This window comes from Haemorhous mexicanus, chromosome 32, assembly GCF_027477595.1.
Source record: "Haemorhous mexicanus isolate bHaeMex1 chromosome 32, bHaeMex1.pri, whole genome shotgun sequence".
In the NCBI taxonomy this organism is placed as follows: domain Eukaryota; kingdom Metazoa; phylum Chordata; class Aves; order Passeriformes; family Fringillidae; genus Haemorhous; species Haemorhous mexicanus.
Window position 1 is genome coordinate 859687 of NC_082372.1, and position 70391 is coordinate 930077.

Sequence of the window (70391 nt, forward strand, 5' to 3'; positions counted from 1 at the left end):
GCCAAAGTAGCCCCTTTGATAGGGTTAGGGGGGCTTGGAAACTGACCAATTGTAAGGGTTAGGGAAAATAGCCTATGGGGTCACAGAAAGATATACAGGCCTGGAGGACCGGAGTGAAGACTTCTGGTTAGTTCCTATGACTTGGCATTTCCTTATCTCAAAGCCTTTATCTGCCACGGGGCTCTAGCAGGCCCCGTGTCTGCTACAGTTGAGAGCAAATTTGGGAATGAACCTCCAAAGGGGTTCCTCCAGAAAGCAGATTCAGTTGGCCACTCCCCCAATTGGTTCAGGAAAAAAAAAATACCTCCTTGGAGAAAAGTGGAAAAAACTGTTTATTAAACAAATAAACCTGTTGCTGCTCTAAAAGAGAGACAAACTCACAAAGTCCCCTCTGTGGGCTGTAGCTCAGCTCACTCAGTCTCTTCTCAGTCCCTCTGGTGCTGGAAATGCTGCGGCCCAAGCCTGGCTTCGTTGGCCACAGGTGTGAGCTGCCGGTGCTCTTCTGGTGTTCAGGCCAGAGCAGGCTTAAACAGGTCCAAAGAAAAGGAAAAAAAAACCACAGTCCAGGGAACTTCTTTGCCTCAGCTAGCTAAAACTAACTAAAAGCAAAGGAGAGCTCTGTCCACCCACAGACCACACAGCGCAGGAGCAGGAATGTGGAGGAATGAGTGCAGTGTCTAAAAACAAACTCTGCACTTCTTCTCTCCCCCCTTCACTCTCAGGACAAGTCTTAAAGGTGCAAAACTTATTATTCAGCATAAACATAACAGACGGGATACAAGCATCATATAGTCAACCCAGGACATACCTCCAAGATGATCCAGTACTCCCTGATGCCACCAGAAGATAGGACTGAATTTTTTATGGGGTTGAAAGTTGACAAATCTGCTCTCCCCAAGGAATTCCCATTGTTGGTCTGTGTCCCAATGGATGATACTGCACCTGGGTTTATCTAGCTCCCCACAGGGAACCAGGAAGATATGGAGCCTCCAGGCCAGGTGTATTCCCAACACAGATCACCAGGACCACAGATCACCAGGGCTCTGCCCAACGGGGGTCACTGAGGATCATCCAACATGGATCCTACCATGTGGGATGGAGCTGGAGCAGCGCACGAAGCTCTTCCCGCACTCGGGGCACTCACAGGGCTTCCCTTAGTGGCGCCTCCGTTGGTGTCGGGTCAACTGAGAGCTTGTGGAGAAGCTCTTCCCACACTCCCCACACTCATAGGGCCTCTCCCCAGTGTGGATGAGCTGGTGGATAGTGAGGGCGGAGTTTAGCTTGAAGCCCTTCCCGCAGTCAGAGCAACGGAAGGGCCTCTCCTCTCTGTGACTCCGCTCATGTTTGAGGAGATCGGAGCTCCTTGGAAACCTCTTCCCACACTCAGGACACTTGTAGGGCTTCTCCCCGGTGTGGGTGCGCTGGTGTTTTCTCAGGTCGAAGTGCCACCCGTAGCTCTTCCCACATTCCAAGCAGGTGTAGGGCCGTTCCCCTGTGTGGATCACCTGGTGCCGAATCAGGGCCCAGCTCTCTCTGAAGCTCTTCCCACATTCCCCACACTTGTAGGGCTTTTCCCCAGAGTGGATCCTCTGGTGTTCCGTCAGCTGGCACCTCATACTGAAGCTCTTCCCACACTCCCCGCACTCAAAGGGTTTTTCCCCAGTGTGGATCCTCTCGTGTTTCCTCAGGCCAGAGCTCTGGCTGAAGCACTTCCCACATTGCCCACACTCATAGGGCTTTCCCCCTGTGTGGATCCTCCAGTGTTGCATCAGGTGGCCCTTCTGGGTGAAGCCCATCCCACATTCCCCACACTTGTAGGGCCGATCCCCGGAGTGGATCACCTGGTGCTGCATCAGGTGGCCCCTCTGGCTGAAGCTCTTCCCACATTCCCCACACTCAAAGGGCTTTTCCCCAGTGTGGATCCTCTGGTGTTGAGTCAGACTGGAGCTCTGGCTGAAGCTCTTCCCACACTCCCCACATTTAAAGGGTCGATCCCCAGTGTGGAACCTCTGGTGCTGGATCAGGCTGGAGCTGTGGCTGAAACGCTTCCCACACTCCTCACACTCGTAGGGCCGTTCCCCAGTGTGGACCACCTGGTGCTGGATTAGGTTCAAGCTCCGGCTGAAACCCTTCCCACATTCCAAGCACTTGTGCGGCTTGTCCCTGCCATGAGGCTTCTCCACCAGCTCTGAGCTCCGGCTGGATCTCCGGACACCTTCCTGGCTCAGGGGGGCTCTTTCCTCCCTGCAGCTCCCTGGGCTGGGTTTGCAGCCACTCCTCATGCAGGATCTCTTGGGCTTTTCCTCCGCCTCCTCCATCAGGCCACGCCCTGGGAATGAAAAATACTGGTTTGGGGGAAAAAACAAGATGAGAATGCCTTGGACTCCTTGCCCAAGTTTAATTCATGAAGTCATTGGGAATCTTGCACCTCTAAAAACCACCAAAATACAAAGACTAAACCCAAAAATCCTCCAAACATCAAGACACAGATCAAAACCTTCCCAAAAATCACGATTCAGCCAAAACATCCTCTAAAATATAAAGATTCTGCCCCCACAAAAAAACCAAATAACCAATATTTACCCCAATAGAGCTCTGAAACACCAAGATTCACCCCTGTGAAAATCATGGATCCCCCTCCCTGGTCACCTGCTGTATGTGGGGGGGAGAAACACGCCTGGGGCAGGAGGGAGGTTGCAGACAGAGGGAGGGGTTTCTGCTCTTCCTCCTCCTCCTGTGTCTCTGCTCTTCCTCCTCCTCCTGTGTCTCTGCTCTTCATCACACTCCTCTTCCTCCTGCTGTTCCTCCTTCTCCTGCACAATCCCACCATCTCCTCCCACGTGCAGCGTTTGACCATTTTGTTCCTCAACTCTGCTTCTCCTTCCCTTCTCCTCCTGCCCCTAGGCCCAGCACTCACTGCCAGCTCTCTCTTCCCCCAAACCCACAGCATCCCACCACAGGGGCAGGGATGGAGGTGGGGCAGGTCAGGCTGGGGCAGCGCTGGGCTCTCGGCCGCTTCCACCCGCACTCGGTCCCCACTGCAGCTGCTCCCGCCAGGACAGCGTGGGGGGCCCCGGCCTTGGCACTCCCCCACTCCCACCTCCCCAAATTCCCCTCGCAGGGAGGGCTGGGGCCAAGGGGGGGGGGAGTGCAGGTGGGGAACGCTGGGAGCTGCGGGTCTGCCTGGCAACTACTGAGTCATCAATGCTGCATGCTCCAATTGGCTGAGCACCGCCTGAGGAGTGGGGCTGCAGCAAAGTGGGACACCCTGCTCCAGGGGGGATGGCCCACAAATGGGGGACTCCCATGAAAAGAACAAGAGGAAAGTGTCTTTACGAACAGATGCTGTGAATCTGCTTGGAGATATGGCCAGGGACCTGTACATAAGGAAGCGACAGAAAAAGCCATCAGTTTCAGAAAATGTTAATAATTGATGACACTGACTGCTGCTCAGCCAAGGTCCTGCTAAATACATGAACTTCGAGAAGAACAACAAAGACTTCACAGAGCCATGAATATCGTTTGCTATACAAAAGTAGGGAAAGTATTAAAGGGGATATGTAGTAGGGCCTCTCCCTACTGGATTAGAAAGCCTGTAGCTCTCAATTACTTCAGCCAGTGCGGAAAGGGGGAGGGAGATGCGGACAGGAAAAGTAGGATGAACAGTAAGTTGTGTCATCCAACAATTGGGGAGACCACATGGGGAATATCTCATGGCGTCTCCCCCTTTTTTTAAGAAAAAATTACTTTTACAGGACTCCTCTGTCTTATTTGTTGACGGAAACCTCTGGTCATGTCCAACACCTTGGGACTCGTCCAGAATTCTTTCCACCATGCAGGGCGGCAGGCAGTGAGTGCAGCTGAAGGTGCCTCACCCAGTTTGGGGGATCGGCTCCCCTGGGTGGCAGCGCCACCGGGGATTGATTGGGTACCCGAGAGGGACCAGGAGACACACGAGAGACAAATCAGGGGGGGCTCTGAAGAGTCAGCAGGGAGAGAGCTCTGAAAATCTCATCAGTGAGTGCAGTGGGATCTTTGGGGAGTGAACATGGCAGGGAACCCATGGAGGGTAGAAAAGGGAAAGCCAGGAAGAGGTCCTGGCCAAAGGGATGATGATCCTAAAATATCTCTGAAGGGTGCCTTGGGAGAATGTTGAGGCACTTTGCACACCCAAGGGAGCAATAAGGGAAGTGGAGAAGGGATTTAGACAACAGGGGATGGATGGTGTTGGTGTGCTGGGAAGGGATTGGGTGAAGGGGAGTGTGCAGGAATATGGATAGGGCAAGAAGCAGCAGGAGGAATCTATGCAGTAAGAAAAGAATGATGGAAAAGAGGAGGAAGAGAAAAATACTGAGGACTGGGATGTTTCTCAGCAGGGTCATATCCTCAAAATTTGCCACCTGCTCCAGATCCATTCTATGCCCAGTTTCCAGGACAGGAAAACAAGGAGGTCAGGGGTTTCTCTGTGGTGGGCAGCAGCAGCACCGGGTGCAGAGGTGCGGGACCGGGAGCACGGGCTGGGGGCCTGTGGGGAGCTGCGGGGTAGCCGGGGCTCAGCGCCGGGCACTGCCTGACCCCACCAGCCCCAGGCAGGGCCGGCAGTGGCCCCCGGCCCCCAGGAGGCTGCGGGACGCCCCGGCCGTGCCTGGCCCCGTGGAGCTGCCGGCCCTGCCCGCCGGGGGGGCACCTTTGGACACTGCGGCAGGACAGGGACCGGCTCTGGGATACGGGCTGGGGAGGGGACCCTGAGCACAGGGAGCAAGGAACATCTGGGAAATGTGGATTGTACGTGGAAGGACTGAGATTTAAGGATTTTGTTTGGGTCACTGGAGAAAGGAAAGATTTTGCAGAAAGCTCAGGAGGAGTCAGAGGATGAGCACCCACAGGCACTGAAGAGAGCTGCAGGAGGGGCACAAGAAGGACCTGCAGCACTTGGGCACAAAGGCACAGCAGGGGAATGCAAGAAGGGAGCAGAAAAAGGCCAAGCTGAAGGCAAAGGCCAGGGCAGAGTTCCTACAGCCCCTGACGGATCAACCCCAGGGCCCAAGGGGGCCCCAGCACCCAGGGGATGGGCTTGGCCACAAGCACCTGGCAGAGGCATTGCCCTCCTCGGCAGGGGAGAGCCCACCCAAACTGCCCCTGGCAAGGAATCAGGGCTCCAGCTGCAGGGGCACAAGGACACTGCAAGCAGAGACAGCAGCACCCTCAGGAGGAGCAAGTCCACCCCTTGATGGACATGGCTTGGCAGGGCTGTCACAGCTCCTATCACACCAGGGACCCACCATGCTGGAGCCCTTGAGAACATTCAGGGTGGGCCTGCATTGAGAGGAGGCTGCTCCTGATGGACACAGGGGCCACTCAATCCACTCTGAATGTTCGACCTAAGGGAGGGAAATTGTAAATTAATGTTTTATTATTAAGGGAATAAATAGGAAAGATGATCAGGTATTGTGGTCATCACATATCTTCTGAACAGAGAGAGACATAGCTCTCCCAGGATTTTTCTAGGAATCTGTGGGAAGCTTGAGAAAGCTCAGAGAAAGAATTAAAACATTTATTATTTCTCTTTCTGCACATGCTGTTTATAGATATGATTCTCCAGAGTGTGCTATTCTTAGTTCACCAATAGTGGGAGAGGTTTTTGCTTTAGGACCAATCAGGTCTCAGCTTAGCCTGTCGGGTTATAAAAGACACGCTATTTGCCATTAAACGCCTTCTGGTCACCCTTTGAAGACTGGAGTCTTTGTTCCTGTCCCTGACTCAACAGCAACAAGGTATGATTTGTTCAATCACTATTAGGAGCTGTGGGGGATTTGTTTGAAAAAAAAAAATTTCTTTTTCTTCCTAATTTAATAACTAGGAAGCAATCTGATGGCTGGATTTGAATATTGTAAAAGGTGATACAGAGGCTACTTCTGCTGTACCTTTGTGTCAAATGTTTGGGAAGGCCTATGCTGAAGTGAACCCTGAAGTGTGGGCAGCCCCAGGAAAAGAAGGAAAGTTTGATATGGAGTCTCCCCAAATTCCTTTGAAGCCATCAGGACAAGTGGAATGTAAAAGTAACACCCTGTTCCAAGGGAGCGAAGGAAGGGCTGACAGTGTGGTATTGAGGCCCTTCTAAAGGCAGGGCTTTTGGAACCAGGGATGTCTCCCTACAACACTCCTATCCTGCCAGTCAAGAAGGCTCCAAGAAGGAAGACAAGAAAAAGCAGTAGAAAAAAACCTCTGTGAACTGGCTGAATTTTCTGGCTAAAAAGCATCTTCAGAGTATTTGGAAAAAAAAGTGCAAATGGTGGAGAAAAAGGTTAAATATTTGGGACATATTTTGACTGAAGGTTTGTGGTGCATTGACCCAGAGAGGGCCTGGGAATATCAGAAGTAACATAACCCAGGACTAACAAGGAGCTGTGATTAATCCAAGGACTAACATTCAATTGCAGGACCTGTATTGAGGATTCCCTGTTCTAGCCAAAACACTGTAGGACTTCACTGTAGGACTTCTTAACCCCAGACAGTATCAATGTTATGGTATGGTAATGAGAAAGAGAACAAAACTTGAGAAAATAAAAAAACAAAAATATTGATGTCTCAGCTATGGGTCTTCCAGACTCAGAAAAGAAATTTGAATTGTATGTGAATGTTAAACAAGGCCATGCCAAAGGAACTCTTGTGCTAAAATGTTGAACCCAGTGGCCAGAGTGGCCTCAATGTCTGCAGAATTGTGCAGCCACAGCTTTCATGGGAACTGAGGCCTGAAAACTGATGACAACGGGAGGAACTCCTATAGTTCAAGTCTGGCATCAAATTACAGCTTTGACAACCAAAAGAGCCTCTAAATAGATGAGCAGGGCTTGGTTATTACAGTATGGAACTTGTTCAATGGCACAGGAGGATTTAGAACTGAGGACAGAGGAAGGGTTTAACCCAGCCCCCTGTCTGAACAGCCTGGAGAGGGGCTGGCGAGGAACCCAGGACTGCATTCAAGGGACAGAGCTCCAGACCCAGGCTAGGAGAGACTGAGGAGACATTCCCTGGCCTGAGGGAGAAAATGTGTTTATGGATGGCTCTGCAAGTGCAGCAGATGGGAAAAGAGCTACAAGACACGCTATTGTTAAGGAAGGGGAATCAGACAAAGCGCAGGTCACCGCCCCATGCTCAGCTCAACCAGCAGAGCTGTGGGTGCTTGTGAGAGTCTGGCACTGAATTCCCCTGAGCAGGAAGGCTTCAATATCTTCTGCTGACACCATGTCACCTAACAGGGGGGCAAAAGCAATTCTCACTGCTTCAGCAACCACTGCATCACTTAAAAGGGTATTTCTAAAATAAACAATTCCAAGACAATGGATTGTGGAAGCAATAGACTCAGATAGGGGAACTCATTTTACAGGAAAGATCCTTCAGGGGGTTATGGCAGCTTTAGGAATACAATGGGACCTCCATAACCCCTGGCACCCCCACAGCTCAGGTCAGGTAGAAAGAATGAATGGGGAAAGAAAGAAACGCCTTTGGAAGCTGGTGATAGAAACCAAGATGCCATGGGTAGGGCTTTTGCCATTGGCTTTGGCAAGAAGAGACAGACCCAGGGCAGATGTTCAATTATCTCCCTTGGAATTGATCTTGGGAATTCCTTACCTGAGCAATTCCCCACCTAGTGCAGGGTGGAGATAAGGGATGTATATTTAAGGCAGGCTGTGGCCAGGATCCTGTCCCTGTGAAATCTCTCCCACAGGAAGCTGGGCTGGCACTGACCCTGCCTTGGGACTTTGCTGTTCCCAACACCCACCCAGGACATCGGCTCCTGCCTAAGGAGTGCAAAGCAGCACCACTGGTGGCCAAGTGCCAACTGGCCCTGAGGCCAGAAACAGCCACTAGCACAGCTGAACCCGGTGGGGGGCTGGGGGGGGGGGTGGGGAGACACACGGACGGACGGACGGGACCCTCAGCCTCGGCCAAAGAAATCCAGGTCCAATAGGAAACCAAATACTAACAACTACACAACTTGGAAGCAACAAACATTAAAGCAGTGCATTCAGATTGGTTCAGACTGTAGTAAGTTTAGGAAAAATCTAGTAAAATTTACATGTCATGGAATGATTTTCTCTGCACAGCCAGGCTATGTGTGGATGAAATTATTTCTGTTGCACATCTTTGCCAGAACCAAGTAATGCCTTCACTCTCTAACACTAAAGATATTGTTGGAAAGTTTTTGTTTTCCCCACGGTTTCAGTGACAAGATTACATCATGAGAATAATTTTTCATAGTAATCCTACTTTATATTGTCAGGTGGGTTTGGGACAGAAGTGTGAGAATCAATTGTTTGTATGGGTTTTTCCATGTTCACCTTTATGTTGCATGTTATGAGTAAAAAAGAGTTACTAATTTTTTTAAAAAAGGAATGCAGAGTTACAAGTTGGGAGCCCATTGCTGGCCAAAGAGGCTTCTTTGTCAGCTGCACGTTGTAATCACCTGTTAAGTACCAGTCGTTAACCATCTATTGTTGACACTTCTCCTTTTCAGTACCACCCTTGCCTGCTGCCAGGAGGATGGCATTTCTTCCCCCCCTGCCCCAAACAGTGGGAAGAGAGGAGACCTCAGGAGTATATGCAAAGTTACCTCGGACCCAGAATGCAATGAGACAGGACCCCCAACAAATCCAGGAAAAACCCCCAAAAACAACGAGTCAATACGGAATTAAGAGATCAAAGTAGTGTCTGGACATCAGAGGTGAAGTCCAGAGCCGGCAGAGAGGCTGAAAACGCTTTTTGCCCTTCACCATAACCTCGAGATGTTGCCTGGACAGAGGACCTCAAATGTGAAACCAGGAAATTGGGAACACAGGGTGTAAACCCCCACTGGTCTTGTTAGGACGGGACCCCCAGATCTGCTTCCTAGGGGACAGAGCTGCACTTTCCTCCTCCTCTGAGCCACTCCCGGGAGCAGCAACTGTGTTTATTTCACTGCATTTTGCAAAACTTAAAGAGATTTAAATGTGACACTTTAACTCATAAACAGTTAATAGTTTTTTAAAACGCTGTTCAAAAAAACAAACAAAAAATGCAGATTCTAGGGTGCCACACATGAGTCATGGGACTACTGCCCTGGAAGAGAAGCTTCCTTCCAGGCAGCCTGGAGAGGAGCTTTAGAAATGAAAATTAACACTGCTGAGCTAAGTGTGGACAATGTATCTGGGTCTCTTGCCAGGACAGAAATTGGGCTGATTCCCTCTGCCCCTCACCCCAAGCTCTGCCTGCTTGCACAGATGGAATTTGCACAGCTCAAGGCAGAACCCGTGGTGAGGATATCTGACTCTGAAACAGAAATGGGTTCAGCTGCAAAGGGAAACAGCAAATGGAGAATGTCATGACAACATCATGAAAATAAGTCAGGGGGGAGGGGGGGAATCGTCCTCTGCCCACTCCAACATGTGCTGTCACTGTCTATGTTATATGGGGTGTTACAGGGTGTATTAGACCATGGGGGTTGTTTTGCTACAACTTCACAGAAATCAGTTGGGAATCCAAGTATCTGGTGATTTATTACAGAAAAGCGGTCAACTGATGCAGCCCTGGCTCCTGAGGGAGTGACAAAAATGGGAAAAGATAAAGGGCCACCAGAACAAATCCTACAACACCACAAAGCAGCCTCTTGGACCCGAACCAATTCATATCAGGAGCCACAGAACCCATTTCTCATTTCAATGGCATCATTAGATTACAAGCTGTCCTCGAAATAATAACAAACCAGACAGCTCCAGCTCCTGACCTTCCTGCTGACCAATCCACTGAAATAAGGAACACAACATTTCACCAGGGGATGGGATCACATCATCTGTTAGCAGAAAAAGGAGGAGTTTGTGGAAAATTAAAAAACTCAAACTGCTGCTGGCAAAGAGATGACAAAAGAGAGTGGTGAAACAGATTACAAAATAAACAAGTAAGAAGCCCATGTTCCAGCACAAACGTGGAAAGGATGGGAATGGGGCATGGTATTGTGACTCCCTGGCAGACCACGGGTTAAATGAATGTTGTTCCTCCTCTGATGTGCAAGAGCAACTCTCATCTTTTTACCATGCTCCACACCTGGAGAATGCAGCTCATTCAGCAGGTGAGCCAGGGGATGCAGGAGGCAGCCAGGCCTCCTGATCCAGAAACGGCTACAAAAGGACAGGGAATGAGGGCACTGAGAATAATCCCAAAACCAAAGAAGACTCGGGAAAAGAGACTGAGTCAATGGTAATAACGTTTGTAAAGGCAAATGTTTAGAAAATAGGAAGAAGAGGAACAGAAACGAAGAAAATGAGTGTCTTTAGAAAAAGATAGTTTGAATTTGATTGGAGATGGGGCAAGGACTTGAACATAAGGAAATAATAGGAAAATCGATCCGTTTCAGAAAATGTTTTTTACACAGGCTGCTGCTCAGATAACATCATACTAAAAATTCCTAAACTTCGAGAAGAACAAGGACTTAACAGAGCCATGAATATCAGATGTTATACAAAAGTGGGGGTGCACATTAACGAGGACATGCAGTTGGTGGATCGGGAAGTCTGAACCTTCCAAGTACCTCAGCCAATGAGTAAAGAAAGAGGGAAATAAGGCCGGGAAAATGAGGATAAAAAGGAGGCTGCGTCCTCCAACAACTGGAGAGACCCCATAGTATATGTCCCATGGCCTCTCCCTTTTTTAAGGAATGAAATTACTTTTACAGGACTCCTCTGTCTTACTTGTGGACAGAAACCTTTGCTGATGTGAATTTTCCACACACTCTGAGACTCGTCCGGAATTCCTTCCACCATCCCGAGCAGCGGGCAGTGAGTGCAGCTGAAGGTGCCTCACCCAGTTTGGGGGATCGGCTCCCTTGGGTGGCGGCGGCACCGGGGGTTGATTGGGTACCCGAGAGTGACCAGGAGACACACGAGAGACAAATCAGGGGGGGCTCTGAAGAGTCAGCAGGGAGAGAGCTCTGAAAATCTCATCAGTGAGTGCAGTGGGATCTTTGGGGAGTGAACATGGCAGGGCACCCATGGAGGGAAGAAAAGGGAAAGCCAGGAAGGGGTCCTGGCCAAAGGGATGATGATCCCAAAATATCTCTGAAGGGTGCCTTGGGAGAATGTTGAGGCACTTTGCACATTCCCCCAGAGGTAATTAAGGACATGGACACCCAAGGGAGCAATAAGGGAAGTGGAGAAGGGATTTAGACAACAGGGGATGGATGGTGTTGGTGTGCTGGGAAGGGATTGGGTGAAGGGGAGTGTGCAGGAATATGGATAGGGCAAGAAGCAGCAGGAGGAATCTATGTAGTAAGAAAAAGAAAAGAGGAGGAAGAGAAATATACAGAGGATTGGGATGTTTCTCAGCAGGGTCATATCCTCAAAATTTGCCAGCTGATCTTTTGTATCCACAGTTTCCAGGAGAGGAAAACAAGGAGGTCAGGATTTCAGGGGGTTTCTCTGTGGTGGGCAGTGGCAGCACCGGGTGCAGAGGTGCAGGACCGGGAGCACGGGCTGGGGGCCTGTGGGGAGCTGCGGGGCCGGGCCGGGGCTGTGGGGCAGCCAGGGCTCAGCGCCGAGCACTGCCTGACCCCACCAGCCCCAGGCAGGGCCGGCAGTGGCCCCCGGCCCCCAGGAGGCTGCGGGACGCCCCGGCCGTGCCCGGCCCCGTGGAGCTGCCGGCCCTGCCCGCCGGGGGGGCACCTTTGGACACTGCGGCAGGACAGGGACCGGCTCTGGGATACGGGCTGGGGAGGGGACCCTGAGCACAGGAAAGAGTAGGCGGAAGAAAAATCTGGGAAATATGGATTATACGTGTAAGGATTGATTCTATCCTTTAAGGATTTTGTTTGGGTCACTGGAGATACGAATGATTTTGCAAAAATCTCATCAGCTGTCAGAGGATGAGCACCCACAGGCACTGAGGGGAGGCACAGGAGTGGCACAAGAAGGACCTGCAGCACTTGGGCACAAAGGCACAGCAGGGGAATGCAAGAAGGGAGCAGAAAAAGGCCAAGCTGAAGGCAAGGGCCAGGGCAGAGTTCCTACAGCCCCTGACGGATCAACCCCAGGGCCCAAGGGGGCCCCAGCACCCAGGGGATGGGCTCGGCCACAAGCACCTGGCAGAGGCATTGCCCTCCTCGGCAGGGGAGAGCCCACCCAAACTGCCCCTGGCAAGGAATCAGGGCTCCAGCTGCAGGGCACAAGGACACTGCAAGCAGAGACAGCAGCACCCTCAGGAGGAGCAAGTCCACCCCTTGATGGACATGGCTTGGCAGGGCTGTCACAGCTCCCATCACACCAGGGACCCACCACACCGGAGCCCTTGAGAACATTCAGGGTGGGTCTGCATTGAGAGGAGGCCGCTCCTGGTGGACACAGGGGGCTCTCCATCCACTCTGAATGTTAGACCCAAGAGGGAAAATGCCAAAAATGTCTTTGTTTACTGAGGATAAGTGGGAAAGAGGACTGGTTTTATTCAAGCACTGTTAGCAGATGTGGGGTTTGGAATGCATGAATTTCATTTGCCCTTAATTGTGGTTAAAATTTACTGGGAAGGGATTTAGTTGCCAAATGGGGAATGCAAATTAATATTATAAAAGGTGATAGAGGCTAATTCTGTTGTACCAATGTGCCATTTGTCTGGCAAGGCCTATGCTGAAGTGAACCCAGATGTGTGGGCAGCCTCCAGGAAATAGAGAAAATTAGATATGGAGCCTTTCCAAACTTCTTTGAAACAACCAGGACAAGTGGTGGCTAAAAGCAACACCCTGTTCCAAGGGAGGGAAATTTGAAAAATGTGTATTATATGATTGGCTCTTTGCACACATTGAAATAAATACTATATGTGTTATGTTGGCAAGTTATGCTGTATTAATCTCTTTTAAGCAGTATGGTACATATAGTTCTTAGGCTATAGCACAAGATTAAAATAGAAATTATGTCATGTAAGATACTTTTTGTAAATGGCTCAAGGAATGCAAAAGATAATCAAGAACTTCTTCATAATACCCTACCCGGATAGAGATAACAGCAACAGACACCAAGATCCCAAGAGAACAATTATTGCGTCCTTAACAGAGCCATGAATATCGGCTGTTACACAAAAGTGAGGGTGCACATAAACGAGGACATGCAGCAGATGGATCGGGAAGTCTGAACCTTCCAAGTACCTCAGCCAGTGGGCAAAGGGAGAGGGAAATAAGGCCGGGAAAATGAGGATAAAAAGGAGGCTGCGAATTACAACAATAGCAGAGACCGCACGGCAAATGCCCCACGGCCTCTCCCTCTGCTCAGCAATAAAGTCACTTTTACAGGACTCCTCTGCCTCCTCCGGGCACAGAAACCTCCGGCGACCTGAATTTTCCCGCACAGCCACGGCGGCGGGGCAGCCCCCTCTGTCCCAGCCACAGGAACCGGGCCGAGCCAGCGCCGCTCCGGCAGCGGCTCCTGCCGAGGCAGCGGCGGGAAGGAGACCGCGGGCAGCCGCTCCCGCAGCGCCCTCAGCCCAGGGGCAGCACGGGCCGGACACGGCACAACCAACCCGCCTGAGACCCCTGCCGCCGCCGAGACCCGCAGCGAGCCCCGAGCCCCCGCACAACCCAGCGCGGCTCCCACCTGCGCTCCGGCCGCCTCCGAGCTCCGCCGCCGCCTCACCGGGCTACGGCCGCTGCTGCCGCCGCTCCCGGGCCCGCACAGACGCTCTGCCAATGGCGCCGCTGCGCAGCCACGGCCGCCCTCAGCCCGGCACCGGGGCCCTGCTCCGCCCCTCTCCCACCAATCAGCGCGCCAGAACCATGACCGACGGCACAACCGGCCAATCGCAGCCAGGGGCGGGCTCTGCACACGACACAGCCCCGCCCCGCGCTCTCAGGGCCCCCCGGGCTGCGTGAGGGCAAAGCCGGAGCTGAGGAACAGCCCTGGAACGGGCCCGGGCCCGAGGGGGATGGAGCTGAAAACCCAAACAAACTTCTCCGCAGCTCCCGCCACGGCTTTCCCGGCACTGCGGCTTCGGTGGCTCCGGCTCAGCGGGAAGCCCTGGAGCCTCCATTTTCCTACCCCTAATTAGGAGCATCAGTGCATCGCTTTGGTTTCCCCCAAAAAGGGAAAACTGCCCCAAACCCCTGTGGGTAAGTGGGGGAGGGGAGAGATTTCTGGCAGAAAACTCCAAAAACTCAGAGCAGGATAATGAGAATTCACTGAAGACCCTTAAATCCAGCTTTCCCTCCCGCCTCCCTCCTTCCAGCTGCACCTCCTACCCCGGCAGTGCCTGAGACAGGGAATGGGGCCATGCTCAGTTCATCCCCCGGGGCTTCTCCCTCTGCTGGGGGACAGGAGTCGTTCCCCTGCTGCACCCTGGGCTCTCTCCCACCGGAGACTTCTCCAGGAACTTCTCCAGCCTGAGTCCATCCCATGGGGCACAGCCCCCCTCTAGCTGCTGCAGCGTGGGTCACTGTGCCCTGGGGTCAGTCCTGCCAGGACAGGCTGCTCCAGCGGGGCCCCTCTGGCCACGGGGTCACAGCCTCCTCTCAGGCATCCCCGTGCTCCAGCGCGGCTCCTCCAGGGGCTACAGCGAGATCTCTGCATCCCCATGCATCTGCAGGGGGATCTCTGTAACCCCATGGATCTGCAGGTGGATCTCAGCATCCTGCATCGCTGGATGCGGAGACACCAGTAATCAGCTGAGCTCTGACTGAAGCTCTTCTCACATTCCCCACACCCTTCCCCGCACAGGGAGGGTTTTACCTCCTCACAGCTCCCTTGGCTGGTAGTCCAGCCCATCCTCCTGTGGGATCTCTGGGGCTTCTCCTCCATGTTGGATTCCTGCACTGTGGAGCCATTCCAAATGGCCTCTTCCACGAGGTTCTGTGGCAGGGATTTGTTCTCCCTGGTCTCTGTCCTCAGCTCAGTGCCTGGGGGAGGAAGGACAAGGAGAGGAAGAGACAGGGAGAAGGGAAAAAGGAAAAGGCAGCAGGAAAGGAAGGAACAAGAAGGAACAAGGGAGGAAGGAGATAGGAAAGGAACATGGATGGATGAGGACAGAAGGGGGAGAAGAAGGAGGGCAGAGAAGGAGAAGGTGGGATTTGCCTCCATGCCAGAGGGAAGGGGAAGGAGATCCCCCCAGTCCATCCCTGGCAGGAGGGGGTTGGTAGTGAGGCTGTCCTGCAGCAATGCTGGGCTGGGAGATGGAGCAGGAGAGAGGGGAAAGGGGCAGTGACTTCCTCCTCACCTGCCTGGCTGTCCCAGTCTGGAGCGTCCTGGCGCTGCCGAGGCCCTTGGAGCGTCTGGCACTCAGGAGCCCGAAGCTCACGGCTGCTTTATAAAGCTGACACAGCAGGCAGGGTGGGTCTGTGTGTGATCTCCAGCAAACTGGGTTTATTGGTACAGGAACAGGGTCCACAGCTGAACAGGGTCCAGGGACAAAGACAGGGTGCAAGCTGAGGGCACAGGGGGTTTTTATATGGGGTAGTGAGGGTGGAGCTGAGGGTCAGGGTCCAATGGATATGGGGGAAAATGGGGCAAAGGAGGGGTAAGGGTTGGGTCAGCTAATGGGGAAACAGGGGCAGAGGAATGCAGTAAACCAGGGCCAGTGGAGGGACAGAGAGAGGAGAACATTCTAGGGACTAACCAGAGATGGGTAACAGGGGTTGAACTTGGGTAATTAGGCCAATGGGCCAAGGGGGTAACATAACTACATAAATCAGTATGTGCCTGCAAAGATCTATGGGAGAAGCAAGCTTCTCACCATAACCTTGAAATTGATTCTCCTTATTTGGGACCAGTCCGCCATGGCTGGGGAACTGAAACTCTGATGTTAAGCCCCTGGGCCTCCACACCAATGCATCTTCCTTTTTGGTACAGCCTTCTACTCTTCCTCCACCCAGACATAGGTTAGGATTGACAAATCCTGGTTTGGGGGAGCAACAAGGGGTGAGCACCTTGGGTTTTGTGAGAAATGAGCCTCAGTCTTTAGAATTCTTTAAAAGTTTAATAAGGAATAATAAGGAACAAATCAGTAACAGCGATGGGTGCTTGGCAACGGCCATAGGCACACCGGTTACCCACAGCAACTCTTCTTACATACTTTTCCCATTGTACTGGTAAAATATATACTCATAAAGATTATACATATTGAAACATTTTTTGGAACTAATTTACGTGATCCAGTTCTTTTTTAGGGGTGTTCAACCTCTTTCCCACACTTTTAGAGTACCTGCAGGAATTGTGGTTTGCTGTTTTGAGGGTTGTGTGTCGCTTCCTCACAAGGGCCCCCTGTTCTGTGGTTTCAGCAGGTGACAGTTATTGACAGTGGAAAGGTCAGTGGCAGGGGCCCTCATCACATCCCTTCCTTAAATGTTATCTGACCAGGCTGACGGTTTTACCTATTTCCACAATGTCTTGGTTTGGATAAGACAGGTGCCTGCTAAAGAAGGCAGGAGCTTCCCCTAAAATGGAGAATGCAAACCCTCCCCACCCCTCCAAATTGCTATGAATTTTAAATTAAGGGGCTCTCAGGCAAAAAAATACGGGAGCAGGAAATAACAGTTCTTTAATAGGGAAGGGGGGAAAAAACATAAAATGATAAAATAAAAACAATGCAGTACACTAAAATGACAGAGTCAGAACTCAACCTGACACCCTGTTGGTCAGGGTGCTGGCAGCAGTCCAGTTGGAAAAGTGGCTGCAGTCCTCCTGAGGTGTCAGGTGTGGTTCTGTTGGAGCAGGGGGTCCTGTAGAAAAAGGGTGATTCTTCCTCTGCAGATCTGTGGAAGCAGCTGCTGTTCCTCTGGTGAATCCAGTGGAGAAGCTGTGCTAGTGTGTCAGAATCTCCTGATTATATCGGGATAGCAATGCTTGGCTCCTCCCTCTGGGCGGAGCATCTCACAATGGGATGTTACAGTTCTTATCAGCCATGCAGTGACATTCAATAGCCTCTTATCACGGGATGCCCCCTGCTGAGGGAGGAGTGATTGTGATCTCTCAGGGAGAGAGAGAAGGGGAAATTGCCCACTTAACACCTAGACAACTGCCATACAGATGGTAATAGAATACATCCTGCCTTGCAATCCAGAACACCTTTGAAGATGAAAGGTAGGATGGAAAAACTGCTAAATGGTGTTCCTGTCTGAGGCTGGGATGAAGATAAATTGGGCCTCAGTCTCCAGCAGCTGATGCATTCACACTTTTAGATATGAAGACCAAGCCAGCGTGTCCTGCTTTGACAGACACCGCTGCCCTCCTTGCATTCCTTTGGCACTTCAGAAGGGCCAAGTCTGTCCCAGCTGTGCTCTGCAGGCTGACACTGCTCTGCCTTCAGAGGAGCAGCCTGGGCAGGAAAGCTCTGCTGGCCCCCAAAGCTGCAGCCACAGCTCCCAGCAGAGGGGAAAGCCCTGGAGAGCTGCCAGGCGTGCTGGGCGTGTTGACACTGACCTCTCCTCCAGTGGCCCTGTCCAGTCCTTTGTAAACAGTTCCGAAAGCCCTGGAGACAAAACAGCAGAGAAGAAAGAAGCAGCGCTTTAGGCCCTGGCAGTGAAAACCAGCCCAGACAGGAGATCTCTGCTGCCTGCAGCCTTCACAAACACCTGGGTGCATCGACCCTTCCAACAACAGCGCAGCAGCCACCAGCCCTCTGCCATGCAAGGTGGGCAAGAGAAAACTGAGACCCAGCACGAAGGAACTGGGCTGGAGCAAATCCCAAATGTCCACACTGAACTGCTTTAGTTCAAAACCTGACGTGGGGGGTGGGTGTGTAAAGAACTGGAAAAAAATGCATTTCATCCTTTTCCATGTCCTGCCTAAGACCTGCAGGTTCCACAAGGGCCCTGCCATCAGGCAGGTGATGCATTTTCCCCCAGAGTGCATCAGCTCTGTGTCTGTTACTGAATGGATGGGGTCTGCTACCTGTGCTAGAATAGAGCCCTTATTAGTTCATCTCTGGTTTCTGTTTCTAAACCATTGGGTTGATCATTCTGACCCGTGGATATTTTTCAAAGGAAAATATTTGAAAGAAATCTTCTTAAGAACTCTTTTCTGACAGTCACCAGATGGTGAGTTGCTCTTTTAGGCAATCCAATTCCAGGGACAGAAGATCTTCCAGGTCCTGCTCCTTGCTGCAGGCAGGACACTGCCAGCCTCAGGGGGCTCTGACGGTGCCTCCTGACCACAGTTATCAATTCTGATCAGGACTGAGAGACAGCAGGATGGTAGCCCAATGTCTGAAGGTGTTTGGAGCTCTCCTGACTTCTCACTGGATCCTGCCCCAGCACAACCCCTGGCCCTGCTTGTGCAGAAGTCGCTGCTGTGCCCTTACCCTTGGCCAATCTGCTCCAGCTCCAGGTATTTCTCAGCAGGCTCCGCCTCGCTCACGGTGTTCCCTGAAAGAAACCACGTGGAAGACGCTCCCTCCCAGAGCGAGACCCCGCCCTGCAGCAGAGCCAGAACGCAGCCCCACTCCCTGGGGCCGTGAGCCCCTTGGTCTCAGCTGGGGAAGGACAAGAAATGGCTCGGTGACATTCAGCTGCAGAGCAACCCTGGGTGCGGATGATGCCGAGACACACACACAGCGCCCTGTTCGGGCACCCAGGGACAGAGCAGACGTACTCAGCTGCATCAGGCACCACTCCCCTCTCCCCTCTGGCTGCAGGGCTGTGCTGCTGTCAGAATGTTCAGCCCAGGATCCCACAGTGGAGGGAGGTTCAGTGTCCTCTTCCCAAGCAGAGGGAGGTTCTCCATCCTCTTCCCAAAATTCTGCAGCTTCTCCATTCTCTTCCGAAAACGCTGCAGGTTCTCCATCATCTTTCCAAGCCAGGGGAGGTTCACTGTCCACTTCCCATGCTGGGAGATGTTCAGTCTCCTCTACCCAAGCCACAGGATGTTCTCCATCCTCATTCCACACCGGGAGATGTCCATTGTCCTTATCCCACACTGGGAGATGTCCGTTGTCCTCGTCCCACGCTTTGGGAGCTTGGCCATTCTGGTCCCACACCAGGGGACATCCACCATCCTCGTCCCACACTGGGAGATGTCCACTGTCCTTGTCCCACACCTCGGAAGCCTCGCCGTTGCATTCCCACACCACGGGATATTCGCCCTTGTCCCCCAAAACAGCGGGAATCTCACTGCTGTCTTCTTCCTCTTTGGAAGCAGAGGAAGCCACAGGAGGTGCTGGTGCTGCTTTTGTGCCCTGTGGACAGACGGCAGCGTGAGGGATGGGAAGTTCTATCTCAGTTCTCACCTTATTTATCCTCAGCTGCACATCCAGCTGCACTAAGCAGAAATTGGGTTTGGAGCTGTTCCAACTAACAATGGGCTAAAGTCAACATTGCTACTTATTGCTGGGAATTCAATATTCCACCATGGCTAAAGCCAGCCAGCAATCCTCTGCCTGCAAAGCCAGACCTGCAGCTCTTCAAAAGCTCTTCAGCAGAAAAGGAGAAAGGAGAAAACTGACTGGGATCCTGCTGCTGCTGCTGCTGCTGCTGCTCCTGCTGCTGCTCCTGCTGCTGCTGAGACACTGACAGGAACTTTCCTTCAGCCTCCCAGGCTGGCACTCAGCTGCCACATGCCGAGCTCACAACTTGCTGCACAATTCCAAACACCAAAGGTTCCTTTCCCACTCACCGAAGGAGGAGCTGCTCGGGATCCACAGAAGAAGTTCCCTGAAATGGGAGAGAGAACATGAACCAGATGCTGTTAGGAGAAAAACTGCCAGTGGTGGGAAATGCCACAGAGGAAGGCAACCCCAAGAGAGCATTTTGCTTTCACACATCCCTCCAGGAGCCACAGTCCCTTCCCACAGCAAGCAAGAGAACAGCACAAAATACTGGGCTGGGTCAGTTCTTGGCCGGAGCAGCAAACAGAGGGAGTTCCAGGCTCTGCTGGCACAGACTCCCTGCCTGAGGGAACAGAACCCCCCAGGGCTCATTGCAAATGCTGTGCACGCTCCGCTGGCTGCAGACACCCCCTTTTTCAGCTGCAGCTGCTGGCAGGAACTCTCCCAAAACAATGGTGTCTTCATGGCAATTTGGTTCCAAAGTCAGCTCAGCTCCAGAGGAAGAACACAAAGCACACAGCAAGGCCAAAGCCACAGATGCTGCACCAAGGGAAAGCCTCGACTTACGTGCCAAGTGGGTTAAAAAATACCCCGAATAAGCCACCGAGTAGAGAGTGCAAACTGCAGCAGCCACGTGCTGGATCATTTTGGCTGCGCTGCACACGTCTGCAGCCTGTAGCCCTGCGAGCACAGAAGGACACCCGTCAGGGCTGGGCTGGCTGCTGAGAATGCCTCGGGCAGGAGGATCCTCTGGCAGCGAGCCCAGAGCCACTCTGGGCACTGAGGCCTCCGTGTCCCACAGCAATGGGAGCACCACAGGGACGTGGCACTGCTCCTGTGACACCACAGCAGCAGCTCACGCAGAAACCGCCTGGAAGGTTCTCCTGTGTCACAGAGGAGCACAAAGATCCCTCCCAGGGCACAGCCTGTGGCCCAAAGGATGCCAGAGGAACTCGGAAAATGCAGCACACAAGGACACCCCATAGCCCAGCCTGAACACTGAGGAGGAACAAGGATGGGACCAAACCAAAGGAAACGTGACCTTTAGTCACTGATACTTCTGACTAAAAGCAGCAAGCCTTGTTCTATCTGGGATCTTTGTTCTAGATCTAAAAACAAGCAAGGTTCTCCACTCTAAATACACAGATGGCAGGAACTAGGGAGCAGGTGGGATTAGGAAGGAGGAGGAGGAGGGACAGAGGACAAGTAGAAGAAGGAGCAGGAAAAGAAGGAGAAACAATGACGATGTTTGATGAGTGATTTCTCCTGGTCCTTATCTCAACTCATGTATCCCTGGTTAAATTTTGTCTCCTCTGTCCGGCTGTGGAGGGCAGTGAGAGAGCAGCTTTGGTGGGTGCTTGGCATTGGGATAGCATCACTGCACTCCAATGGGACATGTTCTCGTGGCCATGTGCTATGGTGACGCTGTTGCTGTTGCCTTTCTTATGATTTTATCTTTTGCATTAAATGCTTGAGAAACGCCCCCGGTGTCCCTCGTGTTCCCATGGCGCCGGCAGCCCCGTCCCTTCCCCTGCTACGTTCCATCCCGGCTGGAGGAGCCTTGGAGCTGCCGTGGGGGCCGTGGGGCTGCCCCGGAGGCTGCGCCCCGAGCCGGGGCCTCTTCCCAGAGCTCCTGGTCTGCCCTTGAGCCTGGAGCAGCCAGCGAGGGCTTCAGATGGGACGGCAGAGAGGCGCTGCTGGGGGTCCCACATTAGTTCTGTTTACTTGCTCGTTCCGAACTTGGGGAAGAACCACTTTTGTCGTTTTCTGCCAGAAATCTCTCCACTCCTCCACTCAGTCGAAGGAGTTCTGGTTGGTTTTCCCTTTTTGGGGGAAACCAAAGCGATGCACTGATGCTCCTAATTAGGGGTAGGAAAATGGAGGCTCCAGGGCTTCCCGCTGAGCCGGAGCCACCGAAGCCGCAGTGCCGGGAAAGCCGTGGCGGGAGCTGCGGAGAAGTTTGTTTGGGTTTTCAGCTCCATCCCCCTCGGGCCCGGGCCCGTTCCAGGGCTGTTCCTCAGCTCCGGCTTTGCCCTCACGCAGCCCGGGGGGCCCTGAGAGCGCGGGGCGGGGCTGTGCCGTGTGCAGAGCCCGCCCCTGGCTGCGATTGGCCGGTTGTGCCGTCGGTCATGGTTCTGGCGCGCTGATTGGTGGGAGAGGGGCGGAGCAGGGCCCCGGTGCCGGGCTGAGGGCGGCCGTGGCTGCGCAGCGGCGCCATTGGCAGAGCGTCTGTGCGGGCCCGGGAGCGGCGGCAGCAGCGGCCGTAGCCCGGTGAGGCGGCGGCGGAGCTCGGAGGCGGCCGGAGCGCAGGTGGGAGCCGCGCTGGGTTGTGCGGGGGCTCGGGGCTCGCTGCGGGTCTCGGCGGCGGCAGGGGTCTCAGGCGGGTTGGTTGTGCCGTGTCCGGCCCGTGCTGCCCCTGGGCTGAGGGCGCTGCGGGAGCGGCTGCCCGCGGTCTCCTTCCCGCCGCTGCCTCGGCAGGAGCCGCTGCCGGAGCGGCGCTGGCTCGGCCCGGTTCCTGTGGCTGGGACAGAGGGGGCTGCCCCGCCGCCGTGGCTGTGCGGGAAAATTCAGGTCGCCGGAGGTTTCTGTGCCCGGAGGAGGCAGAGGAGTCCTGTAAAAGTGACTTTATTGCTGAGCAGAGGGAGAGGCCGTGGGGCATTTGCCGTGCGGTCTCTGCTATTGTTGTAATTCGCAGCCTCCTTTTTATCCTCATTTTCCCGGCCTTATTTCCCTCTCCCTTTGCCCACTGGCTGAGGTACTTGGAAGGTTCAGACTTCCCGATCCATCTGCTGCATGTCCTCGTTTATGTGCACCCTCACTTTTGTGTAACAGCCGATATTCATGGCTCTGTTAAGGACGCAATAATTGTTCTCTTGGGATCTTGGTGTCTGTTGCTGTTATCTCTATCCGGGTAGGGTATTATGAAGAAGTTCTTGATTATCTTTTGCATTCCTTGAGCCATTTACAAAAAGTATCTTACATGACATAATTTCTATTTTAATCTTGTGCTATAGCCTAAGAACTATATGTACCATACTGCTTAAAAGAGATTAATACAGCATAACTTGCCAACATAACACATATAGTATTTATTTCAATGTGTGCAAAGAGCCAATCATATAATACACATTTTTCAAATTTCCCTCCCTTGGAACAGGGTGTTGCTTTTAGCCACCACTTGTCCTGGTTGTTTCAAAGAAGTTTGGAAAGGCTCCATATCTAATTTTCTCTATTTCCTGGAGGCTGCCCACACATCTGGGTTCACTTCAGCATAGGCCTTGCCAGACAAATGGCACATTGGTACAACAGAATTAGCCTCTATCACCTTTTATAATATTAATTTGCATTCCCCATTTGGCAACTAAATCCCTTCCCAGTAAATTTTAACCACAATTAAGGGCAAATGAAATTCATGCATTCCAAACCCCACATCTGCTAACAGTGCTTGAATAAAACCAGTCCTCTTTCCCACTTATCCTCAGTAAACAAAGACATTTTTGGCATTTTCCCTCTTGGGTCTAACATTCAGAGTGGATGGAGAGCCCCCTGTGTCCATCAGGAGCGGCCTCCTCTCAATGCAGACCCACCCTGAATGTTCTCAAGGGCTCCGGTGTGGTGGGTCCCTGGTGTGATGGGAGCTGTGACAGCCCTGCCAAGCCATGTCCATCAAGGGGTGGACTTGCTCCTCCTGAGGGTGCTGCTGTCTCTGCTTGCAGTGTCCTTGTGCCCTGCAGCTGGAGCCCTGATTCCTTGCCAGGGGCAGTTTGGGTGGGCTCTCCCCTGCCGAGGAGGGCAATGCCTCTGCCAGGTGCTTGTGGCCGAGCCCATCCCCTGGGTGCTGGGGCCCCCTTGGGCCCTGGGGTTGATCCGTCAGGGGCTGTAGGAACTCTGCCCTGGCCCTTGCCTTCAGCTTGGCCTTTTTCTGCTCCCTTCTTGCATTCCCCTGCTGTGCCTTTGTGCCCAAGTGCTGCAGGTCCTTCTTGTGCCACTCCTGTGCCTCCCCTCAGTGCCTGTGGGTGCTCATCCTCTGACAGCTGATGAGATTTTTGCAAAATCATTCGTATCTCCAGTGACCCAAACAAAATCCTTAAAGGATAGAATCAATCCTTACACGTATAATCCATATTTCCCAGATTTTTCTTCCGCCTACTCTTTCCTGTGCTCAGGGTCCCCTCCCCAGCCCGTATCCCAGAGCCGGTCCCTGTCCTGCCGCAGTGTCCAAAGGTGCCCCCCCGGCGGGCAGGGCCGGCAGCTCCACGGGGCCGGGCACGGCCGGGGCGTCCCGCAGCCTCCTGGGGGCCGGGGGCCACTGCCGGCCCTGCCTGGGGCTGGTGGGGTCAGGCAGTGCCCGGCGCTGAGCCCCGGCTGCCCCACAGCCCCGGCCCGGCCCCGCAGCTCCCCACAAGCCCCCAGCCCGTGCTCCCGGTCCTGCACCTCTGCGCCCGGTGCTGCCACTGCCCACCACAGAGAAACCCCCTGAAATCCTGACCTCCTTGTTTTCCTCTCCTGGAAACTGTGGATACAAAAGATCAGCTGGCAAATTTTGAGGATATGACCCTGCTGAGAAACATCCCAATCCTCTGTATATTTCTCTTCCTCCTCTTTTCTTTTTCTTACTACATAGATTCCTCCTGCTGCTTCTTGCCCTATCCATATTCCTGCACACTCCCCTTCACCCAATCCCTTCCCAGCACACCAACACCATCCATCCCCTGTTGTCTAAATCCCTTCTCCACTTCCCTTATTGCTCCCTTGGGTGTCCATGTCCTTAATTACCTCTGGGGGAATGTGCAAAGTGCCTCAACATTCTCCCAAGGCACCCTTCAGAGATATTTTGGGATCATCATCCCTTTGGCCAGGACCCCTTCCTGGCTTTCCCTTTTCTTCCCTCCATGGGTGCCCTGCCATGTTCACTCCCCAAAGATCCCACTGCACTCACTGATGAGATTTTCAGAGCTCTCTCCCTGCTGACTCTTCAGAGCCCCCCCTGATTTGTCTCTCGTGTGTCTCCTGGTCACTCTCGGGTACCCAATCAACCCCCGGTGCCGCCGCCACCCAAGGGAGCCGATCCCCCAAACTGGGTGAGGCACCTTCAGCTGCACTCACTGCCCGCTGCTCGGGATGGTGGAAGGAATTCCGGACGAGTCTCAGAGTGTGTGGAAAATTCACATCAGCAAAGGTTTCTGTCCACAAGTAAGACAGAGGAGTCCTGTAAAAGTAATTTCATTCCTTAAAAAAGGGAGAGGCCATGGGACATATACTATGGGGTCTCTCCAGTTGTTGGAGGACGCAGCCTCCTGTTCATCCTAATTTTCCCGGCTGCATCTCCCTCTTTCTTTACTCATTGGGTGGAGTACTTTTGAGGTCCCAACTTCCCAATCCACCTACTACCTATACCCTTGATATGCTCCTTACTTTTGTGTAGCAGACGATATTCATGGCTCTGTGAAGTCTTTGTTGTTCTTCTTGAAGTTCATGAATTTAGCAGCACCTTGGCTGAGCAGCAGTCAGTGTCATAAATTAATAACATTTTCTGAAACTGATGGCTTCTCCTGTCTCTTCCTTATGTAGAAGTTCCTAGCCCTATCTCTCCACAAATTCACAGCATCTGTTTGTAAAGACACTTTCCTCTTGTTCCTTTCATGGGGGTCCCCCGTTTGTGGGACATCCCCCCTGGAGCAGGGTGTCCCCCCTTGCTGCAGCCCCACCTGTCAGGCAGTGCTCAGCCAATCAGAGCACGTACTGATGATGACTCAGTAGTTGCCAGGCATGCCCGCAGCTTCCAGCGTTCCTCACCTGGGCTCCCCCCTCGGCACCAGCGCCCCCCTCGAGGGGAATTTGGGGAGGTGGGAGTGGGGCAGCGCCAAGGCCGGGCCCCCCGCGCTTTCCTGGCGGGAGCGGCTGCAGTGGGGACCGAGTGCGGGCGGAATGTGCCGAGAGCCCAGCGCTGCCCCAGCCCGACCTGCCCCAGCTCCATCCCTGCCCCTGCAGTGGGATGCTGTGGGTTTGGGGGAAGAGGGAGCCGGCAGTGGGTGCTGGGCCTGGGGCAGGAGGAGAAGGGAAGGAGAAGCAGGGTTGAGGAACAAAATGGTCAAATGCTGCATGTGGGAGGAAAAGGTGGGATTGTGCAGGAGAAGGAGGAATAGCAGGAGGAAGAGGAGTGTGAGGAAGCTAAGGGACAGAGGAGGAGGAAGAGCAGAAAGAGGCAGCACCACAAGGTTCTACTCCTTCCTGTATCTGCATCCTCCCCCCCAGCCCCATGAGCTTTGTCCCCCCACATGCAGCAGGTGACCGGGGAGGGGGATCCATGATTTTCACAAGGGCTGAATCTTGGTGTTTCTGAGCTTTATTGGGCAAATGTTGGTGCTTTGTTTTTTGTGAGGGCTGAATCTCTGTATTTTGGAAAGGATTTTTGCTGAATATTGATGTTTGGGAACTTTTTTATTTGTGTCTTGATGTTTAGAGGATTTTTGTGCTGAATCTTGGTGTTTTGGCGGGTCTTAGAGACACAACATGCCCAATGACTTTCCCAGATGAACTTGGGCATGGAGGTTTTCCCAGTCCTAGCTACTCTGCTCTTGATTTTTTTCCACAAACCAGGATTTTTCATTCCCAGGGTGTGGCCTGATGGAGGAGGAGGAAAAGCCCCAAAGATCCCTCACAAGGAGAGGCTGCAGACCGTGCCCAGGGAGCTCTGGGGAGGAAAGAGCCCCTCTGAGTCTGGAATGCATCCTGTGATCCAGCCAGAGCTCAGAGCTGGTGGAGAAGCCTCATGGCAGGAAGAAGCCACACAAGTGCTTGGAATGTGGGAAGCATTTCAGGTGGAGCTCCACTCTGAGGCAGCACCAGGTGATCCACACTGGGGAGAGACCCTTTGAGTGTGAGGAGTGTGGGAAGAGTTTCAGCCAGAACTCGATTCTGATCCAACACCAGAGGATCCACACTGGGGAAAAGCCCTTTGAGTGCGGGGAATGTGGGAAGAGCTTCAGCCAGAGGGGCCACCTGATACGACACCAGGTGATCCACACTGGGGAAAAGCCCTTTGAGTGTGGGCAATGTGGGATGAGCTTCAGCCAGAAGGGCTACCTGATGCAACACCAGAAGATCCACTCTGGGGAAAAGCCCTACAAGTGTGGGGAATGTGGGAAGAGCTTCAGAGGAAGCTCAGCCCTGATTCAGCACCAGGTGATCCACACAGGGGAATGACCTGCTTGGAATGTGGGAAGAGCTATGGGTGGCACTCTGACCTGAGAAAACACCAGCATGTTCACACTGGGGAGAGGCCCTACGAGTGTCCCAAGTGTAGGAAGTGGTTTCTGAGCAGCTCCTATCTCATCATCATGAGTCAAGGGGTCAGCTGGAAATCTATTTGCAATAATTGAAAAGTGTGGATGAGTTGAGGGGCCAGCTGGGAATATAATTGAGATAGTAGAAGATGACATATTTTAGTTAAGCTTTTAAAATTAGTTAAGAAGCTAAGTTAGCTAGCAAAAATCACATACCTTAGTGAAAGAGTAACAAACATATTAGAAAAGTAAAGCTGGGAGTGACAGGGATAGATGTAGCAATTGTGCAGGAGCAGAGACCATAGAAATACCTTGCCTTAAGAATAATTGAACAGTTAGGAGAGGCTTGGACTGTGACCAGCAGATCAAAACTGCAAACTGGCCATGGGTGAAGAGTTTACCATGAGGCAGACAGCTTTCTTCCTCCCATATGCCCACTCCCTTATTTCAAAATCCCACTGACCCAATTAAGGGAGTGCAATTGCACAGCCATATTAGGTATTCAGCTGATTATAATACAAAGTGGGCAGGTAATGATTCTGTATTCTGCCTCCCTAGAAACTGCTTGGATATTGTCTTGGTTTGGATAAGACAGGTGCCTGCTAAAGAAGGCGGGAGCTTCCCCTGAAATGGAGAATGCAAACCCTCCCCACCCCTCCAAATTGCTATGAATTTTAAATTAAGGGGCTCTCAGGCAAAAAAAAAAAAATACGGGAGCAGGAAATAACAGTTCTTTAATAGGGAAGGGGGGAAAAACCATAAAATGATAAAATAAAAACAATGCAGTACACTAAAATGACAGAGTCAGAACTCAACCTGACACCCTGTTGGTCAGGGTGCTGGCAGCAGTCCAGTTGGAAAAGTGGCTGCAGTCCTCCTGAGGTGTCAGGTGTGGTTCTGTTGGAGCAGGGGGTCCTGTAGAAAAAGGGTGATTCTTCCTCCGCAGATCCGTGGAAGAAGAAGCAGCTGCTGTTCCTCTGGTGAATCCAGTGGAGAAGCTGTGCTGGTGTGTCAGAATCTCCTGATTATATCTGGATAGCAATGCTCGGCTCCTCCCTCTGGGCGGAGCATCTCACAATGGGATGTTACAGTTCTTATCAGCCATGCAGTGACATTCAATAGCCTCTTATCACGGGATGCCCCCTGCTGAGGGAGGAGTGATTGTGATCTCGCAGGGAGAGAGATAAGGGGAAATTGCCCACTTAACACCTAGACAACTGCCATACAGATGGTAATAGAATACATCCTGCCTTGCAATCCAGAACATAATCCACCCCTTATTCTATTTCCATCTGCATCACAATGAATCCTTACACACAGTTCTCACTTAAGACTAGGTTTCCCTGTGGTACACAACGGCTTTCTCCATCTTTCTGCATTACCCACCAAGTGTAACCAGGTCCTTGAGCAAAAACAATTCCACGGATGGGTTTGTCTTTGCCTGAGGTGGGAGTAATCCAAACAGTCTTTCCTAAAATACCTTTCATGTGTACAACAGGGACTTTATCTCCATCTACAGTGTGCAGGGGTTCAGACTGGGCAGGACCAGCTCGATTGATAGACCCTCTGGTGTTGACCATCCAGGTGGCCTTTGCTAAGTTCATCTCCCAATTTCTAAAAGTCCCCCCACCAAGTGCCTTCAGGGTAGTCTTGAGTAGTCCATTGCACCGTTCAACTTTCCCGGCAGCTGGTGCATGGTAGGGGATATGGTATATCCATTCAATACCATGTTCCCTGGCCCAGGTGTTGATAAGGCCGTTCTTGAAATGGGTCCCATTGTCCGACTCAATTCTCTCAGGGGTTCCATGTCTCCACAGCACTTGCTTTTCCAGGCCCAGGATGGTGTTCCGGGCAGTGGCGTGAGGCACAGGGTGGGTCTCCAACCATCCCGTGGTGGCTTCTACCATGGTCAGCACGTAGTGCTTGCCTTGGCGTGTTTGGGGCAGTGTGATGTAGTCGATCTGCCAGGCCTCCCCATACTTGTACTTGGACCACCGCCCACCATACCACAGGGGCTTCACTCTCTTGGCGTGCTTGATGGCAGCACACGTTTCACAGTCATGGATAACCTGAGAAATACTGTCTTTGGTTAAATCTACTCCTCGGTCTCGTGCCCACCTATAGGTGGCATCTCTACCTTGATGACCTGAGGCATCGTGGGCCCATCGAGCTAGGAACAACTCCCCCTTATGTTGCCAATCTAAGTCTATCTTCGACACCTCTATTTTTGCTGCCTGATCTACCTGTTCGTTGTTTCGATGTTCCTCATTAGCCCGGCTCTTGGGGATGTGGGCATCTACGTGGCGGACTTTCACAGGTAGGTTCTCCAACCGAGCGGCAATTTCTTTCCATTCCTCAGCAGCCCAGATTGGTTTTCCCTTACGCTGCCAGTTGGCCTTTTTCCACCTTTCCAGCCAGCCCCACAGAGCATTGGCTACCATCCACGAATCAGTATAAAGATAGAGCCTTGGCCATTTCTCTCTCTCAGCAATGTCCAGGGCTAGCTGAACAGCTTTGAGTTCAGCAAGTTGACTTGATCCACCTTCTCCTTCGATAGCCTGAGCAACCTGTCGTGTGGGACTCCATACGGCTGCTTTCCACTTCCGGTTCAACCCTACGATGCGACAGGAACCGTCAGTGAAAAGAGCGTAGCGTGTTTCCTCTGCTGGGAGTTGGTTGTATGGTGGAGCTTCTTCGGCACGTGTTACTTGCTCTTGTTCCTCTTCATCAGAAAGACCAAAATCTTCACCTTCCGGCCAGTTTGTAATTATCTCTAAAATCCCAGGGCGATTCAGGTTTCCAATACGGGTGCGCTGTGTGATGAGGGCAATCCATTTACTCCATGTAGCATCAGTGGCATGGTGGGTGGTGGGAGCCTTTCCTTTGAACATCCACCCCAGCACCGGTAGTCGGGGTGCCAGGAGGAGTTGTGCTTCCGTGCCAATCACCTCTGAGGCAGCTTGAACTCCTTCGTAGGCAGCCAAGATTTCCTTTTCTGTGGGAGTGTAATTGGCTTCGGACCCTCTGAAGCTTCGACTCCAGAATCCCAGTGGTCGGCCTCGAGTCTCCCCAGGCACCTTCTGCCAAAGGCTCCAGGACAAACCATGGTTCCCGGCTGCAGAGTAGAGTACGTTCTTTACCTCTGGCCCCATCCTGACTGGGCCAAGGGCAACAGCATGAGCAATTTCTTGCTTAATCTGGGCAAAAGCTTGTTGCTGCTCAGGGCCCCAGTGGAACTCGTTCTTCTTGCGGGTGACCAGGTAAAGAGGGCTCACGATCTGACTGTACTCGGGAATGTGCATCCTCCAAAAGCCTATGGCACCCAGGAAAGCTTGTGTTTCCTTCTTGCTAGTTGGTGGAGACATCGCGGTGATCTTGTTGATGACCTCAATGGGAATCTGACGCCGTCCATCTTGCCACTTTACTCCCAGGAACTGGATCTCTCGAGCAGGTCCCTTGACTTTGTTCTTCTTGATGGCGCAACCGGCTTCTAGCAGAATCTGGATGATTTTCTTTCCTTTCTCAAATACTTCCACTGCCGTGTTCCCCCACACAATGATGTCATCAATGTATTGCAGATGTTCTGGGGCCTCACCCTTTTCCAGTGCAGTCTGGATCAGTCCATGGCAGATGGTGGGGCTGTGCTTCCACCCCTGGGGCAGTCGGTTCCAGGTGTACTGCACGCCCCTCCAGGTGAAAGCAAACTGAGGCCTGCACTCTGCTGCCAGAGGAATGGAGAAAAACGCGTTAGCAATGTCAATGGTGGCATACCACTTTGCTGCCTTGGACTCCAGCTCGTACTGGAGTTCCAGCATGTCTGGCACAGCAGCGCTCAGTGGTGGAGTCACTTCATTCAAGCCACGATAGTCCACAGTCAATCTCCATTCTTTGTTAGACTTGCGCACAGGCCAGATGGGACTGTTAAAGGGTGAGTGAGTCTTGCTGACCACCCCTTGGCTCTCCAGCTCACGGATCATTTTGTGGATGGGGATCACGGCGTCTCGATTCGTCCGATACTGCCGGCGGTGCACCGTCGAGGTGGCGATTGGCACTCGTTGCTCTTCCACATTCAAGAGTCCTACTGCGGATGGGTTTTCTGACAGTCCGGGCAAGGTGTTCAACTGCTTAATGTTCTCTGCCTCTACAGCAGCTATGCCAAAAGCCCATCTGAGTCCTTTTGGGTCTTTGTAATAGCCATTCCGGAGGAAGTCTATGCCTAGAATACATGGGGCCTCTGGGCCAGTCACAATAGGATGTTTCTTCCAGTCTTTCCCAGTCAGGCTCATCTCAGCTTCCAAAAGGGTCAATTGCTGTGATCCCCCCGTCACCCCGGCAATGGAAACAGGTTCGGCCCCCACATGTCCCGATGGTATCAGGGTACACTGTGCACCAGTATCCACTAAAGCATCGTACCTTTGTGGTTCTGATGTGCCAGGCCATCGGATCCACACCGTCCAGAAAATCCGATTTTCCCGTGCCTCTCCCTGGCTAGAGGCAGGGCCCCCCTAACCCTGGTTATTATTTCTTCCCTGGGCATACATGGTAGAGGTACCCTCAAGGGGATCTGACGGATCATACTCAGCAGCTCGGTCATGGGAGGTTGAGGCTACCTTCACTTTACTGGAGTTCTCTCGGTTAGTGTTTCCCTCCTTGAGTTGACGCACCCTTGCTGCCAGGACTGAAGTGGGTTTTCCATCCCACTTTCCCATGTCTTCCCCATGGTCCCTCAGAAAGAACCACAAGTCAGCCCGTGGGGTGTACCCTCTCTCTCTAGGTGGAAAATGTTGGGCTCTAACTCTGGGGCCTGTGACTCGCACTGGTGCAATATGGGAATTGTTCCTTCTCACCGCCTCCCTCATCTCCCTCATCTCCTCTCTGAGTTCTTGGACCACGGCAGAGACATGAGCTTGCATGGGGCCATTGATCATACTTTCATAATTTCTAAGTTTGTTTGCCACAGAACCCACTGTCTCTCGGTTGGTATCAGCATTGATCGTTGCAATGAAAGTGGTGTATTGAGATGGCCCCAGATTTGCCAGACTCCACAGCATCTGCCCTGTGCACCTGACCTGGTCGGGGTCATTATCATGCTGTCCATCTCTCCCAAAGAGTACCTCCAATACTGCCACTTCCCTCAGCTGTTGGATCCCTTCCTCAAGAGTCTTCCAGCGCATTCTGTGGTGCTGCTCCTGCATTCTTTCCCTGTGGACAAATCTCTCTCTGACACTTGTTAAAAGCCGCTCCCAGAGGGAAAGGGACCCTGGCTCCCTTACAAAAATCTGATTGATACCGGAGTCCTGAGTTAAGGGTCCCAGATTCCTTGCCTCACCACCATCCAGTTGCACACCTGTACCCATAAGGTCCCAGACCCGAAGTAGCCAGGTTGTATAAGCCTCACGTCCCCGTCGTACAATGTCTTTGTGTAGATTACGGAGACTTTCGTAAGTCAGGGACTCGGTGATGATTGCAACCTCTGGCTCCCCTGTGGGTTGTGAGGGCCCTCCCCTATCTGGGTGCTCTGCTTTTGTTTTAGATCTCCTTGTTTCTACAGGGGCAACTGCTGCTGGCTGTGACTGCCTCTGCAGTTCAGCTGGAACCTGGACAGTTGTAACATCTGTGGGTTCTGCTGCTGCACTATTAGATTCTCTCTCTTCAAAGCAGGGGGAGGGCTCTGCACCAGTTGGGGAAGTGTACTCCTTCAGGGTCTGGCCTATCTCACGCATCTCCTTCACCAGACCCCCCACCCAATCTGGGTAGTTCACATCTGGCACGGGCTGTGGGGTAGGAGTAGGCTCTGGGGCAACAGCATCCCTGGACTCTGGTGGCGTGTTAGGTTCTGATGCAGGTGTCAGGGTAGTTATCCAGGTTAGTCTCTCTCTCTCTCTAAATGCTAAATAGAACAGGCCTATCAGCAACACCAGCCACTGTATGATATCATTAATGTTTAGATTGGATCTGAACCCTTCAAAAACTGGTGGGGTGGACCCAAAGAGGTGATTAAAGGGTTGGGAGAAAATTTCCCCTGGTGTAATTTCCTTACAGCAGGTGCCATTATTAAAGTAACCCCAAAAACACATAGTTAAGGTGTGATAGCTGTGAATCCATGTGCCTGCCTTCCAGAGGAAGTTAAAAATCCATGAATTCCTCACCTTATTCACCCATAAAACAAACCGGATAATAGCCACAGTAGCCTTGGTTATAGGACCCATGTTAAGATAAGGGCCTACAAATGGGAGAAATACAGCCATGATCACGTGCCACCCAAACCAGGGTAAACTGGACCACATGGTGTCACTTGATGAGGTTTGTATAGCCACACAAAAATTAGATTACTCAAGAACTGTTATTCCCTTTTTGTTTATTTGCCCTCGAGCCCCACGTTGGGCGCCAAAAATCTGTCTTGGTTTGGATAAGACAGGTGCCTGCTAAAGAAGGCGGGAGCTTCCCCTGAAATGGAGAATGCAAACCCTCCCCACCCCTCCAAATTGCTATGAATTTTAAATTAAGGGGCTCTCAGGCAAAAAAAAAAAAATACGGGAGCAGGAAATAACAGTTCTTTAATAGGGAAGGGGGGAAAAACCATAAAATGATAAAATAAAAACAATGCAGTACACTAAAATGACAGAGTCAGAACTCAACCTGACACCCTGTTGGTCAGGGTGCTGGCAGCAGTCCAGTTGGAAAAGTGGCTGCAGTCCTCCTGAGGTGTCAGGTGTGGTTCTGTTGGAGCAGGGGGTCCTGTAGAAAAAGGGTGATTCTTCCTCCGCAGATCCGTGGAAGAAGAAGCAGCTGCTGTTCCTCTGGTGAATCCAGTGGAGAAGCTGTGCTGGTGTGTCAGAATCTCCTGATTATATCTGGATAGCAATGCTCGGCTCCTCCCTCTGGGCGGAGCATCTCACAATGGGATGTTACAGTTCTTATCAGCCATGCAGTGACATTCAATAGCCTCTTATCACGGGATGCCCCCTGCTGAGGGAGGAGTGATTGTGATCTCGCAGGGAGAGAGATAAGGGGAAATTGCCCACTTAACACCTAGACAACTGCCATACAGATGGTAATAGAATACATCCTGCCTTGCAATCCAGAACATAATCCACCCCTTATTCTATTTCCATCTGCATCACAATGAATCCTTACACACAGTTCTCACTTAAGACTAGGTTTCCCTGTGGTACACAACGGCTTTCTCCATCTTTCTGCATTACCCACCAAGTGTAACCAGGTCCTTGAGCAAAAACAATTCCACGGATGGGTTTGTCTTTGCCTGAGGTGGGAGTAATCCAAACAGTCTTTCCTAAAATACCTTTCATGTGTACAACAGGGACTTTATCTCCATCTACAGTGTGCAGGGGTTCAGACTGGGCAGGACCAGCTCGATTGATAGACCCTCTGGTGTTGACCATCCAGGTGGCCTTTGCTAAGTTCATCTCCCAATTTCTAAAAGTCCCCCCACCAAGTGCCTTCAGGGTAGTCTTGAGTAGTCCATTGCACCGTTCAACTTTCCCGGCAGCTGGTGCATGGTAGGGGATATGGTATATCCATTCAATACCATGTTCCCTGGCCCAGGTGTTGATAAGGCCGTTCTTGAAATGGGTCCCATTGTCCGACTCAATTCTCTCAGGGGTTCCATGTCTCCACAGCACTTGCTTTTCCAGGCCCAGGATGGTGTTCCGGGCAGTGGCGTGAGGCACAGGGTGGGTCTCCAACCATCCCGTGGTGGCTTCTACCATGGTCAGCACGTAGTGCTTGCCTTGGCGTGTTTGGGGCAGTGTGATGTAGTCGATCTGCCAGGCCTCCCCATACTTGTACTTGGACCACCGCCCACCATACCACAGGGGCTTCACTCTCTTGGCGTGCTTGATGGCAGCACACGTTTCACAGTCATGGATAACCTGAGAAATACTGTCTTTGGTTAAATCTACTCCTCGGTCTCGTGCCCACCTATAGGTGGCATCTCTACCTTGATGACCTGAGGCATCGTGGGCCCATCGAGCTAGGAACAACTCCCCCTTATGTTGCCAATCTAAGTCTATCTTCGACACCTCTATTTTTGCTGCCTGATCTACCTGTTCGTTGTTTCGATGTTCCTCATTAGCCCGGCTCTTGGGGATGTGGGCATCTACGTGGCGGACTTTCACAGGTAGGTTCTCCAACCGAGCGGCAATTTCTTTCCATTCCTCAGCAGCCCAGATTGGTTTTCCCTTACGCTGCCAGTTGGCCTTTTTCCACCTTTCCAGCCAGCCCCACAGAGCATTGGCTACCATCCACGAATCAGTATAAAGATAGAGCCTTGGCCATTTCTCTCTCTCAGCAATGTCCAGGGCTAGCTGAACAGCTTTGAGTTCAGCAAGTTGACTTGATCCACCTTCTCCTTCGATAGCCTGAGCAACCTGTCGTGTGGGACTCCATACGGCTGCTTTCCACTTCCGGTTCAACCCTACGATGCGACAGGAACCGTCAGTGAAAAGAGCGTAGCGTGTTTCCTCTGCTGGGAGTTGGTTGTATGGTGGAGCTTCTTCGGCACGTGTTACTTGCTCTTGTTCCTCTTCATCAGAAAGACCAAAATCTTCACCTTCCGGCCAGTTTGTAATTATCTCTAAAATCCCAGGGCGATTCAGGTTTCCAATACGGGTGCGCTGTGTGATGAGGGCAATCCATTTACTCCATGTAGCATCAGTGGCATGGTGGGTGGTGGGAGCCTTTCCTTTGAACATCCACCCCAGCACCGGTAGTCGGGGTGCCAGGAGGAGTTGTGCTTCCGTGCCAATCACCTCTGAGGCAGCTTGAACTCCTTCGTAGGCAGCCAAGATTTCCTTTTCTGTGGGAGTGTAATTGGCTTCGGACCCTCTGAAGCTTCGACTCCAGAATCCCAGTGGTCGGCCTCGAGTCTCCCCAGGCACCTTCTGCCAAAGGCTCCAGGACAAACCATGGTTCCCGGCTGCAGAGTAGAGTACGTTCTTTACCTCTGGCCCCATCCTGACTGGGCCAAGGGCAACAGCATGAGCAATTTCTTGCTTAATCTGGGCAAAAGCTTGTTGCTGCTCAGGGCCCCAGTGGAACTCGTTCTTCTTGCGGGTGACCAGGTAAAGAGGGCTCACGATCTGACTGTACTCGGGAATGTGCATCCTCCAAAAGCCTATGGCACCCAGGAAAGCTTGTGTTTCCTTCTTGCTAGTTGGTGGAGACATCGCGGTGATCTTGTTGATGACCTCAATGGGAATCTGACGCCGTCCATCTTGCCACTTTACTCCCAGGAACTGGATCTCTCGAGCAGGTCCCTTGACTTTGTTCTTCTTGATGGCGCAACCGGCTTCTAGCAGAATCTGGATGATTTTCTTTCCTTTCTCAAATACTTCCACTGCCGTGTTCCCCCACACAATGATGTCATCAATGTATTGCAGATGTTCTGGGGCCTCACCCTTTTCCAGTGCAGTCTGGATCAGTCCATGGCAGATGGTGGGGCTGTGCTTCCACCCCTGGGGCAGTCGGTTCCAGGTGTACTGCACGCCCCTCCAGGTGAAAGCAAACTGAGGCCTGCACTCTGCTGCCAGAGGAATGGAGAAAAACGCGTTAGCAATGTCAATGGTGGCATACCACTTTGCTGCCTTGGACTCCAGCTCGTACTGGAGTTCCAGCATGTCTGGCACAGCAGCGCTCAGTGGTGGAGTCACTTCATTCAAGCCACGATAGTCCACAGTCAATCTCCATTCTTTGTTAGACTTGCGCACAGGCCAGATGGGACTGTTAAAGGGTGAGTGAGTCTTGCTGACCACCCCTTGGCTCTCCAGCTCACGGATCATTTTGTGGATGGGGATCACGGCGTCTCGATTCGTCCGATACTGCCGGCGGTGCACCGTCGAGGTGGCGATTGGCACTCGTTGCTCTTCCACATTCAAGAGTCCTACTGCGGATGGGTTTTCTGACAGTCCGGGCAAGGTGTTCAACTGCTTAATGTTCTCTGCCTCTACAGCAGCTATGCCAAAAGCCCATCTGAGTCCTTTTGGGTCTTTGTAATAGCCATTCCGGAGGAAGTCTATGCCTAGAATACATGGGGCCTCTGGGCCAGTCACAATAGGATGTTTCTTCCAGTCTTTCCCAGTCAGGCTCATCTCAGCTTCCAAAAGGGTCAATTGCTGTGATCCCCCCGTCACCCCGGCAATGGAAACAGGTTCGGCCCCCACATGTCCCGATGGTATCAGGGTACACTGTGCACCAGTATCCACTAAAGCATCGTACCTTTGTGGTTCTGATGTGCCAGGCCATCGGATCCACACCGTCCAGAAAATCCGATTTTCCCGTGCCTCTCCCTGGCTAGAGGCAGGGCCCCCCTAACCCTGGTTATTATTTCTTCCCTGGGCATACATGGTAGAGGTACCCTCAAGGGGATCTGACGGATCATACTCAGCAGCTCGGTCATGGGAGGTTGAGGCTACCTTCACTTTACTGGAGTTCTCTCGGTTAGTGTTTCCCTCCTTGAGTTGACGCACCCTTGCTGCCAGGACTGAAGTGGGTTTTCCATCCCACTTTCCCATGTCTTCCCCATGGTCCCTCAGAAAGAACCACAAGTCAGCCCGTGGGGTGTACCCTCTCTCTCTAGGTGGAAAATGTTGGGCTCTAACTCTGGGGCCTGTGACTCGCACTGGTGCAATATGGGAATTGTTCCTTCTCACCGCCTCCCTCATCTCCCTCATCTCCTCTCTGAGTTCTTGGACCACGGCAGAGACATGAGCTTGCATGGGGCCATTGATCATACTTTCATAATTTCTAAGTTTGTTTGCCACAGAACCCACTGTCTCTCGGTTGGTATCAGCATTGATCGTTGCAATGAAAGTGGTGTATTGAGATGGCCCCAGATTTGCCAGACTCCACAGCATCTGCCCTGTGCACCTGACCTGGTCGGGGTCATTATCATGCTGTCCATCTCTCCCAAAGAGTACCTCCAATACTGCCACTTCCCTCAGCTGTTGGATCCCTTCCTCAAGAGTCTTCCAGCGCATTCTGTGGTGCTGCTCCTGCATTCTTTCCCTGTGGACAAATCTCTCTCTGACACTTGTTAAAAGCCGCTCCCAGAGGGAAAGGGACCCTGGCTCCCTTACAAAAATCTGATTGATACCGGAGTCCTGAGTTAAGGGTCCCAGATTCCTTGCCTCACCACCATCCAGTTGCACACCTGTACCCATAAGGTCCCAGACCCGAAGTAGCCAGGTTGTATAAGCCTCACGTCCCCGTCGTACAATGTCTTTGTGTAGATTACGGAGACTTTCGTAAGTCAGGGACTCGGTGATGATTGCAACCTCTGGCTCCCCTGTGGGTTGTGAGGGCCCTCCCCTATCTGGGTGCTCTGCTTTTGTTTTAGATCTCCTTGTTTCTACAGGGGCAACTGCTGCTGGCTGTGACTGCCTCTGCAGTTCAGCTGGAACCTGGACAGTTGTAACATCTGTGGGTTCTGCTGCTGCACTATTAGATTCTCTCTCTTCAAAGCAGGGGGAGGGCTCTGCACCAGTTGGGGAAGTGTACTCCTTCAGGGTCTGGCCTATCTCACGCATCTCCTTCACCAGACCCCCCACCCAATCTGGGTAGTTCACATCTGGCACGGGCTGTGGGGTAGGAGTAGGCTCTGGGGCAACAGCATCCCTGGACTCTGGTGGCGTGTTAGGTTCTGATGCAGGTGTCAGGGTAGTTATCCAGGTTAGTCTCTCTCTCTCTCTAAATGCTAAATAGAACAGGCCTATCAGCAACACCAGCCACTGTATGATATCATTAATGTTTAGATTGGATCTGAACCCTTCAAAAACTGGTGGGGTGGACCCAAAGAGGTGATTAAAGGGTTGGGAGAAAATTTCCCCTGGTGTAATTTCCTTACAGCAGGTGCCATTATTAAAGTAACCCCAAAAACACATAGTTAAGGTGTGATAGCTGTGAATCCATGTGCCTGCCTTCCAGAGGAAGTTAAAAATCCATGAATTCCTCACCTTATTCACCCATAAAACAAACCGGATAATAGCCACAGTAGCCTTGGTTATAGGACCCATGTTAAGATAAGGGCCTACAAATGGGAGAAATACAGCCATGATCACGTGCCACCCAAACCAGGGTAAACTGGACCACATGGTGTCACTTGATGAGGTTTGTATAGCCACACAAAAATTAGATTACTCAAGAACTGTTATTCCCTTTTTGTTTATTTGCCCTCGAGCCCCACGTTGGGCGCCAAAAATCTGTCTTGGTTTGGATAAGACAGGTGCCTGCTAAAGAAGGCGGGAGCTTCCCCTGAAATGGAGAATGCAAACCCTCCCCACCCCTCCAAATTGCTATGAATTTTAAATTAAGGGGCTCTCAGGCAAAAAAAAAAAAATACGGGAGCAGGAAATAACAGTTCTTTAATAGGGAAGGGGGGAAAAACCATAAAATGATAAAATAAAAACAATGCAGTACACTAAAATGACAGAGTCAGAACTCAACCTGACACCCTGTTGGTCAGGGTGCTGGCAGCAGTCCAGTTGGAAAAGTGGCTGCAGTCCTCCTGAGGTGTCAGGTGTGGTTCTGTTGGAGCAGGGGGTCCTGTAGAAAAAGGGTGATTCTTCCTCCGCAGATCCGTGGAAGAAGAAGCAGCTGCTGTTCCTCTGGTGAATCCAGTGGAGAAGCTGTGCTGGTGTGTCAGAATCTCCTGATTATATCTGGATAGCAATGCTCGGCTCCTCCCTCTGGGCGGAGCATCTCACAATGGGATGTTACAGTTCTTATCAGCCATGCAGTGACATTCAATAGCCTCTTATCACGGGATGCCCCCTGCTGAGGGAGGAGTGATTGTGATCTCGCAGGGAGAGAGATAAGGGGAAATTGCCCACTTAACACCTAGACAACTGCCATACAGATGGTAATAGAATACATCCTGCCTTGCAATCCAGAACAGATATGTAAAACCTTTTCTGTATAAATAGAGAGCAGGAGTCTGCCACTCCTTGCACATGCTTTTGAAAATGATTCCTCATGTGTCCAGTGCTGAAATAAAACAGCCTTCTTTTGAACTTTAATTAGTTGCAGAGTTGTCTGTCCGTGCTTCAGCACATCAGCGGATTCACACAGAGGAGAGGCCCTTCCACTGCCCGGACTGTGGGAAGGGCTTCAAGCACAACTCCACCCTCGTCACCCACAGGCACATCCACACTGGGGAGAGGTCCAGTGAGTGTCCTGTGTGTGGGAAGAGATTCTCCAGAAGCTCTCACTTGAGCCAACACAAATGGAGGCACCATTTAGGGGAGCCCTGCGAGTGCCCCCCAGCCCGGTGTCACCCCCTTTTCTCTGCCCACAGAGCTCCTGAGCCGGTGGCGGCCGCAGCCCCTGCCCGTGGCCTTGCACCTGGTCGGGACTTCCCGTGTTTGGGCAGGGAGGGTGGGGCCAGGTGGGGAACACCGGGTGCTGTGGGTCTGCCTGGCAACTGGTGAGTCATCAGACCTGCTCTCTCTGATTGGCTGGCTCTTGTTCATTGCATTCTCTGATTGGCTGTGGAGAGGCCTGGGAGTTGAGAGAAGGAATGGGAGAGATCCCACCCTGAACACCGGCACTGGCAAAATAGACCCAGCCTGGGAACAGAGAGGGAATTTATTACCAACCAAATCACAGCAGGACAAGGAGAAGGGAAAGGAATCTCTCCAACACCTTCCCCTCACCCAGGGGGGTTAATGACGATGGAGAGGCGGGAACATCCGAGTTTAGATCCAAAGCCAATTTTATTGAGTATACCACGGGTTTATATAGGGTTTGACTTGTATGGTACTTTTATAGGGCTCTATTTTTGGTAACAATTTCCCATTGGTTAAACATTCTTCATGACATCACATCACCTGGTAACATCACAAAGTCTCACAACATGTTTCTTGGTCACCTCTTGCCCAGGGAGCCTTAATCTGTGTCTGTCCCTCCCACAGTTTCTGCTCCATCAGGCCTAAGATATCAGGCCCCTTTATCAGTTCCACTGTACTCTCTGTTTTATTCCCCATACCTTTCCCTATCTGTTCAAACAAAAATACTCTCTTAAGTGATTTGCCTATTAATTTTTTCACACAGTGTAAATACAAGGAATAACCATAACAATACATAATACAATGCCTAATACATAGAAGCCTATTTTAACTAAATTTCTTATCCATCCACCAAGTTTCCAGTCCCCCAGAAGTTTTCCTAGCCTTGTAAGCCCTGATACCACTGGGTAATCTTAACCATTTTCCCAAGGGCTCAAGTCTGTTAGAGGTTAAACAGGTGCTGGTGTGGTGTTGAGGTCCTGTTCACAAGGGTTCTCCTCCAATGTTGGTGTTCAAGGTCAATCTTCAGGGGATGCACTCAAAGATTCTCCAAAGGGCTTCACATTCTTTGCTGGAATCCACTTGGGACCATTCTCTGTGGAGACACAAGCAAAACCTCTACCCCAGCTTGTGGATGCTGACAGCCTGGTCAGAGAGACAAAGCCAGATAAACTTTCCCAGGAATTGTTCTGGGGAGTTTTGAGAAGGCTGAGAGAAAGAATTAAAACAATCTTGCAGCTGGTGTTTTGAACAGTTGTTTTCTCATACAATGTTTACTAAAGGGTGTTTCCTTAAGTAGCCAACCAGGTGTGTTGATTAAAGGACCAATCAGGTCCACCTGTGTTGGAGCAGTGCATGAAAAGGAATGGGTTCCTAATAAAATTATTATTAGTCTCCTGAAGAGAGTTAGACTTTGTGTGTCGCCTGACTCCCTTTCCTGACTCAATGGTGACACCAGGTGACCTAAGGATAAGGCCCCAATATCTTACCAGATTCTGGATCCTTCCCTTAGGCAGGAGGTTTTTCCTTTTGTTGCAATTGTGAATTACAATTAAAATGTCGAACAATCGATGGGGTGGGGTCCATCAAAGAACATTTCAGAAATTTTAAAACATAAAGGGCTTTCTGCAGTCTCTCAGCAGGGGTGCCATCTCCGTCCCCCCCTTTCTGTTGTACTAGGAGACGCTTGAGGGAGCCATGAGCCCGTTCAGTGGCAGATTGGCCTGTTGGGGAATGAGCAATACCTGTTTTGTGCCTAATTCCCTGTGGCAGTCATATTTTCTGGAAAAATCCCTTTGCCCAGGATTCTTTTCCTGGGAAACTGAGAAACCTCCGAGAAAAAGGAAAACAATATTATCTCATTGCTTCTCCTGTGTTTTGCTGCTTTGGAATGTGTGTGGAGATTGTTTACCCCCAGGTGATTGTTTCATTGGTTTCATGTGAATTGTTTTGACTTAATGACCAATCCCGGTCAAGCAGTGTCAGGACTCTGGAAGGAGTCATGAGTTTTTCATTAGTATCTTTTAGCCTTCTGTAAGTCTCCTTTCTGTATTCTTTAGTATAGTTTAATAAGTTTTAGTATAGCATTCTTTAATATAACATAGTATCATAAAATAATAAATTACCCTTCCAAGAACATGGAGTCAGATTCATCATTCCTTCCTTCATCTGGGAACCCCACAAATACAAGAATTCCCCAAAAGACAAAAGAGGCAGCAACTCGATGGGAATTGTAAGCTGGGCCATTGTCTGTCTTCACTTCAGATGGTATACCAAGAGTGGCAAAAGCAGCAGTGAAGTGTCTACAGACAACTTTAGCTGTTTCCCCTGGATAGGCTGATGCAAAAAGAGCACCAGAAAAGGTATCAATAGAGGAATGAATGTATTTTAAATGACCAAATTCAGAAAAATGGGTAACGTCTGATGCCAGACCTGAAGGCTCTGAAGCCCTCTGGGATTAACACTTCCTGCAATAGAGAGAAAAGAGCACCTTTGGCAATCAGGACAAACAGCAATAATTCTTGAAGCTTGGGCTTTACTAATGCCAAAGTGCCAAATCAGAGGAGCAGCATTTTGGTGAAAAAACGAATGGCTCAATTTAGCCTGTTCTATCTTATTAGGTAGAAAACAGATTGTTGTACAGGCATTGCTAAAAGGTCAGCTTGCCTCTTCCCTTCAGTTAAAAGTCTGGGAAGGTCTGTATGTGATTAAATATGCATAACAAAGTAAGGAAATGTTCTATTTTCCATGGAAAAAATTAGGAGCTGCAACCAGTAAAAATGTTGTGAATTTTCAACCTCTTTCAAAACTGGTGCTTTGGCTCTCATCACTATTCCTGCAACTGTTCCAGACTGCAAGGCAAGATGTATTCTATTACCATCTGTATGGCAGTTGTCTGGTGTCAAGGCAATTTTCCTTCTCTCTCTCTCTCTGTGCTCACAATCACTCCTCCCTGGCAGGGGACATCTGCTGATAACAGGCTATTGAATGTCACTGCATGGCTGATAAGAACTGTAACATCCCATTGTGAGATGCTCCGCCCAGAGGGAGGAGCCAAGCATTGCTACTCAGATATAATCTGGAGATTCTGACACACCAGCACGGCGTTCTCCACTGGATTCCCCAGAGCAACAGCAGCTGCTTCTACTTCCACAGACCTGCGGAGGAAGAATACCCCCTTTTTTCTACAGAACCCCCCTGCTCCAGCAGAACCCCATCTGACACTTCAGGAGGGCTGCAGCCACTTTTCCAACTGGACTGCTACCAACACCCTGACCAACAGGGTGTCAGGTTGAGTTCTGATTCTGTCAGTGTTGTTCTAGTGTATTGTAGTGTATTGCATTGTTTTATTTTATCCTTTTTTTTTTTCCCTAATAAAGAACTGTTATTTCCCGCTCCCATATTTTTTGCCTGAGCCCCTTAATTTAAAATTCATAGCAATTCAGAGGGGTGGGGAGGGTTTGCATTCTCCGTTTCAGGGGAGGCTCCTGCCTTCTTTAGCAGTCACCTGTCTTTCCAAACCAAGACACCCTTATAGAGTGCAGCCCGTCGAATAAAGGTAATAACATCTACTTACAAGGGATGGTGGACACAGGGGCCAACGTTACTATCATTACACGACCTAAAGGGCCCCCGGACTGGGAGCTGACTCCTGTCACTGGAGTCATCTCAGGGATTGGAGGAGCCGCTGTCTCCATGAGGAGCAAGCATACTATCACAGTAGTGGGACTGGAGGGCCAAACTGCCACCATCAGGCCATTTGTATTCAGGGCACCCATCACCCTGTGGGCCAGGGACCTATTGTCCCAATGGGGAGCTTGACTTGATATTCCACTGTTCTGGCCTCCTGCTGAGAGCAGATTTGTCCCCCAGCAAGCAGCATGGGCCGGATAGCTCAGTCCTTTGGGGACAGACTGCCCAAAACCCAAGCTGCTCTCAGCCGCTGGCTACCTTTAGCAAGTATAAGGATTATCAACTCTTTCTAGTGATTATCAGCTCTTTTTAAGATTCCTGCTCTTTTGCTTGCTAAGGTGCTGTGCAGGCTGGCTGACAGGCAGACATGAGAGAGGAGAAGGCAATCCTGGCGTTCCACAGCAATGGCTGTAGTGGGGGTCTGTGAAGGGTTCCAGCGATGGCTCTTCTAACCAGAATGGACTAAAACAGCCCATTATATAGGGTCAGGGGGGATCAGAAATTGTCCAAGAGCAGGGGTTAAGGAGAAGTGACCTATGGGGTTACACAGAGATAAGCTGGGGTCCGAAAGGTGGAAGAGAGGGGCTTCTTTTGCTATTTCACTGTGACTTGGCATATTAAGCCTCTTCCCTCCAAGGGGCCCTAGCAAGCCCAGAGCTTGCTACACTGCCATCTCCATTGTTTTAAGTAAGGCACTCATATCCAGCTGCTGGGCCTGTGCCAGAACCAGGGGGTCACATCTTGCCTGCAAATCCAGGTTAGAGAAGGGTCTATTGCCCGGCAAGGCCTCAAATCCCACAGCATGACATGGATCACGTTGCCATGGGGATAGCCTTGGTGTCTTCCTCAAGAGAGATACAGGGCTTTCCTTATCTTCAGGAAGCCTTTGCTGGCTCGCAAGAACAGCTTAAAATGCCTTTCCTACACTGCCATGCCCATTGTTTGGCACTGGTCAAGCACAAGGGGATCGAAGCAAACTTCCCATTAGGACCAGCATAATTGCCTGTGCCCAGCAGCACATCAGTGCCAGTCAGACGCCTGGGATCCTGCAGAACCAGGGTAGCACTCCACTCCACTCCCCTGGCTGCCAACTGAGTCCATTTACACTCAAAAATGTTGAATTCTACAGGCAGAAAAAAAATACGAGCCAAACTGTGGATGTCGTAAGGTGTCAGCAAATCAGCAGCGAGCACTCAAAGCAGCTGCATGACTTTGAAGATCCTAGACCAGCCTTATCATGTAGTTTCATCATAGCTTTCCACAATAAAAGTGTTATGAGTTACACCCCTAAGCACAGGGAAAGCCTGGCAACCCCCTGGTAAGGTGGCAGCACCTGCCAAGTCCCGTCCCGGGGGCCCCACTGGGACAGAGGCAGATGCCTGAGTGGGAGTCAGCTTAACACCACCCAACACTGCATCCCCTGCAGCATCAGCATGGCCAGAGGAGCTTCCTCTGCCATCCTGCCGATGCTGCGTGAAGGCACAATCAACCATTTCCTCGACCTTAGCTTTGACTTCTCGCCAGAACCGCCCGTGTTCCCTCGGACATCCAGTCACCTGACATGGGGGGAGTGTCCACAAGGCCATCGAGGAGGGTCCATGGCCCTGGGAATTCACTGGTCTCCTGCTGGCCACGTCACCATTTGTGCTAAAAGTGAACACCGCAGGGTCCTCCTGCACTACAGCCCTGGTATCCCCGGGAGGTAGGGGCGGTGGGGCCGAACCAGCCGCTGCAGGGCCCACTCCAGCCCCAGCAGAGCCTGTGCCCGTTGGCAGCCCAGCAATGCTGTCCGCTGCACCACGGGCAGAGGACACTGCGGCAGACGCAGGTCCTGGCAGTACTCGTAGATCCGGTGCGGGTCAGAGCGGGACCTGCGTGGGGACCCCTTCCGCGGCACGGGGGAGGGATGGGGCGCAGAGAGACGCGACTCATGGAACTGCATCACCACCCCGTGCCGGGGCAGCACAGGGGCATGCGGGACCGCCCCTAGGAGAGTCCCACCAGTGACACAAAACCTCACAGTGGCCACCACCCCCCTGAGTGGAGCGGGGTGGGCTGCCCGCCCACCATGGTGGGGCCCGACATGCACCGATCAACGCCCCGCCTGGGGCAGCTTCCACCGCCCGCACATGCCCGACAGGCTGTGCAGACTCAGGGGTGGTCGGTACCGACCCCCCAGAGGACGAGAGCGGCACCGAAGGAGACGAACTCGCTCCCACCGCACCCAGGGGGTATTTCGTGGAAACGCCACAATTCGGACAAAGTGTTGTCACCGAATCAGACTCAGGCAGAGGTGGAGGCTGAGCCAGGGGCTCCCCGCAGCCCCCGAGTGCCAGGAAGACACAAAGGGAGGACGATTCCCCCCCGCCCCACCACCTCCGCGGTGTGGGGCAGGGTGAGGTCAGCTTAGCCAACTCCACAGGGTCCCCAGAAGTCCGCGGGGCTCTGCCCACTCGCTGGCCGCTCAGAACTAGCTGGCTGGGAGCCCAATCCAGCCGTGTAGGGTCCAAGGTCCCGACCCCTGTGGAGAGAGACTTCGTTTTAGCAGGACTTCTCTGCAGGGGGTGTCAGGTCGACCCTCAGAAAATGACATCTGAACAAAACTGTTCGAGGAGTCTGACAAGGCAGACTACCTTCTACCCTGCGGGAACAAACATCACCCTCTGAGCCAGAACTGCCTCCCAGCTCACCGTCCCGAGGGAGAGGGAAATCTTCTGCTTCGCGCAGAAATTCGAATTTGCCCTCGTCCGTGTCCAAGATGGAAGGGTCCCCCTGGAACTCTGAGAGCTACAAAATCCAAACCCGCGCCAAACCGTGTCAAGCTCTTTCCATTGCACCAGCAACAATCCCACATCTATACTACAATCAGCAATGAGAGCTTCCATGAGGCATTCTCCCACGAGAGACCGCGCCTCCCTGGAGAACGCCTCTGCAGGGTCTGAAACAAACCCTTGCTCTCTGGCCCACAGAAATAATCTTTCAAATTGCTCCAGGAAATGGAAGCCCGTTTCCGCTCCATGAGACCCTTCCAGAGATCCAGAACCAAGGAGTCCTCCATGGAAACCACAGGGGTTGGTTTCTGTGATTCCTTGGTATCACAAGAGCTGCAGGCAAAGTGCCAAAGGACTCACAGTCACCACGCCGAAGCAGGGAGAGGAGGGTAAAACGAGACGACCTCACCCACGGCTGTCCCACACACGGCGGCCACCAGATGTCACAACAGGACACATAATAAAATGACTCGGACACTGGAACTCCAAGGTAAGAAGAAGGGAAGTTTATTTTCTGATTTCAATATTTATTTATAGATGTTAGCAAAATTCCTGAATTTGGCCATGTAAAGTATGCTCATGTTACAATTGACAGCTTTTCTCATGCCATGGCTGCCTCAGCGTTGGCAGGTGAAACAGCTCAGGATGTTATTTGTCATTTCTGCCATACCTTTTCCATCTTAGGTGTTCCATCACATGTAAAGACAGATAACAGCCCGGTGTATGTTTCAAAGAAATCGCACGTGTTTTCTTGTGCCTGGCCTGTTGGTCATTCTACTGGTATCCCTCATGCTTTGACAGGCAAACAATTCTTGAACATGCCCATGGTGTGTTGGAGCACCAGGTACAAAAACAAAAGGGGGAATGCAGAAGGAGTCGCCTCAAGTGAGATTAGACAAAGCCGTCTATGTCCTAAACTTTCTGCATCCTTTACCTGACTTACAAGTGTCTCCTATACTCTATCATTTTTCATCTTTGAATTCAAAACAGCCAAACTTTCAGAAAGGTATGAAGGTATGGGTAAAAGATTTAGTCACAGGAAAGTGGACTGGCCCAGAGGAATTAGTAACATGGGGAAGAGGATATGTGTGTGTTTTAACAGAAAATGGCCCTCATTGGGTCTCTGCCCGTTGTGTTAAACCTTATTTGGAGCACACAGGAAAGGACACAATGGGTGATTCTACAGTGGAAGCAAAATAAGTAGGTAATTGCATTGGTTATTAGGTGGATGGAAGCATGGACCCTCAAGGAATGTGTGGTAAAGATGCTAATTCAAGACAGAGTAAAGGGAGTTCTAGGCTTATGCTGAAAATCCAAATTTTAAGTTAGTGGGTGTTACTTTTGCTTCTTTTCTTGAATTCTCTCACAGAGAGGTTGGTAGTACTGAGAAATGTGTCTTGTACCATTTCCTTTTGCAGGGCACCAACACTCCCAAAATAGGGGAGTTTGATGTACCTAAGGGAGAAGTGTTGCCTTTGCACAGGGGTTGAATTAGTAGCTGATGTCCACACTTTGAGCAACTAGGTCGGTTGCCCATTAGGATAGCAGCAACCATTTGTAAAGTTAAGTAGGTGCTACTTGGTTCTAAGGGGTGACTAGGCAGATGACTTGGTCTCTGGTTCTGTGTGGGAAAAAGTTATTTGATTAGAGGTGAAGGTGTCATTCTGCTACAAATGTGTCATCTGGAAATTGCGAGGTCTGTAACAGCATTTGAAGATCTATTTTTATGTGCCTTGTTTGTATATGAATGTTAAGAATGTGAAGGTGTGTGTTGTGGAGTTGGCAGAAGTTGATTATCTGTAAGTGAATGAAGAATGGATCCTCTCTCTGCTTGGATTTTTGTAAGGGCCCTGCAGAAGTCCTTAGCAGTTGTGTTTGCGGGCCAAATACAAAAAGAGGAATTGTAGCAAAGGCATTTTGTGCTGTTCTTGTGAGCCAGCAAAGGCTTCCTGAAGATAAGGAAAGCCCTGTATCTCTCTTGAGGAAGACACCAAGGCTATCCCCATGGCAACGTGATGGAAGAGAGAAAGTTAAAAAATACGGACTTCAGGTGGCTCACAGAATGACGTGGCTTCTTGTTCACCTACTAAGAACTTTGTTTCTTTCTTATGACCAATGGGCAGTGAATGTGTCTGTTAAGTAAATGTAAATATCTTGAAAAACTATAAAGGCAGCATGTTGCTATAATAAATCACTCTTATACATCCTTCTGGTGGAGTCTTGGTACTTTGGCGTGCTCTATAGCGACATGGCAGTGTTGGTTCAGACATTAGAACTGGCTGCTCCACAGCAGTCATTTGTGACTGTTGTCCAGGGGGCTGACAAGCCTTTCCTATGATTTGCAGAGAGATTGACTGTGTCTGTGGAGAGGCAGGTGGCAGATCCTGAGGCAAGGAGGCTTGTGCTTACACACCTTGTGAGATGTAACTGCAATGAAGATTGAAAGAGGATCATAGAGGCTGTTCCTGATGATCCTTCTGCCTCCCAGATGGCGGAGGCCTGTGCAGGGATAGGCCCCTCAGGTCAGAAGATGGCTGCCGTGGCTCCTGCGGTGCAGCCGGTCTGGGCAGTGCTGCAGGGCAGGCAGCAACAGCAGGGGAATGCTCAGGCCAGCAAGAAACAGGGAAAGAAGGCACAGAAGGTAACAACTCCTTTGGTTTTGTGTGGTTGGTGTGGAAGGCTGAACCATACTGCAAATGTCTGTAAGGCGACTGTTCAAGCTAATGGCCTGGCTTTGCCAGGCTCGGGAAACAAGAAGCCGAGTGCAAAGGGGAGACATGCCCAGACACAAGCTTCTCTCCAGACCCCGGTGCCAATGGAGGTCTGCTTAGCCAGCTTGCAGCCAGCACCCGCGGATCAACAGCTGTTGATGTTGGCACAGCAGCAAGTTGTCTCAGACTCTTGCAAAATACACAAGGTTCCCCTGGATGCCTTTGGTCCCTTGGGTGAGAGCATGAGTGCTCTCCTTATGGGGAGATTTATTGCCACTCTTCAGGGCATCATTGTGCACTTGGGACTCACTGATGCAAATTTCATGGGACAGATTTGTGCCATGGTCTCCACACCCAGCCCCCCCGTCACTAGCCCGAAAGGGATGCAGATTGCTCAACTTGTGCCCTTTAAGTCTTCTGTTCGCAGGACAGCTGACCGGTCGCATGGAGACTGGCTTTGGATGCACTGGGCCGCCTCAAGTTCACTGCACTGCTGTCCTGACCAAAGAACGTCCCAAGATGCTGTGTACCCTGTCCATCCCTGGTGTGACACTGCTGGAGATCCGCCTCCGCAGGCTTCTCGACAGCAGCACGGATGTCATGGTTCTCTCCCTCGCCACCTGGCCCTCAGAGTGGCCCCTGAATCCAGTGGAGACGCTTGTTGCAGGACTGGGAGGAATGTGCAATGCTATGTGAGCCAGCAGCCTGTGCTGGTCGCAAACCCAGAGGGGCAGACAGCCTGAATTAGGCCTCATGTTACTTCAACTCCTGCTAATCTCTGGGGGAGGGATGTTCTTTCTGTGTGGGGGTGCGCATCGGAATGGATTTTTGTTGGGGGCCACTGCAATGAAGGGCACAGAGTGTCCTATGCCTCCTATATGGTGGCTAGTGAACAAACCCATCTGGGAGAAGCAGTGGCCCCTCCCACGTGACAAATCAGTCGCCCTTCGAAATCTGGTGCAGGAGCAGTTGGACCAGGATCATCTGGAGCCTTCTACCAGTCCCTGGAACACTCCTGTCTTCTGCATCAAGAAAAAATATGGGAAATGGAAGTTGTTACAAGACCATGATGGAAAGCATGGGAACATTGCAGGTGGGCATGCCCATGCCATCGCCTACCACGCTTCCCACAGATTGGCTGGTCCTCATCGTGGATTTGAAGAATTGGTTTTTTACATTTCCTTTGCATCCTGATGACAGACCAAACTTTGCCTTCTCAGTGTCAGCAATTAACAATGCTGACCCCGCACAGCGATATCAATGGAGGATTTTGCCCCAAGGAATGCGAAATTCTCCGGCCATATGTCAATGGTATGTGGCCCATGCCTCATCTGGAGTTCACAAGCAGTTTCCTGATGCCCATCTTTACTGTTATATGGATGACATTTTGGTGGCTGCGTCCACCCAGGATGAGCTGCTGAGAATAAAGCCTCAGTTGCTCCATGCTTTGCATTCTCATGGGCTGCAGGTGGCTCCAGAAAAGGTTCAACAACAACCTCCTTGGAAGTATTTGGGGGTCAGAATTCTGGAATGGACAACCTGACACCAGGAGGTGCAGTTTGTGCATTTAGTGAAGACACAGAATGATGCCCAGAAATTGGTACGTGTCATCACTTGGTTACATCCATACTTGGGATTGACTGATGCACAACTGTCTCCTCTGTTTGGTTTGTTAAAGGGAGACTCTGATTTCAAGTCACCTCGCACATTGACCCCTGAGGCACATCAGGTGCTGGAGGTGGTTCAGCGAGCTGTTTCTGCTTGCCAGGTTTATTGCATTGATCCCTCCATTGATGTCACTGTGTTCATTACCACTCCAGATTTGCATCCCACAGGCATCATTGGCCAATGGAATGACAAATGGTCTGATTCCTGGCACATCTTGGAATGGGTTTTCCTGCCCCATCAGCTGCAGAAGATGGCAACCGCATTGCTTGAGGTGATTGCTCGCTTGATAATCAAATGCTGATAATGGTGTTTGCAATTGATGGGTGCGGATCCCGCAAAGATCATACTCCCACTACAGCAGGAGGATTTTGACTGGAGTTTTGCAAACAGTGTGTCCCTGCAAAGTGCTCTGGAAAACTTCTGAAGGCAGATCACTTATCATCTGCCCAGCCACAAGCTACTGCAGGTGGAAAAATTCACACAAATCTCTTTACGGCCCAAAAATAGTCAGGAACCAGGGCAAGGACCCACTGTCTTTACTGACAGTTCGGGGAAAACAGGGAAGGCCATTTTTACTTGGAGGGATGGATCTGACCGCCATGTCCTGGAAGGTCATGAGGATGGGTCAGTCTAATTGGTTGAATTGAGGGCTGCTCTCATGGCATTTGAGAAATTTTCCCAGGAACCTTTCAATTTGGTCATGGATTCTGCCTATGTGGCCAACATTGCACAGCAATTGGGTCATTCGGTTTTGAAGGAGGTCAGTAATCCTGCCTTGTTTCATTGACTGAAGACCTTGTGGTGTGCCCTTCAGGCCCGGGTTCATCCGTACCACGTTCTGCATGCGAGAATTTGACAATTTGCCAGGGTTTGTGGAAGGGCTGGAAGGGCTAACAAGTTAGCTAACCCAGCCTGGGTAGCACTTCAGCCTAACACATTCGCACAGGCCAAGGCATCGCATGGGTTTTTCCATCAGAATGCACATACCTTGCAGAAGCAGTTTCAGCTGATGCCAACTGAGGCTTGTGACATTGTTGAGTCATGTGACGACTGTCACACACTTCCTACGCCTTTACTGGCAGGGGTCAACCCCAGAGGCCTTCGGGCCTTGGAGCTTTGGCAGACCAATGTCACCCAGACTGCCGAGTTAGGCTGGCTCAAATATGTGCATGTCACTGTGGACACGTTCTCCTCTGTGATGTGGGCTTCTGCTCACACTGGAGAAAAGGCCCGCGATGTCCTTGCCCACTGGAGACAGGCCTTTGCCGTTCTGGGCATACCTTCTGCTGTGAAAACCAACAATGGTCCTGCTTATGCATCACAGAAGGTGCATCAGCTCCTGCAGTTGTAGGGTGTGTCACACAGCTTTGGTATTCCCTCATTCTCCAACTGGTCAAACTATTGTAGAAGATGCTCGTGGTACTCTGAAGCGGGTTCTTCAAAAACAAAAATGGGGAATGCACGGTGAAACCCCACACAGTCGGTTGGCAAAAGTTTTGTATACCATCAATCATCTTATTGTGCCACAGAATTCAAATAATCCTGTCATTTTGAATCATCACCTTTCATTGCAGGCTCTGGATGAGACACATCAGCCTCGAGCGAAGGTTTGGGTGCAGAATTTAGTCACCAAACAGTGGGAAGGTCCCTATGACCTTTTTGCTTTGGGGCACAGGTATGAGTGAGTATCCACAGATACTGGGGTTCGCTGGGTACCTTCAAAGTGTGTTTGTCCTAACCTGTGACCAGAGAGACAGAATCCGGCCAACAGGCAAAATGGAAACCATGACCAACCTGAAAGGCATCATGTGGATGAATCATTGACTGATGACTCAGATGCAGACGACACAAGTGATCACTCCGATGATTCCTCCATGAGTGGATACTGAACATTCTTCATTTTTTCCTTTTCACATTTTCATTTGGGAAAATTCATTCATATTTTCATTTTTTCTTTTTCTTTTTAAATGGAAAAAGGGTGAGATGTTGCCCTGTTCTTCCAGGTTCTTCTAAGCCTTCTGATGTTGACATTCTTTAATGGAGTTTCTCGCACACCTTTATGTGAATAATTATTGTTTTTACATTCCTCTCTGGAGGAGGAGAAATTTGATGGATTGTTGGTTTATCCAGTGTCATTGGAGAGGTAGCAATTTCATCCTCCAATCCACGGTCACTTTTGAAAGTTTATAAATATTGGAGTCAAAAAATAAACTTCCCTTTTTACCTTGGAGTTCCAGTGTCCATGTTGTTTTATTTTGTGTCCTATTGACAGTTCCTCCCTCTGGGTGGAGCATCTCACATTGGGATGATGAAATTTTTATCAGTCATGCAGTGACACTCTGTGGCCCATTAAGAGAAGATACCTCCTGGAGGGAGCATTGGTTGTGGAAGAGATAAAGTAAACTGCCCAACTGACAGAGGATAACTTGCCCCACCTTTAACAGATTGTAATTGAAAACACATCCAGCCAAACCTGAGACATATTCCTCCTTGTGTCTGGGAAGAGACTTACCTTAATATAATTCTTTCCAAGACCATCAAGACAATTGAGGATTTGAAATCCAGGAGGACAAAATCCAACACACCTGCCCTTGGATTTACCTGGGGCTTTGGATCCATGAGTGGACTGTTGTACCCCTGCAGCTTTCTATCAAGGACAACCCCAGGACCCTGCGCGATCTTCACCAGCTCTGCAGATCCATTAAATGGTTGTGTCCACTGCTGGGAATTACAACGAAAGACCTCGCCCCGCTCTTCTGCCTCCTTTGCGGCAACGAGGATCTTGATTCCCCAAGGAGCATCACTCTGGAGGCCCAGGAATCCATCAAAAAAGTGCAAGAAGCCCTCTCCTCCCAACAAGCTCATTGAACGTATCCAGCGTTTCCCTTCAGACTCGTAATTCTGGGTAAGTCACCCAGATTCCACGCACTAATATTCCATTGGGACACGCAACTGAGACATCCACTCCTCATCCTCAAGTGGGTCTTCCTCTGCCATCAGCTGACCAAAATAATCACCACTCCACAGGAACTCATGGCACAACTAATTGTTAAAGCCAGAGCACGCCTCCCACCCTTGCTGGGTATGACTTCACATGTCAATGTGCCATTGACAACTGGAAATCTGGACAATTTGCTCCAGACAAATGAACACCTTCAACTCGCCCTGGATAGCTATCCAGGCCAAATTTCCATCCACCCACCAAGTCATAAGCTGTTCAATTCAGTTTTCAATTTGGTCCCAAAACTAGTCCAAAATAGAAACCTCTATAGGCATTGACAATTTTCACAGATGGCTCAGGAGCAAGCCACAAGTCAGTGATGACTTGGAGGGATCCTCTGACACAGAAGTGGGAGTCTGACATCCAAATTTTTGAGGGGTCCCCTCAAATTGCTGAACTCACTACCATTGTCAGAGCCTTTGTAAGATGTTGTAGTGCATTTTTATGTTTCACAAACTCTTCTGTACTCCCCAGAGTTAATGGTTTGTCCCTGAAATTGTAACCTCCCCCTGAGTTGTCTGTCTCCCCTAACCCTGCCCATTGCTCTCAAATGTTCTGTGTCAATCCTCCCTCGGCCCAGCCCATGCATGTCAATCCCCCTTAATACCCACCCCTTGTTCCAGCGAGTTCCCTGCCAATCTCTATTTGTACCATCCCTGGCTTGGACCTCCCCTTTGGAAATCCCCTAATCCTCAATGCCCCATTGGACTATGTGACCCATTTTCCCCTCATCTCCCTCATTAGTTGATACACTGTAAAACCCCCACCTTTTGCTCCTCCCCAGGATATCTCGAATTGGTTGAAGCTTTGTACCCTCCCCTTGAACTTCCCCCACTTAAAGGTCCCTGCAAACACTTTATCAGGGCTCTTTGGCTCTTCATCCTTGGATTTTCCCTCAAATAAATCTCTCCCTGGAACCCAGACCGAGAGCCTCCTCCTAATCCTTGCCTCCACACTCTGCACCTGCTTCATCCAAGTGCTGTGGAGCTTTTGCTCTAAGCTGCACCCCAGCTCACCCTGCTGCTGGGGTGTGTAACTCTTGGCGTGGTGCTGTGGGGTGACAGCTAGCCGTGAGACTCCGGCACTGCATCAGAGAGGTTCCAAGAACCTGTTAATTCAGTCACTGATTTGGCCTATGTTGCTGGAGCAGCTGTGAGGGCAGAACATTCGTTATTAAGGGAAGTGACAAAGCCAAATTTGTAGGAGTTGCTTTCAGAATTAATATACCTCCTCTCTCACTGAAAGCAGCTGTTTCACATTAGGCACATGAGGTCACACACCGACCTCCCAGGACCCACTGCAGAAGGCAACCATAAAGCAGATGCCCTGGCCATGACTGTGCACCATACCAACATGCCAGGTATTTTTTCACAGGCCAAACTAAGCCATGATTTCTTTCACCACAACATTCCTGCTTTAATGCGAATGCTCAGACTACCTTGGGATCAAGCCAGGGACATTCTCAGGTGCAGTATTTGCCTCAGCCCATCCAGGAGAAAGTGCCAAAGAAACCATCAGGCACTTTCTCCTTGCGTTTGCCACCTTGGGAATCCCTGAAGAGATTAAAACAGACCATGGTCTGGTTCATACCTCCCAGAGGCTCAAAGACTTCTGCAATCTCTGGGTGGTAAAGCACAATACAGGCATACCTCATTCTCCCACCAGCCAAGCCATCATTGAAAGAGCCCATTCTACCCTTAAACAGGTCCTCGATCAGCAATGGGGAGGGACAGAGACAACCTCTCCAACTGAGAGGCTCTGTAAGGCTCTTTATACAATAAATTTCTTGAACAGCTCGTTCACAGAGCCAACCCCCCCCCCCTCCCCCGGCCTCTGGTACTTTTCCAACTTGATCCAAGCAAAGCTAGTTTAAAAACCACCGGTGCTGATCAAGGACCCAGACACCCAACAAATTTCTGGCACTATCCCTTTAATAACTTGGGGAAGAGGATATGCCTATATCTCAACACCATCATGACCCAGGTGGCTCCCAAGTAAATTTCTAAAACCACTTCTTGCATGAACAAATAAACCAGCGGCAAACACTCCTGAGACCAACACAGAAGACCCAAAAGATGAGACCAGCTTTGCATGGAGATGGAGACAGTGCAAATCCTCCAGACAAAATCCACCCATCCGTCCCACCGCAAGAAGCAGGACCAGAGCTGGACATGGACATGTCACCCACAATGAACAAACCACAAATAAGTCACACCCTTCCCCTTACTAACATTCTTCTAACATCCCCCACACCCCACTCACTAACATCCTACTAACATCCTCCCACATACCTTCCCCTTCCCAGTTACAACAGTTACCATCCCCCCTTCTCTATTTTAATTTTCCCCACAGCCACACATTTTATTTTACCTTATTACTATTCTCCTTTCCTGATTCCCTTATTAAATAAAGAAGGGGGATAGAGGAAGAGAAGGGAAGATAAGGCACCAGCCTCACCCACCCTAAATGTGACAATTTTTAAAATAACTCTTTTAAACCTTACAGAAAGCACCTACCCTGACACCATCCACCACAATCAGAGCCACCACCTACCTGGCCTCGGTCATCCTGGTTTTCTGGATGCTCCCATCACCACCAACCATCAACACATGGATGGTAGCACATCCCAAAGAAAACTTTGACAGCCTGTGCTGCCTCAACCCATCCTCCCACAGCGAGGGCATCCATGCCAAAACCCAGACAATCTAGGACCAAGTAAAGTAACTTAAAGCTGAAAAAGCCACAGACTGGTTAAAGGACCTCTTTGGACACAGGGGACTCAAGGGATAGCTTGCATCCATTTTAAAGAATTTATTATGGGTGCTTTTGATTGTTTTTATTGGTTTACATTTATTCAGCTGTTTTAAATGTTTAATTTAAAAATCCTTGGGAGATGCCTTTTTATTAAATAAAGAAGGGGGAGTTGTGGAGTTGTGGAGGCCGGTGTGCCTACAGAACAAAGGTCCATTATAACCCCTTGGACGGACAGACCCCAAGTTGGAGAAATCTCCCCTGTTCAGGGCGACTGAGCAGAACTTCTCCCATGATGCTTTGTTGTATATGCAAACGTACCCCAGTTCTACCTCCCTGGTTGGCCTGTGGGCCTCTCCACCCCTTTTTCCTTATATGTATATGCCCTAGAATGTTCTCCCTTCCCTGCTTACCCATGGGCCCCATATTGCCACAGTGTCCCACTCCTTTACCCTACTGGCTGCCACCCCTTGTCCCTCGCTGTACTGCCCTGAGCCCTCAACCCATTGGCCCTGACGCTCTGCTCCACCCACCTTGTCCCCTATATTTAAATCTGGACCCTCCACTGTTCTTTTGTCTCTGTCCCTGGACCCCTTCGTGTGTGGCTGCAATAAACGTCCTCAGAACTTTACACAAAGACCCTTCCCACTTCTTTGTCATTGGTGATTCCACAAGAGCTACCAGAAGTGTGTGCTGCAGTGATTGTGTGTGTGTGCGCCTGTGCCACCAAGCTCCTTCATTACTGGAGACACTTCTGGAAGGTCACGGCTCTGCTGCCTCTTGCTCCACCACCAACAGGTGAGCAGCTTGCAACACGCATCAAAAATGGCATACTGCGTTGGGGTCAACAAAAAGTTCACCAGTCCCTTTAAATCATCAGGAGTCATAAGATGAGTTGACAGTGTGATCTGTAAAAGATTAGCAAAATAGGGAGACCCCAGCCTAAGTTCAGTAGCCGTGCAGCGTAATTCCTTAATTTCCAAATAAGTGAGGGGTTCCCAGTGTGGGTTGTTTCCCCTGGTGCCGTGAAGTGGCGTGGCTATTTTCATGGTGATATCAAAATTCCCCTCCTTAAGAGCCTTTTTCTTTAATTACACCTAGTTTTCATGAGGGTCAGGAAGGAATAGGCCAGGCTCAGACTCTGGATCTGTTGGTCCTGGATTGAAGGCATGTCATGGTTTGAACTTGGCACAATGTTAGTGTTTTTATGAATTTTTTTTTAAATATTTATTGTGAGATGTGATCAGAGACAGAGCAGAGCAGGTTCTAGCTTAAGAATGAAAGGAAAAAAACTTTATTAACTTAAGACTATAAGAGAAACACACAGAACACAGGATGAAAACTTTTAAAATTTTTTTCTCTTCTCCCCACCAGATTTTTAACACATCACAGTAAAACAAAACTTTGGATTTTTAGTTCAGTTACTATTTTTTAGATTACTCACTCTCAGTCTATCACTACTCTTCAGATAATCAATTCTCAATTGTTCGAGAAGAGAGTTTTTTTTGCACCACAGACTTCCCCAGGAAACAGTCAAAATTTCTCGTGTTTCTGTGTCACATGTGGCACTGCTCGGAGAACATTTGCTATCGCGACTTCTTCTTTCTATGTCTAGTGCTCTCACCACTGCACATGGACTAGAGCTGCTTCTAGGGTTTTTTCTTTTTAAGGATGCTTTGTCTAGTTCTAAAAAGAGCACAGTTTCTCTCTTTTTGGGACACTTGTTTTTCCCTAAATTTCACTTCCTGGGGCCGAGGGGTCTCTTGAATAGAGATAATTTTCTTTTTCTTCTTCTCTGAATACGGAGGGCACTACTACTACTCTCTTCACTCGTCGTCTCTGTTCAGGCGCTCTTTCGCATCACCGCACTTTCTTGGCTCTGAGCTGTTGTCTTCTCTTAGATGCAGTCTCTGTGTCACAGGAACACAAGTGGTTCTGCCCATGGCTATACAAGAAAAGTTCAGCTAAAGGCCACTCTATCATTTCTTCTCACCTAGGGTTTTCTCAGCTTCTCTCAACATCTTTCACTTGCCCGTTTTTTGCTATCTCAAACTCTATTTTATCAACTCCAGGAGGAATTAGCATTTGCAAGGTTTCTATCATCTACAAGAAGGGTTAAAAGTCTCAGGTTCTGCCTGTTTATGAACTCTTATGGTTGGCTGCCCTGCTGGGCACCTCTCTCTTCTCTTTCACGCTGGGGAACTCACAGGGCTTCCCTTAGTGGTGCCTCCGTTGGTGTTTGGTCAAGGTTGAGCTCTGTGAGAAGCTCTTCCCCACACTCGTAGGGCCTCTCCCCAGTGTGGTTGCACCGGTGGATGGTGACTTTGGAGTTTTGCTTGAAACCCTTCCCACAGTCGGGGCAGCAGAAGGGCCTCTCCTCGGTGTGAAGCCGCTCATGTTTGAGGAGATCAGAGCTGATGTGAAACCTCTTCCCACGCTCAGGACACTTGTAGGGTTTCTCCCCTATGTGGATGCGCTGGTGCTGTCTTCTCAGGCCACTGATCCACCCATAGCTCTTCCCACATTCCAAGAAGGTTTAGGGCCGTTCCCCAGTGTGGATCACCTGGTGCTGAATCAGGCTACAGCACTGGCTAAAGCTCTTCCCACATTTCCCACACTGGTAGGGCCTTTCCGCCGTGTGAATTCCGCCGTAGTGTTTCCTCAGGTTGGAGTTCTGGATGAAATCCATCCCACATTCCCCACACTCATAGGGCCGTTTCCCAGTGTGGATCCTCTGGTGCCGGATAAGGTCAGAGCTGTCTCTGAAGCTCTTCCCACACTCCTCACACTTGTAGGACTGTTTCCCAGTGTGGACCACCTGGTGCTGGATCAGGTTCAAGCTCTGGCTGAAACCCTTCCCACATTCCAAGCACTTGTGCGGCTTCTCCCTGCCATGAGGCTTCTCCACCAGCTCTGAGCTCCGGCTGGATCTCCGGCTGCCTTCCTGGCTCAGGGCGGCTCTTTCCTGCTCACAGCTCCCAGGGCAGGGTTTGCAGCCTGCCCTCGTGCAAGATCTCCAGGGCTTTATCTCCTCCTCCATCCAAACATTCACTGGGAATGAAAAATTCTGGTTTGGGGGAAAATACAAGATGAGAGTGCCTTGGACTGGGACTTCCTCCTTGCCCAAGTTCATCTCAGGAAGTCATTGGGAATCATGTGTCTGTAAGACACTCTAAAACACCAAAATTCATACAAATATGCTCTAAACATCAAGACACAGCACAAAACACCCCAAACATCAAGACTAAGCCCCCACAAAAAAACAAAACACCAACATTTAACCCAATAAAGCTCAGAACACAATAAACACAGAAACACCAAGATTAACCCCAGTAAAAATTGTGGATCCCTCCCCCCGGTCACCTGTTGCATGTGGGGCGGCAACACTCCCGGGGCTGGCGGTGAGTCTGCACACACAGAGGGGGATGAAACCTTGTGGTGCTTCCTGTTTCTGGTCCTACTCCTCCTCCTGTGTCCCTACTCTTCCTCACACTCCTCTTCCTCCTGCACAATCCCACCTTATCCCATACACATCATTTGACCATTTTGTTCCTCAACCCTGCTTCTCCTTCTCTTCTCCTCCTGCCCCAGGCCCAGCACCCACTGCCGGCTCCCTCTTCCCCCAAACCCACAGCATCCCACCGCAGGGGCAGGGATGGAGCTGGGGCAGGTCGGGCTGGGGCAGCGCTGGGCTCTCGGCCGCTTCCGCCCGCACTCAGTCCCCACTGCAGCTGCTCCCGCCAGGACAGCGCGGGGGGCCCGGCCTTGGCGCTGCCCCACTCCCACCTCCCCAAATTCCCCTCGAGGGGGGCGCTGGGGAGGAGGGGGGAGCGCAGTTGGGGAACGCTGCGGGTCTGCCTGGCAACTACAGAGCCATGAGTGCCACATGCTCTGATTGTGTGAGCACTGCCTGAGGGCGGGACTGCAGCAAGGGGGACACCCCTCTCCACGGGGGATGCCTCACAAACCGGGGACCCCCATGAAAGAAACAAAAGGAAAGTGTCTACACACAGAAGCTGTGAATCTGCTCAGAGATAGGGCCAGCAACTTGTACAAAAGGAAGTGACAAGAGAAGCCATCAGTTTCAGAAAATGTTATTAATTGATGACAGTGACTGCTGCTCAGCCAAGGTCCTGCTAAATTCATGAACTTCGAGAAGAACAACAAAGACTTAACAAAGCCATGAATATCATTTGCTATACAATAGGGGGGAGCATATTAGGAAGGGGAAGTAGTAGGTGGATTGGGATGTCTGTAGCTCTCAAGTAATTCAGCCAATAGAGAAAGGGAGCAGGAGACGCAGAATAGGAAACTTAGGATGAAAAGGAGGCTGTGTCCTCCAACAATTGGAGAGACACTGTGGAAATGTCTCAATAGTCTTTTCCGTTTTTTCAGGAATGAAATTACTTTTACAGGACTCCTCTGTCTTCTTTCTGGACACAATCCTTTGGTGATGTGCATTTTTCCACACACCCTGGGACTTGTTCGGAATTCCTTCCACCATCTGGGGCAGCGGGCAGTGAGTGCAGCTGAAGGTGCCTCACCCAGTTTGGGGGATCGGCTCCCTTGGGTGGCAGCAGCACCGGGGATTGATTGGGTACCTGAGAGTGACCAGGAGACAGATGAGTGACACATCAGGGGGGCTCTGAAGAGCCAGCAGGGAGAGAGCTCTGGAAATCTCATCAGTGAGTGCAGTGGGATCTTCGGGGAATGAACATGGCAGGGCACCCATGGAGGGGAGAAAAGGGAAAGCCAGGAAGGGGTCCTGGCCAAAGGGATGATGATCCCAAAATATCACTGAAGGGCCCCTTGGGAGAATGTTGAGGCAGTTTGCACATTCCCCCAGAGAAATTAAGGACATGGACACCCAGGGGGCAATAAGGGAAGTGCAGAAGGGATTCGAACAACAGGGGATGGATGGTGTTGGTGTGCTGGGAAGAGACTGGGTGAAGGGGAATGGGCAAGAATATGGATAAGGCAAGAAGCAGCAGGAGGAATCAATGACAAAGGATGATGGAAAGGAGGAGGAAGAGAAAAATACTGAGAACTGGGATCTTTATCAGCAGAGTCTTAGCCTCAACATTTGCCAGTTGATCCAGGTCCATTCTATCCACAGTTTCCAGGAGAGCAAATTAAAGTCAGGATTTCAGGGGGTTTCTCTGTGGTGGGCAGTGGCAGCAAAGGGTGCAGAGGGGCGGGACCGGGAGCACGGGCTGGGGGCCTGTGGGGAGCTGCAGGGCTGGGCCGGGGCTGTGGGGCAGCCGGGGCTCAGCGCCGGGCACTGCCTGACCCCACCAGCCCCAGGCAGGGCCGGCAGTGGCCCCCGGCCCCCAGGAGGCTGCGGGACGCCCCGGCCGCTGCCCGGCCCCGTGGAGCTGCCGGCCCTGCCCGCCGGGGGGGCACCTTTGGACACTGCGGCAGGACAGGGACCAGCTCTGGGATACGGGCTGGGGAGGGGACCCTGAGCACAGGGAGGTCACAGTCGAAAAATCTGAGAAATATGGATTATACATTTTAGCATGGTAATTATCTTTATAGGATTTGGTTGGGATCACTGGAGAAACAAATGATTTTACAGAAAGCTCAGCAGCTGTCAGAGGATGAGCACCCACAGGCATAGAGGGGAGCTTCAAGAGTGGCACAAGAAGGCCCTGCAGCACTTGGGCACAAAGGCACAGCAGGGGAATGCAAGAAGGGAGCAGAAAAAGGCCAAGCTGAAGGCAAGGGCCAGGGCACAGTTCCTACAGCTCTTGAGGGATCAACCCCAGGGCCCAAGGGGGCCCCAGCACCCAGGGCACGCACTCAGCCACAAGCACCTGGCAGAGGCATTGCCCTCCTCGGCAGGGGAGAGCCCACCCAAACTGCCCCTGACAAGGAATCAGGGCTCCAGCTGCAGGGCACAAGGACACTGCAAGCAGAGACAGCAGCACCCTCAGGACAAGCAAGTCCATCCCTTGATGGAAATGGCTTGGCAGGGCTGTCACAGCTCCCATCACACCAGGGACCCACCACACTGGAGCCCTTGAGAACATTCGGGCTGGGTCTGCACTGAGAGGAGGCCTTTCCTGATGGACACAGGGGCCTCTCAACCCACTCTGAATCTTAGACTCAAGGGGGGAAAAAATGCCCAAAATGTCTCTGATTATTCAGGGGATAAGTGGGAAATATGTATGGTTTTATTCAACCACTGTTAGCAGATGTGGGTGATGGGTTTGAAATGCATGAACTTTTATTTGCTCCTAATTGTGATTATGATTTTCTGGGAAGGGATTTGATCACTAAACGGGGAACGCAAATTAATTTTATAAAAGGTGAAACAGAGGCTAGTTCTGTTGTACCTCTGTGTCAGATGTCTGGCAAGGCCTATGCTGAAGTGAACCCAGAAGTGTGGGCAGACCCAGGGAAAGAGGGAAAATTAGATATGGTGCCTCTCCAAAGCACTTTGAAGCAACCAGGACAAGTGGTGTCTAAAAGCAAAACCCTGTTCCAGGGGAGGGAAGGAAGGGGAATCAGACAAAGCGCAGGTCACCGCCCCATGCTCAGCTCAACCGGCAGAGCTGTGGGTGCTTGTGAGAGCCTGGCACTGAAATGCCCTGAGCAGGAAGGCTTCAATATCTTCTGCTGACACCATGTCACCTAACAGGGGGACAAAAGCAATTCTGAAAAGCTGAAAGGCCACCAGAACAAATCCTACAACAGCATAGACCAGCCCCTGGGAAGCCGAACCAATTCATATCAGGAGCCACAGAACCCGTTTATCGTTTCAATGGCATCATTAGATTACAAGCTGTCCTCAAAATAACAAACAACCAGACAGCTCCAGCTCCTGACCTCCCTGCCGACCAATCCACTGAAATGAGGAACACAACATTTCACCAGGGGATGGGATCAGATCATCTGTAAGCAGAACAAGGAGGTGCTTGTGGAAAATAAATGACTCAAACTGCTGTTGGCAAACAGATGGCAAAGGAAAAGTGGAGAAACAGATAACAAAGGAAACAAGAAAGTAGCTCATGTACCAGTCCAAACATGGAAAGGATGGGAATGGGACACGGTTTTGTGGCTCCCTGGCAGACCGTGGGTTAAACGAATGCTGTTTCTCCTCTGATGTGCTACAGTAACTCTCATCTTTTTACCATGCTCCACACCTTGAGTGTGCTGCTGGTTCAGCAGGTGAGCCAGGGGATGCAGGTGGCAGCCAGGCCTCCTGATCCAGAAATGGCTACAGCAGGACAGGGAATGAGGGCACTGAGAATAATCCCAAAATCAAAGAGGACCCAGGAAGAAAAAACAGAGTCAATTAGTGAATCTGCTCGGAGATAGGGCCAGGGACTTGTAGATAAGGAAGTAACGGGAGAAACCATCAGTTCCAGAAAATGTTACAAATTTACACGGATGGCTGCTCAAAGTCCCGCTAGATTCCTGAACTTCGAGAAGAACAAGGACTTAACAGAGCCATGAATATCGGATGTTAAACAACAGTGGGGGTGCACATTAACGAGGACATACAGCAGGCGGATCGGGAAGTCTGAACCTTCCAAGTACCTCAGCCAGTGGGCAAAGGGAGGGGGAAATAAGGCCGGGAAAATGAGGATAAAAAGGAGGCTGCGAACTACAACAATGGCAGAGACCGCACGGCAAATGCCCCACGGCCTCTCCCTCTGCTCAGCAATAAAGTCACTTTTACAGGACTCCTCTGCCTCCTCCGGGCACAGAAACCTCCGGCGGGACGGGGCAGCCCCCTCTGTCCCAGCCACAGGAACCGGGCCGAGCCAGCGCTGCTCCGGCAGCGGCTCCTGCCGAGGCAGCGGCGGGAAGGAGACCGCGGGCAGGGGATGCCCGAGAGAGGCCCCGAGCCCCTGGGAAGCCCCTACAGAGCCATGGAAGTGGCTCCTGGCAGGACCTGTGAGCCCGTGGGCGATCCCCGCTGGAGCAGCGAGTGCAGGGACTGTTCCCGAGGGACTGTGTCCCGTGGGAGGGACCCCAGGCTGGGGCAGGACGAGGATTCCTGTCCCTGAGGGGAGGCTGTGATATGACCGGGCTGGGACCCCCAGCCCCTGCGCCTCTGGGTGGGGAGAAGGGAGGGAATGCGGGATAGAGTTAAGCCCGGGAAGGAGAGAGAAGTGGGGGGAGGATGTTTCCCTAGGAATTATTTCAGTTCTCATTCTCTTGCCCTGGTATGTTTGATAATAAATTCAATTAATTTCCCCAAGTCAAGTGTGAGAGGAATGATGGATTTTGTCCTTATAAATAAGCTGGGGGTCTGCTGGTAGATCAAACCAGCACTGAGAGATAAAAGAAAGAATGGGAAAGATTCCACTGATTGATGAATAGAAACAGATATTTGCTTTTACAAACCAACTTTAGGTTTGCTGATAAATGAAACTGAACATTGAAAGATGAAAGAAACAATGAGGGAAAACCCTAAATTCCGTAAGAATTAAAAATTAAAAGGGAGGGTTACACATTAGAGGGAAATCTTCGGTTTCGGGTGTATCGAGAAGTCTGAACCTGTCAAGTACCTCAGCCAACGGGGAAAGAGAGAAGGGAAATACGGCTGGGAAATTGGGATAAAAAGGGAGGCTGCGTCCTCCAAAAATTTGAGAGAACCCAGGGGAATGCCCCAGGGCCTCTCCCTGTATTCGAATAAAGTAAAAGGACTCCTCTGTCTCCTTTTCGGACATAAACCTCTGATGTTTGTGGATTAATTTTCCTGACAAGTGTGTTGTGCCCGTCACCAGTGATTGAACTGTCCCCACTTACCCAGACCCTGGAGCCTTTCCTTGTGTGCTCTGTTCCCTGCCCAGGGGGAGGAGGGAAGTGACTGAGAGGTTTTGGCCTCTCTCCAGCATCCCCTGCTCCGGCCTGGGCTCCTGCCAGGGCTGCAGGTGGGTCCCTGCTCCGTCCCGCACTCACCCCAGCGCCCTCAGGTCCCGGTCACGCCGAGCTCCCGGCGGTTCGGGGCAGCAGCAGCGGCTCCTTGGCCTCCTGCCCGGGCTGGGCCCAGCGCCGGGGCCGCTCCTCAGCCGCGGGTTCCGGGAAACGCCGGAGTGTGGGGAAAGGGCGGTGAGGCCGTGCCGTGTGCAGAGCCCGCCCCTCGCTGTGATTGGCTGATTCTGCCGTCGGTCGTCGACCTCGCGGGCTGATTGGTGAGAGCGGGGCCAAGCACGGCCCCGGTGCCGCCCCGAGGGCGCCCCTGGCTCGGCAGAGCCGCCATTGCCGGAGTAGCTGTGCGGGCCCGGGAGCAGCGGCAGCGGCCGGAGCCCGGTGAGGCGGCGGCGGAGCTCGGAGGTGGCCCCAGCGCAGCCTCCGGGGACGGAGCAGCCCCCTCTGCCGGGCCACAGGAACCGGGCCGAGCCAGCGCTGCCCGGGCAGCGGCTCCTGCCGAGGCAGCGGCGGGAAGGAGACCGCGGGCAGCCGCTCCCGCAGCGCCCTCAGCCCAGGAGCAGCACGGGCCGGACACGGCACAACCAACCCGCCTGAGCCCCCTGCCGCCCCCGAGGCCCGCAGCGAGCCCCGAGCCCCCGCACAACCCAGCGCGGCTCCCACCTGCGCTCCGGCCGCCTCCGAGCTCCGCCGCCGCCTCCTCGGTGGGTCCCGGTCACCCCCTGTGTGATCCCGGTCACACCCAGTGTGGTCCAGATCGCTCCCAGTAGGATCCTTGTTGCCCCTGACACGGTCCCAGTGGCTTCCAGTTATGCCCTGTATGGTTTCTTCCCTCTCAGTAAGAGCCCAGTGTGGCACCAGTCACTTCCAGTATGAGCCCAGTCGCACCTTACACGATGCCATTTGCCCCCACTGTTCTCCCAGTTGCTCCCAGTATGAGTCCAGTCACCTCCAATATGATCCCAGAGACTACCAGTACTGTGCCAGTCACTCCAAGTGTGACCACATCGATCCCAGTATGATCCCACTTGCTCCCTGCATTATTCCAGTTTCTCTAATTCACCACTACTACTGATCACTCCCAGTATGATTCCAGTCAGTCCCAGGATGATCCAAACCACTCGCAGTATATCTCAATTGTCCCCTGTATGTTCCCAGTTGCTCCCAGTAGCCCTCAGTGTGGTCCTGGTATATCCCAGTAAGATCCCTGGTGCCCCAGTTCTGCTCCCAGTGGGTTCTTTTCCCAGTCTCTCCCAGTCCATCCCAGCCTGTCCCTCTCTGTTCTGTTTTTTTCCCGGCAGCTCCTGCCGTTTCCCAGATCCTGCCCCCCCCCCCCATTCCCGGGCACTGAGACCCCACCCTGCACCCCCTTTCCCTGCACCAACACCCCCCAGAACCCCCTTTTCCCCCGTATCTCCTCTCCCAGCCCCTGGATCCCCCGTTCCCGTGGCCCCGGGGACCCCCGGGCCCCCATTCCCGGCCAGCCCGGGGCACCTCACCCCGCGGGCTCCCTTTGCTGGGACACCCGGCTTGGGCACGGGGCTCTGCGGCCGCTCTGGGATTTATGATCCCCCAAAGGAAAGGGAGAGAACAGCAGAGAGAGGGAGAGAAGGAGATTGGGAATCAGGAATCGGGGTCCCAGCGCCCAGTCCTGCTCCGCCGGGGGTGGGACCCGGACTCGCAGGAAAAATTGGCTGCGCTGCTGGCGGTGCTTGCCCGGCTTTGGGCCGAACCCAGCGGGGCCCGGGCAGAGTTCGAGCGCAGGGCCCGGGAGTTCAGCACAGCCCGGCCCGGGGGTCCAGCAGGGCGCGGCCGTGGAGGGTCCCAGACAGATCCCCGTGGGATCCAGAGGGTTCCAGGAGAGGATCCAGGTGAATTCCCTGGAATTCCCCCTTTTCCCCTCCCCCTTTCCCCTCCCCCTTACCCCTCCCCCGCACTCCCTCGGGCACTTTCGCTTTCGCGTCTCTCTGGCTGCGCTACAACCGCGACCGGGGACGGCTGCGATGGCTCCAGCGCTGGGGCTGGGGCTGCTCTGGGGGCTCCTGGGGCTCCTGGGGAACCCGGGGGGCGCGACCAAAGGTGAGTGGGAGGCCCCGAAACCGGGAACCCCCTGAACCGCAATTCCCGGGCACCGGGACCCCCCTGAACTTCCATTTTGGGTCCTGTGACCCCCCTCAATCCCCTTCCCCAGCATCGAGACCCCCCTGAACCCCCATTCCTGAGCACGTGGACCCCCCTGAGCGCCCATTTCCGGACAGCCCGACCCCCTGTACCCCCTCATCTGGCACCGGGACCCCCCTGTACCCCCATTTCTGGTCACCGGGACCCCCCTGAACTCAATTTCTGGTCACCGGCGCCACAGGAACCTCCATTTTCGGGCATATAAACCGCCTCGAGCCCCGAATTCCGGGAAGGAAATTCCCCCTGAACCCTCATTCTTGGGCACGGAAACCCCCTGAACCCCCATTTTTGGGCACCGGGACCCTCCCTTATCCGGGACTGGGATCCCCCCGCACCCCCGTCAGTGCTCCTGGATCCCCCTGCACCCCCATTCCCGGCCATCCCGCCCTTCCCAGACCCCAGACCCGCCCTTTTCCTCGGATTTTGGACCTCCAGATCTCCCAAATTTCTGCGTCCCTCCAGTTCTCCATTCCCGGCGCTTCCTGGAAGGGGTTCCAGGGGGTGCCGGGGGGTCCCCCGGGGTCCAAGGGAGTCTCAGCGAGGATCCAGTGGGATCCAGATGAATTCCCTGGAATTTCCCTTTCCCCCGTCTCGCTTTCGCGTCTCCCAAGCTGCGTCCCCGGGATCCGCCCGCCTCTCCAAGCCCCAGACTCCCTTTCCGTGACCCAGGGATCCCCTGGAGCCCCATTCCTGATTTTCCCAGATCCCAGACCCCACTTCCCTCAACACCGGGCACCCCTGGACCCCCTTTGTTGGGCATAGGGACCCCCTGGATCCCGCATCCCGCCTCTCTCAGCCCCTTCCTTGAACCTTGGACACTTCCCGGCTCTCCCGGTTCCGCTTCCCGACCCTTGGACGCCCCCAGACGCCCCAATCTCTGCGTCCCGCCAGTTCCCCACCCCTGAGCGTCCTGCAGTGGGTGTCCGGGCAGGTCCCGGGGGGATTCAGGGCAATTCCCAGGGTTTCCTCTGTCCCCTCCCCCTCCCCGCGCTGCCCCGATCACTTTGTGTCTCCCGAGCTGCGGCACCGGGATCCGCCCGGAGACCGGGAACTGCCCCGGCACCGGGACCCCCCTGAGCCGTAATTCCCGGGCACGGGGACCCCCCGAACTTCCATTTCCGGGCGAACCTCCCTTCTTGGACACAGAGACCGCCTTGAGCGTTCATTTTGGGGCACCGGGACCTGCCCTGTGCCCATTCCCCAGCCCCCATAACCCCTGCACGCCCTTTTCTGAAGCCTGGAACCCCCTGAACCCCCATTCCCGGGAACGGAAACCCCCCTAAACCCGCATTTCTGGGCACTGGGACCCACTGCATCCCCTTATCTGGCACTGGGACCCCCAGAACCCCCATTCCACTGCACCAGGACCCCCATCGAGCCCCCTAATGCTGTGAGCGGGGACACCCTGCACCCCCTTCCACAGCACCAGATCCCAGCCAGGCCATTATCTGGCACCGAGACCCCCCTGAACCCCGACTTTCGGGAAGGGTCTCCCCCTGAACCCCCATTCCTGGGCACCAGGACCCCACTGCATCCCCTTATACAGCACTGGGACCCCCTGAACCCCCATTCCGCTGCACCAGGACGCCCGTGCACCCCCATATCCGGGACCGGAACCCTCCCAAACCCTCCATTCTCACGCACTGGGAGCCCCCTGCACTCCCTTATCAAGCCCCAATGCCCCCCCGCACCCCCTTTCCCGGCCCTCTCCCTCTGAGACTCCAGTACGCGCTTTTCCTTGACCTCGGCACCCCCTGGTCCCCCTTCCTGCGTTCCCCAGCCCCCACCCACCACCTTCCTCAACACCGGGGACCCGTGCACCCACTTTCCTGGGCACAGGGACACCCTGCACCCCCCATTGCCCTCACCCCCCTTTCCTTAATCTGCAGGGATCCCCTGAACCTCCGTTCCTGGGCAGGGGGACCTCCCTGCACCCCCTTATCCGGGACTGGGACCCCCTCCTGGACCCCCCTCACGGGTTCTGGGACCCCCTGCACCCCTCCCCGGCCCTCCCGCCCATCCAGACCCCAGACCCGCCCTTTTCCTTCACCTTTGCACTCCCAGATCTTCCAAATTTCTGCGTCCCCCCAGTTCTCCATTCCCGGCTATTCCTGGAAGGGGTTCCAGGGGTCCCGGAGGGTCCTCCGGGGGCCCAGGGAGTCTCAGCGAGGATCCAGTGGGATCCAGATGAATTCCCTGGAATTCCCCTTTCCCCCGTCTCGCTTTCACGTCTCCCAAGCTGCGTCCCCGGGATCCGCCCGTCTCTCCCAGCCCCAGACCCCACTTTCCGTGAGCCAGGGACCACCTGAACCCCCACTCCTGCCTTTCCCAGCTCCCAGACCCCACTTCCCTCAACACCGGGGACCCCTAGACCCCTCCTGTGTGTGCACAGGGACCCCCTGGATCCCCCATCCCGCCTCTCCCAGTCCCTTCCTTGAACCTTGAACCTTGGACGCTTCCCGGCTCTCCCGGTTCCGCTTCCCGACCCTTGGACCCCCCCCCCCCCCCAGACCCCCAATCTCTGCGTCCCGCCAGTTCTCCACCCCCTGAGCGTCCTGCAGTGGGGGTCCCGGGAGGATTCAGGGGAATTCCCAGGGTTT

At 52.1% G+C, this 70391-nt stretch overlaps 1 protein-coding gene, 1 long non-coding RNA gene and 2 pseudogenes across 2 annotated transcripts; 1 reads left to right on the forward strand and 3 right to left on the reverse strand.

Annotated features, from left to right (window-relative positions):
• Window positions 1-308: 308 nt before the first annotated feature.
• LOC132340544 (zinc finger protein 239-like) lies at window positions 309-11451 on the reverse strand. Its single transcript, XM_059871606.1, has 2 exons — window positions 10725-11451; window positions 309-2329 (listed from the first exon to the last, which is right to left on the reverse strand). Exon 2 carries the CDS (start codon window positions 2316-2318, stop codon window positions 1155-1157), a length of 1164 nt encoding a protein of 387 aa, XP_059727589.1. The 5' UTR covers window positions 2319-2329; window positions 10725-11451; the 3' UTR covers window positions 309-1154.
• A 14829-nt stretch (window positions 11452-26280) lies between these two features.
• Window positions 26281-27036, forward strand: LOC132340612 (zinc finger protein interacting with ribonucleoprotein K-like; annotated as a pseudogene).
• A 13503-nt stretch (window positions 27037-40539) lies between these two features.
• LOC132340666 (uncharacterized) lies at window positions 40540-42543 on the reverse strand. Its single transcript, XR_009489983.1, has 2 exons — window positions 41620-42543; window positions 40540-41225 (listed from the first exon to the last, which is right to left on the reverse strand). It is a non-coding gene; the product is annotated as an uncharacterized LOC132340666 (long non-coding RNA).
• Window positions 42544-57988: 15445 nt separating this feature from the next.
• LOC132340582 (zinc finger protein 239-like) lies at window positions 57989-66129 on the reverse strand (annotated as a pseudogene).
• Window positions 66130-70391: the final 4262 nt, after the last annotated feature.

What these genes read in the sequence shown, in the direction of transcription:
- LOC132340544 (XM_059871606.1), bottom strand. Translation starts at nt 2,318, where the DNA reads ATGGAGGAGGCGGAGGAAAAGCCCAAGAGATCCTGCATGAGGAGTGGC.